At 49.3% G+C, this 69,502-nt stretch overlaps 1 protein-coding gene across 1 annotated transcript; it reads left to right on the top strand.

The window, feature by feature from the left end:
* The first annotated feature begins 11,044 nt into the window (after positions 1–11,044).
* On the top strand, positions 11,045–54,224 carry BARX2 (BARX homeobox 2). The gene is made up of 4 exons (XM_071576389.1): positions 11,045–11,774; positions 50,551–50,848; positions 51,663–51,747; positions 52,458–54,224. The coding sequence occupies exons 1-4, from the start codon at positions 11,546–11,548 to the stop codon at positions 52,704–52,706; spliced, it is 861 nt and encodes a 286-aa protein (XP_071432490.1). The 5' UTR covers positions 11,045–11,545; the 3' UTR covers positions 52,707–54,224.
* Positions 54,225–69,502: the final 15,278 nt, after the last annotated feature.

The following is a 69,502-nucleotide window of genomic DNA, read 5'->3' as shown; positions in this document are numbered from 1 at the left end:
GTCAATCCAACCCCCAGGTCCCTTTCCCCCTGTCCCTCTCCAGCCACTCTGTGCCCACCCTGAGCTGCTGCAGGGGGTTGTTGTGGCCAAAGTGCAGGGCCCAGCAGAGTTTCCCTTCTGCTTATTTAGCAGAAAGATGAGTTTTCCTCTGCTTATTTAGCAGAGATCTCTTTTTCCTCTCCTTGTAGCAGAGAGACTTTCACAGCAGAGCATGAAGTGCTGACTAATTAAGGAAGATGTTGCCTCCACTCTGGTAAAATATTAAGGAGAAAATAATAGGAAATGAGAACATAAAATGCAGCAAAGTGTTGAAAATGTAAATATAAATATTAGTGTAGGAAGTAGGAGCATCTCTGGAGTACAGAGAAATGTCAGGGGCAGATTGGTGGCACTCAGGGAGCAGGGATCAACTCTCAGGTTGGGTCTGAAGAGCTTCCTCTCTTTAGAGATGCCCTGAAAATGCTGCTGGTCTGTCCAGCACAACGGAGAGTGGGACTTTATCTGCCCCAAGGAATCTTTGAAGTAGGGGAAAGGAAAAAGGGAACAATTGTTCCTTGCAAACAGGCATGATCTGGGCAGTGGGTTAAGCCCCGAGTGAAGGGCACTGCCCCTCTGCCCAGGGAGCAGCTGAGAGCAGCCTGGCACCCCTGGCAGCAGGGACTGATGCCCTGCAGAATGCCATGGGCAAAGGGCTGGAGAGAGCAGGCAAGGAAAGAGGAAATGGTGAGAAGCCAAAGAGCTCAGGGTCAGGCACAAAGCTGAGACTGTGGGCAGAAAAATGGGGCAGCTGAGCTGAGGAATGTGGAGGTGCTCCTTGAATGCAAAGGGCTTGGACACAGTGGGCACATGGCCCAGTTGTTTGATGTGCTGCTGCCCCCCTGGCACTGACAGCACAGTGAAAGCTCTGAGGCTTAACTGTTGGCACCAGGGTCTTAACAGCTCTGTGTGTTTGAATGTCCTAATTACCCTGCATGGCACTGGAATTAGAGCTGATTCCTCCCAGGGACCAGCTGGTTTGTCTGGCCCTGGGCTGGCCCTCCCAAAAACCTCTGCCTGGGAAGGCGTTGGAGCCCAGAGAGGGCAGAGAGCAGAGCCCCTGCTGTGGTGTGAGCAGTGGCACAGCCTGGAGGGCACCTCTGGGTGCCTTGGCTGAGCATTCCAGAGTGGGACACATTTGCTTGCAGAGCTGCACTGGTGCAGTCAGGTCACTCTGCAGGGCCCCATCTGCCAGTGCAGGGCTGCTCTGAGGGTTCCAGGGTCACTGATGGACCTGGGAGCAGTGCAGGCAACCCAGAGTGCCCAAGCTGAGCTCCTGAGTCCCTGGAGCTGTTCTGGCTCCCAGGTGATGGTGAAACCCCCAGGCTGAGCTCCTGAACCACCCCTGGAGCTGTTCTGGCTCCCAAGTGATGGTGAGACCCCCAGGCTGAGCTCCTGAGCCCCTGGAGCTGTTCTGGCTCCCAGTTAATGGTCAGACCCTCAGGCTGAGCTCCTGAACCACCCCTGGAGCTGTGCTGGCTCCCAGTTAATGGTGAGACCCCCAAGCTGAGCTCCTGAACCACCTCTGGAGCTATGCTGGCTCCCAGCTGATGGTGAGACCCCCAGGCTGAGCTCCTGAGCCCCTGGAGCTGTTCTGGCTCCCAGTTAATGGTCAGACCCTCAGGCTGAGCTCCTGAACCCCTGGAGCTGTTCTGGCTCCCAGTTAATGGTCAGACCCTCAGGCTGAGCTCCTGAACCACCCCTGGAGCTGTGCTGGCTCCCAGTTAATGGTCAGACCCCCAGGCTGAGCTCCTGAGTCCCTGAAGCTGTGCTGGCTCCCAGCTGATGGTGAGACCCCCAGGCTGAGCTCCTGAGTCCCTGAAGCTGTGCTGGCTCCCAGCTGATGGTGAGACCCCCAGGCTGAGCTTCTGAGCCCCTGGAGCTCTATGTTGGCTCCCAGGTGATGGTGTGACCTCCAAGTTGAGCTCCTGAGTCCCTGGAGCTGTGCTGGCTCCCAGCTGATGGATAAAGCCCCAGCTGTTGCAATCCAGGCAACAAATCCTGCTGGGAATGGCCTTGCTCTTCAGCTCTGGCCATGTACTGGATTCCAGAGCTGTTCCACAGGTGGGAATTTCGTGGGCCTTGGTGGCAGGTGGAGGAAGGACACTGAGCACCACAGGCAGCCAAATTAGGCCCTGTTGATAGGAGGGAGCCTTTCCTCTGTGTTTCAAGCCCCAGACCTGCTTGGTTGCCTTCCAGGCACACAGCCAGCCCTTTGCTGGCTCCTCAGGAGACCAAATCTGGCCAGGACCTCTGAAAAGGACTTTTCACTGTAGCTCAGGTTTGGCTCTTCCCTTGTTTAGAAGGAATTAATCTATTTATAGGCATGATCAGGCTCTGCCTCTCTGTCCCTCCCTTAGCATTAGGCAGGGACAGTCCTGGCCTTACCTGTGGACCCCAGGAATTCTCCAGTTCAGTTTTGTCTTCACTGTTACTTGCTGACTCCCAAACCCCTGGCTCTCCTTGTTTGTCCTTGCATTAATTAAGTCCAAGTCTACCCACAGCAGGGAACTACAAGTCCTGTTCCAGCCTACTGGGCTAACTGGGCTAACTGGGCTGCTCCTGGCAGCTCCTGGCTCTCTGCAGCCTGTTGGGAGAGGATCCTGGAGGGCTCACAGCCCCTTGGTTTCTCTTGGCTGACCATGCAAATGTCCCTCTGCAGCTTTGAGTTGGGTCCTGCAGAGCTCAGAGTGACAAAGGCTGTCCAGAAACCATTAACAGGGCTCGGTCCTTGATGGCATCAATAACTCCCTCTGGGTTTCTTGCAGGCAGAGATAGTGGCAGATTGTCAAAATTACTTAAGATCCTGGAACAACAGCCCTTGCAGGATGAAAAGGCTTCTTGTGTCCAGCTCACATGATCCTGGTGTTTTCCTGGTGTCTCCATGGAGACTGCAGACCTTCTTCTGCTCTGCTGCTTTGGGATCTTCCCTCTGCTGCTTGCAGGTAAATTGTCTTGTAGGAAAAAAAAAAAAAAAGCAAAGATAATCCTCTGGAGAATGAATAAAGCATCACCAAAACATCCTGGCTGCTCTATGGAAGGAGTGGGAAATATTTGGATTTTTCCTTTTTAATGTGCTGCCATCCAGCTTGGAGGAGACAGAAAGACTTGTGCAGAAAATAACTGACCTTAGGCAAAGCTGGATGGAGCAGTGAGCACTCACATGTGGGTCCTCCTCCAGATGAGGCTGGAGCAGGGAATAAAGAGGGAAGCAGTGTGAGCTTTGGGAAGCCTTCCCTGCCAAAAACTGGGGGTGCTCTTTGAAAGATGTTCCAATTCCAAACACTTTTTGTCATGAGATCAGATATTTCCCCTCACTGTTGGCTCCAGTCCCTGCAGGAAAATGGGGTAAATGAGATTTTTGTTGCCTTGGCCATGTTAAAAGAGTTGTTCCTGTTTTCATTGGTATCCTGGGGAGGGGAGCACTGTGGGAGGAGGAGGAGGAGGAGGAGGTTGGTTTGGTGCTTCCTTACCCTTAGAGGTGAGTTGTCCCAGCAGTGTGGAATTCACTGGAGAAATGGATCCATAGGGAAAACACCATTTATTGTCCTATGGATATTTGGGAGAAATAGTAGGGGACCAGATGCTTCTCTCTGGCCCAAAGTGGGCCATCAGATGTGTTCAGGACAGTGGCAGGAACAGTTTCCTGCTGTGATATTCTCCAGGATTTTTCCTTCCTCCTCATCCATTGACTGGCACAATCTGCCCCACAGCAAGTCCCACCATTGTGTTTGGCTGCTCAAAATGCTCCTTTGCATTCCTGGTTGCCACTCCCAAGCTCCTCAGCCCCAGCTGATGAGACAAGGTCCTACCAGCTCTAGCTTGGAAAAGCAAATCCCACCCTCTGGAAGATGGAACCTGTTCCTTGGCACAACCTCAGGTGCATCTGCAACACCCACAGAATCAGAGCCACCCCATAAACATCCCTCTAAACCCCTCCCTTCCACCAGTGGGACTGTCTCAGGATTTATTAGGATTTATTCAATCTGGTTTGGTTGTTCTTTGGTGTCCCAACATCCTCCTGGAGCTCGTGGAAACCATTCCAGCTCCAGTGATGGGACTGAGTGGAGCAGCAGATTGAGGGGCTGGAGCGGGGCCAGAGAAGAGCAACGAGGCTGGAGAAGGGACTGGATGTGGCACTGAGTGTCCTCTGAAACACCTCTAGGGATGGAGAATCCACCAGGTCTTGATCCAACCCCACTGTGATTACCAGCCCAGGGCACTGAGTGCCAGAGTGATCCCAGTGGGGTTGGATCAAGGGTTGGGTTTGATAATCTGAGGTCTCTTCCAACCCAAGTGAGAAGAGCAACGAGGCTGGAGAAGGGACTGGAGCACAAGTGCTGTGGGGAGAGGCTGAGGGAGCTGGGGGTGTTCAGCCTGGAGAAGAGGAGGCTCAGAGGTGACCTCAGCACTGTCTGGAACTGCCTGAAGGGAAGTTGTGGCCAAGTGGGGGTTGGTCTCTTCTCCCAGGCACTCAGCAATAGGACAAGGGGGCACGATGGGCTCAAGCTCTGCCAGGGGAAATTGAAGTTGGAGAGCAGAAAGAAATTCTTTGCAGAGAGAGTGCTCAGGGATTGGAATGGGCTGCCCAGAGAGGGGATGGATTCCCCATCCCTGGAGGTTTTTCAGCTGAGCTTGGCCGTGGCACTGAGTGCCATGATCTGGTAAAGGGACTGGAGTTGGACCAAGGGTTGGACTTGATGATCTTGGAGGTCTCTTCCAACCCAATCCATTCTATGATTCTGTGGTTCTATGAAGGATTTCTTGAGCCTGAGCTTTACCTTGGCCCCTCTGCTGATGGCAGGATGATCCCTCTGAGCACTCCAGTGTGTGAGGAACCAGAGCCCAGAGGGCAGTACCTGCCCATCCTCACACCCTCCAGCACCTCAGGGGGGCTGTTCCTCCCAGCTTATCTACACCAGCAAGTTTCACTGTGACTCTGGAAAACAACTGTTCCATTGGATACTTTTTCCACCCCCCAAAGCCACGGAGCCCATTTCAAATCCTCAAAGCCATTGCTCCCCCTGTCACCTTTAAACCTTTCTGCAGCCTCTTGGAGTGTCACCAGAGCCTGATTTCCCCTCTGTTCCCTCTCACCCCATGGAGATGCTTCAATATTGGTGTGGCCCAGCCCAGTCCTGGCCCCACTGGCAGGTTTTGCCCCCCAAAGGACAGCCCTGGGTTAGGGCAGCACCACCACAAAGTAGCCCTTGAGGTGGGCAGAACAAACCAAGGTGCCAAATTCTACTGAGGGCTGGACTGTCAATTGGGACACCTTTGTTTTATTTCCTGCTCTGCCCCAAGCCTTAAATCTAATCTGCCTTGCTTAGAGCCAACTGTGAATCATCTAGAAATAGAGTATAATGGGATTTATCATGTGAATGATCCATTGGCCTGTCCCCAAATTAATTAAGATGCTCTGCTTTAAAGTAGTAGTACAGCTAATAACCATTTTTATCAGTGATGACAGTGGGCTCAGAACACACAAGCCATCACAGAAATTGTAAAGTCCCTTAGAAAAGAGATCTAGATGTGGTTTCAGATCCACATGGAGAGAAACTGAGGCCAAGCCCTCCCTCACCACCATGACCCAAATCCCAGCACTTCCCCCTGTGCCCTCCTTTCCCCCCACAGCAACACTGGGGTCTGGATGTTTTTCCAGTAAATTCTTTGCAGGGCACACACTCCTGGGCAGCTCCTCCTTTCCCAGGCTCTGCCTCTCCCCACAGCACTTGTGCTCCAGTCCCTTCTCCAGCCTCGTTGCTCTTCTCTGTTGGGTTGGAAGAGACCTCAGATTATCAAACCCAACCCTTGATCCAACCCCACTGTGATCACTCTGGCACTCAGTGCCCTGGGCTGGTGATCACAGTGGGGTTGGATCAAGACATGGTGGATTCTCCATCCCTGGAGGTGTTTCAGAGGACACTCAGTGCCACATCCAGTCCCTTCTCCAGCCTCGTTGCTCTTCTCTGGCCCCGCTCCAGCCCCTCAATCTCTTTCCTCAACTGAGGGGCCCAGAACTGAACTCAACACTCAAGGTGTGGCCTCCCCAGTGCTGAGTCCAGGGGAAGGGTCACTGCCCTGGGCCTGCTGGCCACACTAGTTTGGATCCAGGCCAGGATCTCATTGGCCTTCTTGGCCACCTGGGCACACCTGGGCACACCTGGGCACACCTGGGCACACCTGGGCACTGTTGGCTCATGTTCAGCCTCCTGTCCCCCAGGTCCCTTTCCCCCTGTCCCTCTCCAGCCACTCTGTGCCCACCCTGAGCTGCTGCAGGGGGTTGTTGTGGCCAAAGGGCAGGACCTGGCACTCTGTTCTCCTCATGTTCTCCTCCATCCCATGGTGGGATCCTGCTTTTCCAGCAGCTTCCCAGGAGATGGGAAGGAGACCCTGCTCAGGGGTATCTTTGTCAGGAAAAGTGTTTTTGCCAGGAGAACTTGGAGCTCTGAGGGGCTCATTAGCCACTAATAAGGTGGGTTTGCCTTCTGTGTGGGGTGTTTAACACTCTTACAGACTTCAAAACCATCTTCTTGGGCAATGCAAGCCTTTTCTCCCAATTTTCCTTTTCTCTGGCATGGGGCAGATGCTCCAAACTCACTTTATTTATGTGAGGCAGATGCTGAGGTCTTTTGCTCCAAGGGATTTTCATGCTCTGAAACCTTTCCCGCAGAGAGGACAAAGCCTCTGGATTCCCTGGAGCAGAACACTGGCCCAAATGGTGCCTCCCTCTTTCTAATACTGGATTTTTCTCCTCTGGGTCAAGTATCAAGCCCAGTATCATGCTGGGAAAGGCACACAGTGGAGATCAGAGTGATCAGCAGGATTGGTCAGGTCTGTCAGTATCTGTTTTCAAAGGATTTCACTGGAAAGGGGACTTTTCTAGTGATTAAACATGATAAAGTCTGGGGCTTGGGAAAGGTATCTTTGCCCTTTTGATATGGAAAATGGAATTCAGAACAAGAGCCAATGCCCTTTAAGGCTTTGGCACTGCCCATTCTGTCCAAATGGGGTTGCACTTTGAATTCTTGTTTGAATGTGGAAAGCTGAAAACCCACCAGGCAGAATCCCAATCCTCAGGGAAAGGACCCCAGTGTGGTCAGTGATGTTCAAATACAGGAGCAAGAAATCCCAACCACCTCACTCTGCCCTGAGGAACTTGTAAAAAAAAGTCCCTTTTCTGGTGAAAAAGGCAGTTCTCCAGATTTCTGTCCTTCCCATAAGGCCACACTTCCAATGGGGACACTCAGTGGGTTCAGGGAAATGAAATGGTGATCAACATGATCAGGGAAATGAGATAATGAAACTGTAATTTAAAAATACATTTTTAAAAAAAAGTCTTATCTAATAAAAAATGTCTGTAAAGGACTAATTGTCAGGGAAAAAAATAAAATATACCTATTTCCCTGAGGAACTTGGGCACTACCTCCACAACAACCTTAGTAATACAGAACAACCTTAGTAATACAGAAGCAGCTTAATTCCTGTTGCCTTAATCACTGTCTTATGATAATGTTTGTGCTGGGACTGAACCAGCCGAGTCTACGGTGCTTAATCATTTTCCCGTGGGGTTCCAGCACTGCTCACAACGGGCCTGGCAGCCCAAATTGCCATAAAATTCAACCCAAACCCGAGTTCAGGATCTCCTGCTGTGTCTTTTCTGCTTGAGCAGAACTGCCCTCCTGGAGGATCTATTTGCAGGGCTGCCCTCCCTGCTCTTCCCCAGCCCAGGGCTGACTGACAAGCTCAGAGTTTCGATTTTCCTCCTCAATTTTGACTGCAAAAATTCTTCAGGGAGCAGCAGGGTGGTGTTCCTTGGGTGAATTCCCTGGTGGCAAAGGCAGAAATCCCGGGCTCTGCTTGTCCTCTGGGCTGTGCAGGTGTCGGGCTGAGCACACAAACTGCGTCAGGGCTCCTGTTCCCAAAGCTCCCCAAACATTCCTGCCCTTCCCGGCCTCCCCATTCCCAACCTCGAGGGAAACCTCAGGAAAAAAGCACTTCCCAGCAGGGCTGTCCTGCCTGGGAAGAGTCCTGGGGGCTCCAACAGCTGCTCGGGGTTTGAGTCCCCTCGGCAGATGTTCGCTCTTGCAGCCACTTCATTAATTTTGGAAACAAAACCCCTGATTATTCCTGACCAAAGCGCCCCTTTTTGATTGACAGCCCGTGTGTGTTTCGTACGGCAGAGCCCACGGAGAGCTCTGGCTTTTTTTTTAAAAAAAATCATTCATGGAAAGAAATCAGGTTTCTAGAGATGTGCCAGGGCTGGTCCCACCTCTGCCAGGTCACCCCCTGGGCTCAGGTGAGGGCACTGAGTCCCCAGAGGTGCCAGTCCCGCAGCTCTGCATGTTCAGCCCTTCAGAGGTGAGAAATGAGCGTTCAAAGACAAGCAGAGACTCCTGTGCTGGGCTCAGTTCGGGTGCGAGTTCAGCGAGCCCGAGATTTGCTTCTTGGCTGGATCTCACCAGTCTCCTGGAACATTCTGGGATTCCCAAGGCTGTGCTTTCAATTTAGGAAATATTCCTCTGCCGTCGGGTTTTGGAAGGGCAGTAAATGCAGGGTGGGTTTGGGAGGGGGCAGAGGGGCTGCAGCTCCTGCCCGGGCACGGAGGGCACACGGAAAATGCCCTTTGCTGCCTCTTCGGGGGTTAAATCAGCACCTTAGTGTTGCTTCCAAAATAGTCTTTGAAATAATTACCAACAAGCACTAATTGCTGGAGTTATTGTGGCTGGTAATTATTTTGTTCCCTAAAAAATAATTAAAAAAAATAAATAAAAAAGTTGTCTGGAAAAGGCAAAAAAAATTTTGCTCCTAAAACGGTTTGTGTGTGAATGAAAAGCGGAGGACTCACAACGCCACATTCATAACAAAGGCACTTCAGCTCCTTAAATATCCGCGGTTTGTTTAGGAATTAAAGCAACTGTTCAAGTAAATTAAAAAGAGTTATAGCGCCGGGAAGGGGAGAAGTCCTTGGAGTTGTTATCTCGTTCTCGTGAAATTCCTGGTTCCAAAATCGCTTTAGTTTCTCAAAATAAAAAGAAAGAAAACCATTTCCAAGCGATTTGTTTTAAATTGGAATGTCCTCCCAGTGGTTTAATGAGCAAAATGCTTTATCTTTTTTTTTTTAATTATAATTTGCTGTGGCGTGTTTTTTTAAAAAAAATAATAATAAGATTTTAAGCAAAGAAGTTGAACAGATGAATCAAAAGCCTGATATTTCCTTGCATCTGCCCTCCAGTTTTGACAGCGTGTGGACAACACAAGTATCTTATTTTGATTTTGGGGCTCTCCAACTCAGCAAATGTAACTCTGAAATTAAAGCCAAATCGGAGTTGCGATTGAAAAACAAACAGCGCTTTCAGCAAAGAGGTCAAAGACGGTTTTGGAGTTCCTCGAGGTCTTTTCAAAACGCAGTTGACAAAACGAAAGTTGCTCAAATCGTTGGGGAGAGTTTGAGGTGGTTGTTGCCTTGGGCCAAAACAGATGGAGTTTTTTATCAGTAAAATAAGAGTTCGCTGCCCTTTGGGTCACCAAAACACGAGGGCCGAAGGGTGGCTGATGACTTTTTGCTGATTGTATTTAAATCCTTGTATGAAGCCTGGAAATAGTCATTTTTCTGCCGTGGTAAATCCCATAATGAGCCTTTTTTTTCAGCAGTGTAAAAGCTGCGAACCGGCCGTGGGTTCTGGAAACTCTGAAATAACCATCGGGAGGATTCCCCCCCTTGAATAGGGGTGTCCTGGGGGTTCCTGGGCTAAACCCTCTGTCCGAACCCACAGAGCGGAGAAATAAAACTCAGAGCTCAGCCTGAGAGGGAAGTTCCAGTGGGGAAACCTCGGCACTCAAAGCTCAGCTTTGCGAAAAATCCAACTGAACTGAGCAGGGATTTGCCAGAAAACAACCTCGGACTCGGGACCGAGTTACGCCGCTCTGGAATAAAATATCTCTGTATCTTAGTGCTTTTGCAAGGCACCTATAAATAGGATTTTTCTTTCTCTCCAGCACTTCGCGGCCGCGGGATGGGTTTGGTGCTGTCGGGCCCGAGGATGCGGCGCTTTCCCGCATTTTAATGTTTTTAAAGTAATTACAGTTTAGAGAACGGGGAGGAGAGGGGGAAAGAAAGGAGGAAAAAAAAAAAAAGAAAATTCTGCCCTAATTTGGAACCTTTCCAAGAAAAGGAAAAAAAAAAAAAGCCAAGCCAAGCCACACACCCCAGGATCTTAAAATAGCGAACAGGGAGGGGAGAGGAGCGGCGGATCCTCCCAGCGCGGCGCGGGGATCGCGGGGCTCGGCGGAGGCAGCGGCGGCGCTGATTGACAGCCCGAGCCTCCCAAAAAGGCCGCGCGGAGATGGCAGAGATGCTTATCGGAGCCTTTATATAGAGAGGAACCCGCGCTGAGCGGCCGCGGCTGGGCAGGGACCGCGGGGACACCGCGGGGAGACAGCGGGGAGACAGCGGGGACACCGCGGGGAGACAGCGGGAGACAGAGGGGACAGAGCGGGGAGACAGCGGGGACACAGCGGGGAGACAGCGGGGAGACAGCGGGAGACAGAGGGGACAGAGCGGGGAGACAGCGGGGACACAGCGGGGAGACAGCGGGGAGACAGCGGGGAGACAGCGGGGACACAGCGGGGACACCGCGGGGAGACAGCGGGGACACAGCGGGGAGACAGCGGGGACACAGCGGGGACACAGCGGGGAGACAGCGGGGACACAGCGGGGAGACAGCGGGGACACAGCGGGGAGACAGCGGGGACACCGCGGGGAGACAGCGGGAGACAGAGGGGACAGAGCGGGGAGACAGCGGGGAGACAGCGGGGAGACAGAGGGGGCGCAGAGGGGGCAGAGAGGGGAGACAGAGGGGACAGAGCGGGAGCACAGCGGGGACAGAGAGGGGACAGAGCGAAGGCAGAGCGGGGACACCGCAAGGAGACAGGGGACAGAGCAGGGACAGAGCGGGAGCACAGCGGGGTCAGAGAGGGGAGATAGAGGGGGCAGAGCGGGGGCACAGCGGGGACAGAGAGGGGAGATAGAGGGGACAGAGCGGGGGCACAGCGGGGACAGAGAGGGGAGACAGAGGGGACAGAGTGGGAGCACAGCGGGGACAGAGAGGGGACAGAGCGAAGGCAGAGCGGGGACACAGCGAAGACACAGCTGGAAGACAGAGGGGGCATAGCAGGGACACCGAGGGGACACCGCGTGGACACAGCAGCGACACAGCTGGGAGACAGAGGGGACATCGAGGGGACACCGAGGGAACAGAGAGGGACACAGCGAGGCACAGCAGGGAGATAGCAGGGACGCCGCGGGACACAGCAGGGACACAGCAGAGATACCGAGGTGACACTGCGGGGACACAGCAGCGACACAGCTGGGAGAAAGAGGGGACATCGAGGGGACACCGAGGGGACAGAGCAGAGACCCAGCAGCGCCAGCGCGGGGGTCGCTCGGGGCGCCGGGCGCCCATGCGAGCCGGGCGCGGCTCCGGCAGCCCCGCGCAGGGGTCCCGCCATGCACGGCCACCCCCAGCCCCATTCCCAGCCCCATTCCCAGCCCCAGCCGCATTCCCAGCCGCGGCTCCCCGCGCCCGGCCGGCCCAAGGCAGGCAGGAGGCGCTACAAGACCTTCATGATCGACGAGATCCTCTCCAAGGAGACCTGCGATTACTTCGAGAAACTTTCGCTGTACTCCGTGTGCCCATCGCTGCTGGTCCGGCCCAAGCCGCTGCACTCCTGCGCAGGTAAGCAAGGCCGGGGGGCTGGGGGTCCCGCAGAGCTGCCCGGAGAGCTCGGGGGCACTCGAGGGGCTCAGAGAGCTCGGGGGGGCTCGGGCGAGAGGTTCCCGCATCGCCCGCATCTCCGGAATCTCCCGCTGCATCTCCCATATCTCCCGCACCTTCCGCATCATCTCCCGCATCTCATCTCCCTCATCTCCCGCATCTCTCGCCGCATCTCCCGCCGCATCTCTCGCCGCATCTCCCGCATCTCTCGCATCTCCCGCACCTCATCTCGCTCATCTCCCGCATCTCTGCATCTCCCACCACATCTCCTGCGTCTCATCTCTGCGTCTCCCGCGTCATCTCCCGCATCTCTCGCCGCATCTCCCGCATTCCCCGCATCATCTCCCACATCTCATCTCCCGCATCTCTCGCCGCATCTCCCGCATCTCATCTCCCGCATGTCCCGCACGTCCCGCATCTCCCGCGGCTCATCCCTCGCATCTCCCGCCTCGTCCCAGCGCTGCCCCGGACGGAGCGCGGCTTCCACATCCATCCCATCGCCGCGGGAGGGTTTGTGCTCCCACTCCGTTTTCCAGCGCTGGGATAGTTGTTAGTTACCATCTCCTGCCAACAGTTGGTTACTGTCTGTTATTGGTTACTATCTGTTGTTGGTTACTATCGGTTGTTGGTTACTGTCTGTTGTTGATTACTATTGGTTGTTGGTTACCAGCAGTTGTATACTAGCAGTCACTGGTTACCAGCAGTTGGTTACCAGCAGTTGGTTACTGGCAGTTTGTTACTAGCAGTTGGTTACCAGCAGTTGATTATTAGCAGGTGATGGTTACCAGCAGTTGGTTACCAGCAGTTGGTTACCAGCAGTCAGTTACCAGCAGTTGGTTACTAGCAGTTGGTTACCAGCAGTTGGTTACCAGCAGTTTGTTACTAGCAGTTGGTTACCAGCAGTTGGTTACCAGCAGTTGGTTACCAACAGTCAGTTACCAGCAGTTGATTACCAGCAGTTGGTTACCAGCTGTTGGTTACCAGCAGTCGGTTACCAGCAGTTGGTTACCAACAGTCAGTTACCAGCAGTTGATTACTAGCAGTCAGTTACCAGCAGTTTGTTACTAGCAGTTGGTTACCAGCAGTTGGTTACCAGCAGTTGGTTACCAGCAGTCAGTTACCAGCAGTTTGTTACTAGCAGTTGGTTACTAGCAGTTGGTTACCAGCAGTTGGTTACCAACAGTTGGTTACCAGCAGTCGTTGGTTACCAGCAGTTGGTTACCAGCAGTTGGTTACCAGCAGTTGGTTACTAGCAGTTTGTTACTAGCAGTTGGTTACTAGCAGTTGGTTACCAGCAGTTGATTACTAGCAGGCAATGGTTACCAGCAGTTGGTTACCAGCAGTTGGTTACCAGCAGTTTACTAGCAGTTGGTTACCAGCAGTTGGTTACCAGCAGTTGGTTACCAGCAGTTGGTTACCAGCAGTGCACAGTGGTGGGTTCAGCCGATCGGCGTCGGGGGGGATCACAGATCCTTAATTAGTGCTAATGATAATGAGTTCAGGAGCTCCACGGGAGCAGAAATCGCCCTTCGTGTTGTGCTCGTTGAAACCTTCGGTGGTTCGTTCACTGCGTCGGGGAGGGGGGAGAAGCAAATTAATAGAAATATTGGGGAAAGGAGAGGGAAAAACGCCAGAGAGACACAGATTTTCTACCCTAAAGTCTCTCTGTCTTTGAAAGAGCTTGGGCTGTTTCTGGCAGCAAAGGTAGGAAAATAATTCTGATGATTTTGCAAACAGAGACCCCACAAATAAATACACTGGAGTGGCCCTGCCCTGTGCAGGTCATTTTTCTCAGCCATGGGCATTATAAAATTTCACAACCAGACTGGTCTCGTGCAAGCCTTTAAAAATCCATGTTAAAAGTGAAAAGAACAATCTTAGAGTGCATTCCAGAGTAAAAAAAAAAAAAAGAAATAAAAATTAAAAGAAGTCCCTTTTTCTGGTAAAACAGGCGGTTTTCCAGATTTCTGTCGTCCTCATAAGGCCACACTTCCAATGGGGACACTCAACGTGAAATGGGATGATGAAACTGCAACTTAAAAATTCATTCTTCAAAAAAAATCTTGTCTATTGAAAAATATCTGTAAAGGACTAACTGCCAGTAAAAAAAAAAAAAATAGACCTATTTCAAGGTTATGGCATTCTGGTTTTATTCTTTCTCTTTCCTGGGGAAAGTTAATTATGAATTTGTATTTAAAAACTCACGGCCTGCACTTTGGTTTGGGTTTGTTGCTTTGGTTTGTGGGTTTTTGTTGCTTGGCTGGATATAAATCAGAAGGATCTTTTCAGCTGCGCTCGTAGAAAACTCGCCGTACCGAGAGCTTGGCAAGTAGAGCAAACCCTTAGTCCAAGCAGAAATCTTCCTCCAACCTCAATATTTATTTTGTGGATATGAGTTATTAAAGATCCAGAAGGGATTAGGAAGTTGGATCAGGATTAAACCCCACGATGGGAAGAAGTTGCCACAAAGTGTGACCCTCGCTCAGCGTTCGCTTCTTCCGCTGGATTCGTGTGTGACGTCCCTTCCCTTCCTTAACTTATTTCTGACATGTTTTTATACAAGAACTGGGTGTTAATCAAGGTATTGCCGACGAGGGGAATTATTCAGAGCTGATCCTTTGCTCCTGCACACGCAGAGGGAAATTCAGAGCTTGGCCAAAATAGGCACGGACGTCCCAAAGGGGTTCCGAAATTCCGCCCGCAGACCTCGATCCGCCGGGAAAACGAGCCAAGTCTTTCTCTCTTTCTGTACAGACAGAGGAAGAATTAGAGAGAAAAGTCCCTTTAGAACCCCAAAGGATTATTAACTTGAATATTATCATGTCCAGAAGTGTGTAGGATTAACTCAAAAAAATACAGCCTGAGCGCCGCTTAAGGGATCCCCCGGATTTCGGGTGGGTGAGGAACTTCCCAGCAGCTGCTTTGACTCTCACCAACTCCCTGGGGGAAAAAAAAAAAAAAAAGAAAGAAAAATTTTAAATGCATAATTCTGTGTCGAGCACAGCAAACGTTGTGTTTGCAAGGATAATATATATTCATTAAATGATCATTAATAATCCTGGGGTGATTCAGCAGCGATTCAGCAGCGGTTGCTCTTCAATTAAAGTCTTAGTTCCCTTTGGGCTTGAAAGTTTTAATAAATTTGCCTCAAGGTTTTGTTTCTGGCCCAACTCTGGCCTGTTGCTGGTTGGGAATGTCTTGCTTTTAATGGAATCAACTTTATGGATTTGCATTTGGGAAGGGAAATCCGGAGAGAGAGAGATTTGCTTTCAGGATTCAAACCCACAGAATAAACTGCTACAAAAGTCCACGTTCCAAATTGTCCCATTCGGAGCTTTATGGGCACAATTAAAGGCTTACCTGGATTAATTAATGGGGATTTTAGTTTTATTGTAAAAGAGGGGAAATTAGTGACTAAAAAATGGACTTTACCCACAGAAATGCGGGAGAATTGAAAAATACTCGCTATAAATCTGTTAATAAAATTAAAAAAAAAAAAAAACAAAACCTCTCAAAAATACCAAAACCCAAAAGAATAAAAAAAAAAGTAACCCAAAGAGACACACAGAGAGAAAATAAACACAAAAGCCCCAAAGCACTGAGGGGGTTGAGGTGCAGAAACAGCCCTGTGGCACTGAACTCACTGGAGTTCATCAGGAGGGAGCCAACACTTCGTCTCTTCAAGATCTAAACCAAGTTAGTCTTAACCTAAACCTAAACCATAGAAAATTGTCTTATTGTAAGGAAAGCTGGGACTAAAGCACAGCAGTTTGCTTAGCTGTAAAATAAGCTGGGACTAAAGCACAGGGACTTGTCTTGCTGTGGGGAAAGCTGAGACTAAAGCACAGCAGTTTGCCTTGCTATAGGATAAACTGGGACTAAAGCACAGGAGTTTGCCTTGCTATAAGATAGACTGGGACTAAAGCACAGGAGTTTGCCTTGCTATAAGATAAACTGGGACTAAAACACAGGGACTTGCCTTGCTGTAGGTAAGCTGGGACTAAAGCACAGAGACTTGCCTTGCTGAAAGTTAAGCAGGGACTAAAACACAGGAGTTTACCTTGCTGAAAGTTAAGCTGGGACTAAAGCACAGAAACTTGCCTTGCTGTGAGGAAAGCTGAGACTAAAGCATAGCAGTTTGCCTTGCTATAAGATAAACTGGGACTAAAGCACAGCAACTTGCCTTGCTGTAGGTAAGCTGGGACTAAAGCACTGGAGTTTACCTTGCTCTAAAATAAACTGGGACTAAAGCACAGAGTCTTGCCTTGCTGTAAGATAGGCTGGAACTAAAGCACAGGAGTTTGCCTTGCTGTACATTAAGCTGGGACTAAAGCACAGGAGTTTGCCTTGCTGTAAGATAAACTGGGACTAAAGCACAGCAACTTGCCTTGCTGAAAGTTAAGCACAGCAGTTTTCCTTGCTGTAAACTAAGCTGGGACTAAAGAACAGAGACTTGCCTTGCTGTAAAATAAGCTGGGACTAAAGCACAGGGACTTGCCTTGCTGTAGGTAAGCTGGAACTAAAGCACAGGAGCTTACCTTGCTGAAAGTTAAGCTGGGACAAAAGCACAGAGACTTTCCTTGCTGTAACTTAAGCTGGGGCTAAAGCACAGGAGTTTGCCTTGCTCTAAAATAAGCTGGGACTAAAGCACAGGAGTTTGCCTTGCTGTAAATTAAGCTGGGACTAAAGCACTGGAGTTTGCCTTGCTGTAAAATTAGCTGGGACTAAAGCACAGGGACTTGCTTTGCTCTAAGATAAACTGGGACTAAAGCCCAGGAGTTTGCCTTTCTGAAAGTTAAGCTGGGACAAAAGCACAGAGACTTTCCTTGCTGTAACTTAAGCTGGGGCTAAAGCACAGCAGTTTGCCTTGCTCTAAGATAAAATGGGACTAAAGCACAGGGACTTGCCTTGCTGTAAGCTAAGCTGGGCCTAAAGCACAGGGACTTGCCTTGCTGTAAGCTAAGCTGGGACTAAAGCACAGCAACTTGCCTTGCTGTAGCTAAGCTGGGCCTAAAGCACAGGGACTTGCCTTGCTGTAAGCTAAGCTGGGCCTAAAGCACAGGGACTTGCCTTGCTGTAAGTTAAGCTGGGCCTAAAGCACAGGGACTTGCCTTGCTGTAAGTTAAGCTGGGCCTAAAGCACAGGGACTTGCCTTGCTCAAAGTTAAACTGGGCCTAAAGCACAGGGACTTGCCTTGCTCTAAGGTAAGCCTGGACCTGAGAGGGTTTGAGGCCATGCCAGGCCACTGCAGCTAAACTGTTTCCAGCAGCTCTTTCTCCAGTCAGGCCTCAGGTTTTGGAGGTGTTCTCATGGGCTGAAGAGTTTGTGTTTCTTTCTTTCATCCTGGGTGAGGTCAGGGAAGGCTGAGCTGCCTCCCTGGTTTATCTGGGGCTGAAAGATGTGGGATGTTGGGGGGGTTTGTTCCACCACAGCCCTCCCAGGAAAATCAGTGACCCCCTGGAAAATAGGAGGGGTTTTTATTTTATTTTGGCTGTGGTGAAATGCTGAATATTTGAGGGAGTGAAGATGAATTGGGACAAACCAGGTTTGTCAAAGGGTTGGAAGGAGAGTCTGGGGCTTTTCCTGGGCCTGGGGAGATGCTGGAGATTGGCAGCTCAGTGTGAGGAGTTTGGGAGGTCTAAAGCAAAGCCATCAGTGGGAGATTCCCACTGGAATAACCTTCACCCTGAGCATTTGTCTGGAGTAGCTTAAACTGAGCCCAAACTGTGGAATTCACCGAGCAAATGAACCGGGCTGTGCTCACACCAAACTGTGACAAGATGCTCAGAGCCATCCAGGTGAAAGGAACATGGAAATAAATATCCAAGGTAGTGTGAGGAGTTTGGGAGGTCTAAAGCAAAGGCACCAGTGGGAGATTCCCACTGGAATAACCTTCACCTGGAGGGTTTGTTGGGAAAACAAACCTGTTCTCTGCTAAAAGGATCCATCAGTAGCTTAAATTGAGCCCAAATTGGGGAATTCACCGAGCAAATGAACCAGGCTGTGCTCACACCAAACTGACAAGATGCTCAGAGCCATCCAGGTGAAAGGAACATGGAAATAAATATTTGAGGTAGTGTGAGGAGTTTGGGAGGTCTAAAGCAAAGCCACCAGTGGGAGAGTCCCACTGGAATAACCTTCACCTGGAGGATTTTTCAGCTAAACAAACCTGTTCTCGGCTAAAAGGATCCATCAGTAGCTTAAACTGAGCCCAAATTGGGGAGTTCACGAAAGGAAAATGGAAATAAATATCCAAGGTAGTGTGAGGAGTTTGGGAGGTCTAAAGCAAAGCCACCAGTGGGAGAGTCCCACTGGAATAACCTTCACCCCGAGCTTTTGTCTGGAAAGCAAACCTGTTCTCTGCTAAAAGGATCCATCAGTAGCTTAAACTGAGCCCAAACTGTGGAATTCACCGAGCAAATGAACCGGGCTGTGCTCACACCAAACTGTGACAAGATGCTCAGAGCCATCCAGGTGAAAGGAACATGGAAATAAATATCCAAGGTAGTGTGAGGAGTTTGGGAGGTCTAAAGCAAAGCCACCAGTGGGAGAGTCCCACTGGAATAACCTTCACCTGGAGGATTTTTCAGGTAAACAAACCTGTTCTCTGCTGAAAGGATCCATCAGTAGCTTAAACTGAGCCCAAATTGGGGAGTTCACGAAAGGAACATGGAAATAAATATCCAAGGTAGTGTGAGGAGTTTGGGAGGTCTAAAGCAAAGGCACCAGTGGGAGATTCCCACTGGAATAACCTTCAACCCAAGGATTTGTCTGGAGTAGCTTAAACTGAGCCCAAGTTGGGGAATTCACCGAGGAAATGAACCGGGCTCTGCTCACACCAAACTGTGACAAGATGCTCAGAGCCATCCAGGTGAAAGGAACATGGAAATAAATATTTGAGGCAGTGTGAGGAGTTTGGGAGGTCTAAAGCAAAGCCACCAGTGGGAGATTCCCACTGGAATAACCTTCACCTGGAGGATTTTTCAGCTAAACAAACCTGTTCTCTGCTAAAAGGATCCATCAGTAGCTTAAACTGAGCCCAAATTGGGGAATTCACGAAAGGAAAATGGAAATAAATATCCAAGGCAGTGTGAGGAGTTTGGGAGGTCTAAAGCAAAGCCACCAGTAGGAGAGTCCCACTGGAATAATCTTCACCCCGAGCTTTTGTCTGGAAAGCAAACCTGTTCTCTGCTAAAAGGATCCATCAGTAGCTTAAACTGAGCCCAAACTGTGGAATTCACCGAGCAAATGAACCAGGCTGTGCTCACACCAAACTGTGACAAGATGCTCAGAGCCATCCAGGTGAAAGGAACATGGAAATAAATATCCAAGGTAGTGTGAGGAGTTTGGGAGGTCTAAAGCAAAGCCACCAGTGGGAGATTCCCACTGGAATAACCTTCACCCTGAGCATTTGTCTGGAGTAGCTTGAACTGAGCCCAAATTGGGGAGTTCACCGAGCAAATGAACCGGGCTGTGCTCACACCAAACTGTGACAAGATGCTCAGAGCCATCCAGGTGAAAGGAAAATGGAAATAAATATCCAAGGTAGTGTGAGGAGTTTGGGAGGTCTAAAGCAAAGCCACCAGTGGGAGAGTCCCACTGGAATAACCTTTACCTGGAGGATTTTTCAGGTAAACAAACCTGTTCTCTGCTAAAAGGATCCATCAGTAGCTTAAACTGAGCCCAAATTGGGGAGTTCACGAAAGGAAAATGGAAATAAATATCCAAGGTAGTGTGAGGAGTTTGGGAGGTCTAAAGAAAAGGCACCAGTGGGAGAGTCCCACTGGAATAACCTTCACCCTAAGCATTTGTCTGGAGTAGCTTAAACTGAGCCCAAACTGTGGAATTCACCGAGGAAATGAACCGGGCTGTGCTCACACCAAACTGTGACAAGATGCTCAGAGCCATCCAGGTGAAAGGAACATGGAAATAAATATTTGAGGCAGTGTGAGGAGTTTGGGAGGTCCAAAATAAAGCCACCAGTGGGAGATTCCTACTGGAATAACCTTCACCTGGAGGATTTTTCAGGTAAACAAACCTGTTCTCTGCTAAAAGGATCCATCAGTAGCTTAAACTGAGCCCAGATTGGGGAGTTCACGAAAGGAAAATGGAAATAAATACCTGAGGTATTTTCAGATGCTGAATATTTTCAGCTGGTTAATGCAGCTTTGACTCGTGGCTTTTTGGGTCGTGATGAGTGAGTGGAAATACCATTTATTTTGTTTCATGAGATGGATGTTTTGGTTGGCTTTTCCTGTCACGCCACAGCTAATTAATTTGGATAAGTAATGACAGAGCGTTAACGGGCTTGGTTTGTTCCACTGATTGCTGAAGGCTGAGCAGGTTCCCCTGAGAGTCACTTCTCAAATTGTCCTTATAGAATTTTTCACTTTTGAACTTAAAAACCCCTGGAGGTGGGTCTGTCCCAATTCTGTTTGTCCCCTGTATTTTTTATTCTAATATATTTTTATCATGCAATTAAAATCCACTTGCCACATTTGGCATAATAAAGAATTAAAGGGTGTTTTCCGAAGGCAGAATTGGAAACGTTTCTTATTTATCAAGGGAATGAAAGGAGTTTAAAAGTGAAACCTGGAGTGGTCGTGGATGGGGAGTGGAGAAGAGATCCCTGCTCAGAGTGGGATTTGTGGAATTTTATTAATATTGCCCTTGGATGGTGGTTTATTAACCCTCCAGATGGACTAAAAGAGTTGCTTTGCCTTCAGCGAAGTTGGTACAAAGGAGGAGTTGCCTGTGCCATGAATTCCTTTGTACCAAACCTTATTCCAGAGCTCATAAACCCCTCAAATTAAATGCAATTTAATGGGTTTTTCATTTAAATCCTAACGAGCATCAGTGTCATTTCTGCCAAGGTTTGTTCCCCAGTGCCAGTCTCGGTTTCTCTTCTGTTGCTGCACCAGAAACGCCTCTCAGGCCTCAAACACCTCCCAGAGTTTGTTTGTTGAGAGAATTGACTCTGGAATATAAAAATATTCACCCAGGGGAGTTGTGTCCCAGGGGATTCTGCTGCTCCATAGGAATTTAGAAGCTTCCCAAACTTTGGGAACTGTATAAAAATATTCACCCAGGGGAGTTGTGTCCAAGGGGATTCTGCTGCTCCATAGAAATTTAAGAGCTCCCAAACTTTGGGAACTGTATAAAAATATTTATCCAGGGGAGTTGTGTCCAAGGGGATTCTGCTGCTCCATAGAAATCCAAAAACTCCCAAAGTTTGGGAACTGTATAAAAATATTTAACCAAGGGAGTTGTGTCCAAGGGGATTCTGCTGCTCCATAGAAATTTAAAAGCTTCCCAACTTTGGGAACTGTATAAAAATATTCACCCAGGGGAGTTGTGTCCAAGGGGATTCTGCTGCTCTAAAAGCTCCCAAACTTTGGGAACTGTATAAAAATATTTATCCAGGGGAGTTGTGTCCAAGGGGATCCTGCTGCTCTATAGAAATTTAAGAGCTCCCAAACTTTGGGAATTCTATAAAAATATTCACCCAGGGGAGTTGTGTCCAAGGGGACTCTGCTGCTCCATAGAAATCTAAAAACTCCCAAACTTTGGGAACTGTCTAAAAATATTTATCCAGGGGAGTTTTTCCAAGGGGATTCTGCTGCTCCATAGAAATTTAAGAGCTCCAAAACTTTGGGAACTGTCTAAAAATATTCACCCAGAGGAGTTGTGCCCAAGGGGATTCTGCTGCTCTAAAAGCTCCCAAACTTTGGGAACTGTCTAAAAATATTTATCCAGGGGAGTTTTTCCAAGGGGATTCTGCTGCTCCATAGGAATTTAGAAGCTCCCAAACTTTGGGAACTGTATAAAAATATTCACCCAGGGGAGTTGTGCCCAAGGGGATTCTGCTGCTCTAAAAGCTCCCAAACTTTGGGAACTGTATAAAAATATTTATCCAGGGGAGTTGTGTCCGAGGGGATTCTGCTGCTCCATAGAAATCCAAAAACTCCCAAATTTTGGGAACTGTATAAAAATATTTACCCAGGGGAGTTGTGTCCAAGGGGATTCTGCTGCTCCATAGAAATCTAAAAACTCCCAAACTATGAGAACTGTCTAAAAATATTTATCCAAGGGAGTTGTGTCCGAGGGGATTCTGCTGCTCCATAGAAATCTAAAAGCTTCCCAACTTTGGGAATTCTATAAAAATATTCACCCAGGGGAGTTGTGTCCAAGGGGATTCTGCTGCTCCATAGGAATTTAGAAGCTTCCCAACTTTGGGAACTGTATAAAAATATTTATCCAAGGGAGTTGTGCCCAAGGGGATTCTGCTGCTCTAAAAGCTCCCAAAATTTGGGAACTGTATAAAAATATTTATTCAGGGGAGTTGTGTCCAAGGGGATTCTGCTGCTCCATAGAAATTTAAGAGCTTCCCAAAGTTTGGGAACTGCCTAAAAATATTCACCCAGGGGAGTTGTGTCCAAGGGGATTCTGCTGCTCCATAGAAATCCAAAAACTCCCAAAATTTGAGAACTGCCTAAAAATATTTACCCAGGGGAGTTGTGTCCAAGGGGATTCTGCTGCTCCATAGGAATTTAGAAGCTCCCAAACTTTGGGAACTGTATAAAAATATTTATCCAGGGGAGTTGTGTCCAAGGAGATTCTGCTGCTCTAAAAGCTCCCAAACTTTGGGAACTGTATAAAAATATTTACCCAGGGGAGTTGTGTCCAAGGGGATTCTGCTGCTCCATAGGAATTTAGAAGCTTCCCAACTTTGGGAACTCTATAAGAATATTCACCCAGGGGAGTTGTGTCCAAGGGGATTCTGCTGCTCCATAGAAATCCAAAAACTCCCAAAATTTGAGAAGTGTATAAAAATATTCACCCAGGGGAGTTGTGTCCAAGGGGATTCTGCTGCTCTAAAAGCTCCCAAACTTTGGGAACTGTATAAAAATATTTATCCAAGGGAGTTGTGTCCAAGGGCATTCTGCTGCTCCATAGAAATCCAAAAACTCCCAAAATTTGAGAACTGTATAAAAATATTTATCCAGGGGAGTTGTGTCCAAGGGGATTCTGCTGCTCCATAGAAATCTAAAAGCTTCCCAACTTTGGCAACTCCACCTGACCTTCATTTCCTCTTCTTGTCGCGTCTCTCTGAATTTTTTCTGCTCTTTTTGCTGCTCTGAGCAACAAGTTGCCCCTTTAATAATTCTAATAATGGTTATTATTTGCTGCCTTGACATTGTTATTGGGATTTGGGGCTTGGGGCTTGGATTATTTTGTTCTATTTGGAGTTGGGTTTTTTGGTGCTTTGGGGATTTTTTGGTTGGTTTTTTTTTTTGTTTTGGGGATTTTTGTGGGTTTTTTTTGTTTTTTTGTCTGTTTGGGGAGTTTTTGTGTGGGGTTTTTTTTGGTTTTTTTTGTTTGTTTTGGGGGTTTTGTGTGGGGGTTTTTTTGGGTTTTTTTGTCTGTTTTGGGAGTTTTTGTGTGGGGTTTTTTTGGTTTTTTTTGTTTGTTTTGGGGGTTTTGTGTGGGGGTTTTTTTGGGTTTTTTTTGTCTGTTTTGGGAGTTTTTGTGTGGGATTTTTGGGGTTTTTTTGTTTGTCTGTTTTGGGGGGGGTTGTGTGGGGTTTTTTTGGGTTTTTTTTGTCTGTTTTAGGGGATTTTGTGTGTGGGTTTTTTGGGGGTTTTTTTGTCTGTTTTGGGAGGGTTTTGTGTGGGTTTTTTTCATTTTTTTGTCTGTTTTGGGGGGTTTTTGGGTGTTTCTTTTTTGTTTTTTTGTCTGTTTTGGCGCTTTTTGTGTCAGGGTTTTTTTGGGGTTTTTTTTGTCTGTTTTGGGAGTTTTTGTGTGGGTTTTTTTGTTTTTTTTTGTTTGTTTTGGGAGGGTTTGTGTGGGGGTTTTTTTGGTTTTTTTTGTCTGTTTTGGGGGTTTTTGTGTGGGTTATTTTTTGGGTTTTTTTGTCTGTTTGGGGGGGTTTTGTAGGTGGTTTTTTTGTTTTTTTTGTTTGTTTGTTTTGGGGCTTTTTGTGTGTTTTCTTGTGGTTTTTTGTCTGTTTTGGGGGGTTTTGTGTGGGTTTTTTTGGTTTTTTTTGTCTGTTTTGGGGGTTTTTGTGTCCGGTTTTTTTTTGGTTTTTTGGTCTGTTTTGGGGGGTTTTGGGTGTTTCTTTTTTGTTTTTTTTTTGTCTGTTTTGGGGCTTTTTGTGTCAGGGGTTTTTTTGGGTTTTTTTTGTCTGTTTTGTGGGGTTTTGTGGGGGTTTTTTTTGGTTTTTTTTGTTTGTTTTGGGGATTTTTTGGTCGTATTTTTTTGTTTGTTTTGGAGGTTTTTATGTGGGGTTTTTTTGGGTTTTTTGTCTGTTTTGGGGGGTTTTATGGGTTTTTTTTTTTTTTTTTTATTTTGGGGGATTTTTTGGTTGTATTTTTTTGTTTGTTTTGGGGGGGTTTGTGGGGTTTTTTTGGTTTTTTTTGTTTGTTTTGGGGATTTTTTGGTTGTATTTTTTTGTTTGTTTTGGGGGTTTTATGTGTTTTTTTTTGGGTTTTTTTGTCTGTTTTGGGAGTTTTTGTGTGGGTTTTTTGTTTTATTTTTGTGGTTTTTTTAGGACAATACACTGCTCAGCATTGGGGTTTGAATGTCTGGTTTAAACTCTTCACCACTTGAATTCTTCACTCCCATTTCTGTCTCTGTCTGTGTGTTTTATACTGGAATGAAATCAGAAATTGCTCTTTTTTTGGGGGGCAGTTTTTTAAATTTTCCTCTGTGCTGGTTTGAAGGTGAACCAGCAGGGAAATGAACCCACCACGAGAGAGATTATAAGTCAGACCTAAAATTTAATAATAATATTACAATGAATACACTGACACACAAGGAAAATTGCTTTCAACTCACAATACCCCAGCAGTATAACCCAGTGTCCTGGGGCACAAACCCAAGGGGGTTTGTTTGCCCTTGTGCTGAGACCCCTGTGGCTCCCCCAAGTCCAGAGCAAAAGGAAATGAAAAACCTGTTGGTGCAGGCGAGGGCTGTGGTCTGGGTGAGAGCGGGGATCTCCTCCTGTCGAGGTCCTGCTGCTGCTCTGGATCCACCCAGAAGTTACCAAAGTCTTCTTACCCACCCCTTCTGTACCCTCAGGGAGCCCCCAGTCCCTCCCCCTGGGCGGGGACTCACCCAATGGGTGATTAACTCTGGGAGCCAGGGGGTGTTGAACTGTTGATGGCCCATTGGCAGCTCCGCCCCCTCAGGCTGAGTGTGAAGGTGCCAATGGCTCCCTGGGCAGCTGCTGCTAATGGCCCATTGTCCTTGGGAATGAATAGAGGGGGTAGAATACACAGCTTTGATCACCACCACACAGGGTCAGCTGGTCCCTCCTGCTGAACTAGGACAGCCTCTTTTCCGTGGTATTTTCTGCATTAAACCAACCTGGGGCCTGTGGGGAGTCGTTGCTTGGGAGATAAAGTTGAATTTTTGGTGTCTCTGGATCCTCCTTCAGCCTTCTGAGTGAGAAAAGGGATTTATTGTGGCTCCAACTGCTCAATTTTTGTGTGTGACCTCCTGAAATTCTCTTTAAAACCCCCTTGATTTGGGCAAGGCTGGAGTTTGCTGGGAGAAATTATTTAAAATTGGGATGGAAATCTTTTTTTTTTTTTTTACCCAAATACCCTTTACCCTTTTCCAAATACTGAGCCCTTTCCCTTAAAATTGAAGGTGGAATTTCATGGAGTTCCATGAAGGGAAAAAAAGGATTTTTTTTTTGAAAAATGCCTGAATTTATTTGGTTTCACTGCCAAAAGTCTCTGTAATTCCGTAGGGGAATTGCAAAAAGGGAAAGGAAATCTGTTAATCCTGAGGAATACAAAGTGCTGCTTCTCTTTGGGATTTGGTGTCAGTGAAGGATTTGAGGATTTTAATAAATGTGAGAGAATTCAGGGCTGATGTTACTGCAGAAGGTGCTCTCACGTTTGTGGTGATGTCTTGAAAACCCAGAAAAATCAGAATTTGCTGTCAGGAAAAGCCCATCTGAGGAGCAGTTTATTGTCCAAAAGAAAAAGAAAAGCAGAAGAAATAGGAAAAGAAAAAAAGGAAAAAAAAAAGAAAAAAAAACAAATAGAAAAAGGGAAAGAATTAAAAATGAGAAAAAGAGAAAGAAAAAAGAAAAAGAAAAAGAAAAGGGGGAAGGAAAAGAAGAAGAAGAAGAAAAAAGAAAAAGAAAGAAACAGAAATAAGAAAAATAAAAAATAAAAAGGAAAAGAAGAAAAGAAAAAAGAAAAAGAAAAGGGAAGGAAAAGAAGAAGAAAAAGAAGGAGAAAAAGAAGAAGAAAAAGAAAAAAGAAAAAGAAAAAGGGGAAGGAAAAGAAGAAGAAAAAGAAAAAAGAAAAAGAAAAAGAAGAAAAAGAAAAAAGAAAAAGGGGGAAGGAAGAGAAAAAGAAAAAGAAAAAGAAAAAGGGGAAGGAAAAGAAAAAGAAAACGAAAAAGAAGAAAAAAGAAAAAGAAAAAGCAAAAAAGGAAAAAAATAAAAGGAAAAGGAAAAGAAGAACAAAAAGAAAAAAGAAAAAGGGGATGAAAAAGAAGAAGAAAAAAGAAAAAGAAAAAGAAAAAAAGAAAAAAGAAAAAGAAAAAGAAAAAGGGAAAAAATAAAAGGAAAAGGAAAAGAAGAAGAAAAGGAAAAAAAGAAAAAGAAAAAGGGGATGAAAAAGAAGAAGAAAAAAGAAAAAGAAAAAGAAAGAAAAAGAAAAAAGAAAAAGAAAAGAAAAAGAAAAAGGGAAAAAATAAAAGGAAAAGGAAAAGAAGAAGAAAAGGAAAAAAAGAAAAAGAAAAAGGGGAAGAAAAAGAAGAAGAAAAAAGAAAAAGAAAAAGAAAGAAAAAGGAAAAAGAAAAAGGGGAAGAAAAAGAAGAAGAAAAAAGAAAAAGAAAAAGAAAGAAAAAGAAAAAAGAAAAAGAAAAGAAAAAGAAAAAGGGAAAAAATAAAAGGAAAAGGAAAAGAAGAAGAAAAGGAAAAAAAGAAAAAGAAAAAGGGGAAGAAAAAGAAGAAGAAAAAAGAAAAAGAAAAAGAAAGAAAAAGGAAAAAGAAAAAGGGGAAGAAAAAGAAGAAGAAAAAAGAAAAAAGTAAAAGAAAGAAAAAGAAAAAAATAAATAGAAAAAGAAAAAGGAAGAGAAAAAGAAAAAGAAAGACAAAGGACATGGAAAAAGAAAATGAAGGAGGAAACGAAAAAGAAATAGGAAGAGAAAAATAAAGAAAATTTAGCAATACCCAAAATAACCACATTGCTTTGCCAAATGTGCCAAAAAAAGGAAAGTGCCCCAAAGTTTTGAGACAATAAAATGATGACAAATCTGAAGCAAATGGTCTGGAGGGGGAGGGGTTTTGGGGGTTATTTTTGACAACAAATTGCGTGTTTTTGAGCACATTTCTGCCTGGTCTGCTCCAACCCTCCCTCCTCTTGGCAGCTTTGCCAACAGCTCTTTTTGTTCCTGGGGTTTTGTTCTTTTTTTCTTTGGAGCAGGAGCTGAAATTGGGAGGTTCTATCAGAGAATGTCCCACCTTGGGGCTCTTTGGCCCCTCAGGCAGAGCTGCTGGAGGGCAAACTCTGCTCAGAGGGACACGAGGCTGGGCCAGAAGGTCCAAGGGTTGGTGTCACCTTCTTGCAATAAATTCCAGAGCACTCAGGACGGGTAGGAAGGACTTGATGAAGTGGGTGAGGAACAATTGATGGATTATTTTCGTTGAAGTGACTTGGAGTCCAACTCCCACTGCAAGTCAATTAAATCCCAGCTGGAGAGGGGCCAGAATGAGTCAAAGTCAATTAATGCCTGAGCTGGAAACGTTTGCAAGCATGGAATGAATTGCTGTGGTTACTGTGAGGTGGTTCAGCACCTCCACTGCAGCAAAACAAAAGCGTTTCTGAAATCCTCACAGGGGCTTTTTATTTGTTAAACCCTTTTTTTTCTGGGCTCTGAGACCCAAAAACCCCCCTGGGAGTGGTGCCTGATCCACCCCAAGACCTGCAGGGAGGGCTCAGAAATGGGTCTGGGAGATGAATTTTGTCCTCCCACATTCCCTGGGGCAGTGGTTGCATCAGAGGAGGCTGCAAAGATGAGTGAGAGGAGGTTGGAGAAATCCTGGTGCTGTTTCATCTAATTGTCAGGATTTAGGGAGCTTACTTGTGTAAGGATCAGCTCATTAATTAATGGGGCTCTCAAGGGAGTTAATCTCAGAAATTAAATGCTTGTGGGGATTCAGCTGAACAAGGCAGAGCATTCCAGAATATCAGTTAAAAAGGAAGAACCTACAGGATAAAAGTGGGATTATAAATAACTCAATCCATCAGGTTGGGGTTCTCACAAAATTGGACAGATCAGCTTTTAAATTCTGATGCACAACCCTCATTTAAGACAATTCATGTATTTTTTAATAAATTCAGGATTGATGACACCAAGTTGGGAGGGAGTGTCGACCTATTGGAGGGCAGGAGGGACCTGCAGAGGGACCTGGACAGGCTGGAGGGCAGGAGGGCTCTGCAGAGGGACCTGGACAGGCTGGAGGGCAGGAGGGACCTGCAGAGGGACCTGGACAGGCTGGAGGGCAGGAGGGACCTGCAGAGGGATCTGGACAGGCTGGAGGGCAGGAGGGCTCTGCAGAGGGACCTGGACAGGCTGGAGGGCAGGAGGGACCTGCAGAGGGACCTGGACAGGCTGGAGGGATGGGCTGATTCCAATGGGATGAAGTTCAACAAGGCCAAGTGCAGGTCCTGCCCTTTGGTCACAACAACCCCCTGCAGCAGCTCAGGGTGGGCACAGAGTGGCTGGAGAGGGACAGGGGGAAAGGGACCTGGGGGTTGGATTGACAGGAGGCTGAACATGAGCAGAGTGTGCCCAGGTGTGCCCAGGTGTGCCCAGGTGTGCCCAGGTGGCCAAGAAGGCCAATAGGATCCTGGCCTGGATCAGGAATAGCGTGGCCAGCAGGCCCAGGGCAGTGACCCTTCCCCTGGACTCAGCACTGGGGAGGCCACACCTTGAGTGTTGTGTTCAGTTCTGGGCCCCTCAGTTGAGGCAAGAGATTGAGGGGCTGGAGCGGGGCCAGAGAAGAGCAACGAGGCTGGAGAAGGGACTGGAGCACAAGTGCTGTGGGGAGAGGCTGAGGGAGCTGGGGGTGTTCAGCCTGGAGAAGAGGAGGCTCAGAGGTGACCTCAGCACTGTCTGGAACTGCCTGAAGGGAAGTTCTGGCCAGCTGGGGGTTGGTCTCTTCTCCCAGGCACTCAGCAATAGGACAAGGGGGCACGATGGGCTCAAGCTCTGCCAGGGGAAATGGAAGTTGGAGAGCAGGAAGAAATTCTTTGCAGAGAGAGTGCTCAGGGATTGGAATGGGCTGCCCAGAGAGGGGGTGGATTCCCCATCCCTGGAGGTTTTTCAGCTGAGCTTGGCCGTGGCACTGAGTGCCATGATCTGGTAAAGGGACTGGAGTTGGACCAGGGGTTGGACTTGATGATCTCGGAGGTCTTTTCCTTCCCAATCCATTCTGTGATTCTGTGATCCTTTTTGTTCTGTCCTCGAGGTTTCCCTCCCTGTCCCTTTTCCAGCAGGGCCAAGCTCTGAGCTGCAGGTTTGGGGTTTCTGGTGTCAGTGCCTGTTTGGGAGGTTTTATCTCCTCACCCCAAGTGCCATCCCACCAAAACCTTGGCATGGGGTGCCCAGCTGTGCCCTGGAGTCACAATGAGCCAAATTCACCTTCACAGGCTCTTCTGGAGATTTGGGGTCAGCCTGGTTTGGTTTCTGCCTTTGTGGAGTTGGGATAAAATTATCTTTTTTCTTTTTTCCCCCTAAATTTGAAGTGAAGTTTGCTGAATTTTGGATGGGATCCTCAGAGGGAAACACACCCAAAGTGAGTAGATACAAAGAGTGTGAGGGAAGGCAGAGGATGTAAATGAAGGTGCCACAAACCCTTTAGTGCCTTGCCCTGGAAATGGTTCTCCAACAGCACTGAAGCTGCTCCTTCTCTGGAGAGTTTTATTTGTGTCCTTCAGAGGAAATTCTGCTTAAAGTCTCCAAAAATCCCAATTTAAGTCCCTACCCCATGACAGGCAAAGAGTGGCAATTCAGACAGGAACATGCACAGAGCACTTTGGTCCTGGTTTTAAAGGCAGGACTTGGCTCTGTGAAGGTCTTTGGGCAGGATGGAGGTGCTGGAGGTTGGCAGAGCACTGAGAGGGCAGGAATTGGGCACAGCAAAAAGCTCAGTTGGGAGCTGCCCAGCCTGGCCTGGCTCAGGACTGGGTTTTAACCTGGAAAACCCAGTTTGGCCATTTATTTTCTTTCTTTTTGTGCTGGTTTTGTAGCCCCTTGTCCCTTTTTTTGTGTCCTTTTCTCCCTTCTGTGCCTCTCTATTAATAGCAGGATCAATTAATTGCTTCCTCTGCCACACTCCAAAGAACCTGCAACTATGAAACAGCAACTTGTCCTTTGGAGAGGGGAAAAATGATACCAGGAAAAAGGGACAGAGCTGGAACAAGACTTCATGGCACATTAGGAATAAAAACTGCCCATTTTCTTCCAGAAAAACCCACCCCCAGTGAGGCACTTTGACAGCAACAGGTGACTGTGGCTTTAAGAGGTTTGGAAAAACTGATTTTTGAGATCCAGGCCTTATTTGTCCCTTCTTAATATTAAGTTACAACCTGTAGAAATGCATTAAAATGGGTTGAGAGCTGTTTAAAAGTTGAGTTTTGCTGATGTCTGTTCCCAGGTGGGAGGGGTTGGGCTCAGGAACTGCCCAGGGAGCCCAAATTTGGGGTTGCCTTCCCAAAACCAAACCCACAATGCTCTCACCTGTTCTATTTATCTCTGGGAATTCACCTGCAAAATAAACCTTTCCTAGAGGAAATCCTGGGATGGAAAATCCTCTTGCTCAGGACACTTTCAGTCATCACTTTGCTCCAAGGAAAACACTTCCTTTAAAGGGAAATCCCTCGGGAAAATTCCTGGTATTTCTCAGCAATTCTGCTGAATTTCTGGGTGTCTCTGGGGTGGTTTTTGGGGGGTGTCTGTGCAGGGCTGAGAGTTGGACTCGATGATCCTTGTGGGATCCTTTGGATTCAGGATATTCCATGATTTTTAACTCCTTGCTGATGATTTTTTGGACAAATCCCACTTGGCTAAATGATGATGGAATTGTTAATTAACTGAACTATTCCCCCCAGGATTTAAGTGTTAATTTCCAATACCTGGTGTGGAGCTTTAGTGTAATTTAAAATGTGGTGGATTCTTCACCTGCCTTCTCAAAATGTTTGTTCTCCCCAAAGCCAATCACGGCTCATTTGCTTCCAGTAATTGATACCAACACTGGAAATATTTGCCCAGTTTACCACAAACTTAATTTAAGTGTTTGCCAAAGCACTGGTTAAACTGGGGCCAGTTTGCACACGGGGAGAAAATTCAAACACAAACCTTTTCTAGTTTCTCTCCACAGGAATTTTCCCCATTCAGGTGTCTCAGTTGGGGCAACTACCAGAAAACAGCAAAGCTTTGGGATTTCTCTGCTGGCCACGATGGCCAAATATTCTCCATTCCCTTCCTGTCCTCACTTATTTATCCCTTGAGGTCAACACAAGTTTGGGGTGTGCAGAAAAAGGAATTGCATCAGAGTGGAAATAGGTGACAATTCTGTGCTGAGCCCTCCTTTGGGTGGCAGGTGGGCCATGCCAGGGTTGGGAGCAGGGAATCCTCACTGGAGATGGGACTTTGGAGACAATTGCTGAGGGCTCTGCAGGTGCTTTGGCCATCCCTTGGCTTGGTCCTTGTGTTGTGTGTTCACTGAATTCCTGGTTTTTAAGGGAAATCAGTGGTTTGTGACCCACTTGAGTGAAAATCCTCTGCTAGGAAATGCAGGAGAGACCCAAAGTAAAGTGGGCAGGGCTTGTTTCAGATGAGGTTCATTAAGAATAAATTAAATCCTGCAGTTTATTCCCAGCACAGCAAAGTCTGTGGAAGGGAAGAGACTTCCCCACAACTCCCCTTAAAACCAAGTTGTGTTTGAGACTTTGTAGGAGTTTCAATTTACCCACCTCTAATTTCCATCCACCCTTTACCTCTTTAGTGGATTTTTGGTGGTTTTTTTGCTCTTTCCCTCCTGAGCTTTTCCTCCCTCATCACCAACCCTGGAATTGCTGAGGACTCTGCAGTGGATTTTTGGTGGTTTTTTTGCTCTTTCCCTCCTGAGCTTTTCCTCCCTCATCACCAACCCTGGAATTGCTGAGGGCTCTGCAGGTTCTTTGGCCATCCCTTGGCTTGGTCCTTGTGTTGTGAGTTCACTGAATTCCTGGTTTTTAAGGGAAATCAGTGGTTTGTGACACACTTGTGTGAAAATCCTCTGCTAAGAAATGCAGGAGAGACCCAAAGTAAAGTGGGCAGGGCTTGTTTCACAGGAGGTTAATTAAGAACAAATTAAATCCTGCAGTTTATTCCCAGCACAGCAAAGTCTGTGGAAGGGAAGAGACTTCCCCATAACTCCCCTTAAAACCAAGTTGTGTTTATGACTTTGTAGGAGTTTCAATTTACCCACCACTGGTTTCCATCCATCCTTTGCCTCTTTATTGTTTTTTTTTTTTGTTTGTTTTGTTTTGTTTTCTTTTCTTTTCTCTTTCAGTGCCTTCCTCCCCCTGAGCTCTCCCTCCCTCGGCACCAACCCTGGAATTGCTGAGGGCTCTGCAGTGGATTTTTGGTGGTTTTTTTGCTCTTTCACTCCTGAGCTCTCCCTCCCTCATCACCAACCCTGGAATTGCTGAGGGCTCTGCAGGTGCTTTGGCCATCCCTTGGCTTGGGCCTTGTGTTGTGTGTTCACTGAATTCCTGGTTTTTAAGGGAAATCAGTGGTTTGTGCCACACTTGAGTGAAAATCCTCTGCTAAGAAATGCAGGAGAGACCCAAAGTAAAGTGGGCAGGGCTTGTTTCACATGAGGTTAATTAAGAACAAATTAAATCCTGCAGTTTATTCCCAGCACAGTGAAGTCTGTGGAAGGGAAGAGACTTCCCCACAACTCCCCTTAAAACCAAGTTGTGTTTGAGACTTTGTAGGAGTTTCAATTCACCCACCACTGATTTCCATCCATCCTTTGCCTCTTTAGTGGATTTTTGGTGGTTTTTTGCTCTTTCCCTCCTGAGCTTTTCCTCCCTCAGCACCAACCCTGGAATTGCTGAGGGCTCTGCAGTGGATTTTTGGGGGTTTGTTTGCTCTTTCCCTCCTGAGCTCTCCCTCCCTCATCACCAACCCTGGAATTGCTGAGGGCTCTGCAGTGGATTTTTGGGGGTTTGTTTGCTCTTTCCCTCCTGAGCTCTCCCTCCCTCATCACCAACACTGGAATTGCTGAGGGCTCTGCAGTGGATTTTTGGGGGGTTTTTTTGCCCTTTCCCTCCTGAGCTTTTCCTCCCTCAGCACCAACCAGAAGGTTTGAGTTCAAGGTGAACTTTCGAACCCGTGAGGTGGCTGCAGGAATTGGGCAGAACAGGTTTGCCCATCCCTGCTGGAAAGGGGTTAATCCCCTGAACTATGGAGGGAGGATGAGGAGGGTGATGCAAACAGGCCCTGCTTTATGAGCATTTGTGCTGCCAGCGCTGAGTGCACTAATTGTGGGGTTGTGCAGGGATTAATTAATGACTGTGTCCTACACACTGAGGATGGAGGAGGTGTCTCCTTGGAGGACACATCGATGTTTGTTGAGGTTCCTCATCCAAACCCTGCTGGGGATGAGGTGCTGGGATGAGCTGTTGGGATGAGGTGTCTCCTTGGAGATGTTCATCAATGTTCACTCAGGTTCCTCTCCCAAACCCTGCCGGGGATGAGGTTTTGGGATGAGGTGTCTCCTTGGAAATGTTCATCGATGTTCATGGAGGTTCCTCACCCAAACCCTGCTGGGAATGAGGTGTTGGGATGAGGTGCTGGGATGAGGTGTCTCCATGGAGATGTTCATCCATGTTCATGGAGGCTCCTCACTCAAATCCTGCTGGGAATGAGGTGTTGGGATGAGGTGTATCCTTGGAGGACACACCGATGTTCATGGAGGTTCCTCACCCAAACCCTGCTGGGAATGAGCTGTTGGGATGAGATGTCTCCTTGGAGGAGACATCCATCTTCATGGAGGATCCTCACCCAAACCCTGCTGGGAATGAAGTGTTGGGATGAGGTGCATCCTTGGAGATGTTCATCCATGTTCATTGAGGTTCCTCACCCAAATCCTGCTGGGAATGAGCTGTTGGGATGAGGTGTCTCCTTGGAGGACACACCGATGTTCATGGAGGTTCCTCACCCAAACCCTGCTGGGAATGAGCTGTTGGGATGAGGTATCTCCTTGGAGAACACACCGATGTTCATGGAGATTCCTCACCCAAACCCTACTGGGAATGAGCTGTTGGGATGAGATGTCTCCTTGGAGATGTTCATCAATGTTCATGGAGGTTCCTCATCCAAACCCTGCTGGGAATGAGCTGTTGGGATGAGGTGTCTCCTTGGAGGACACACCGATGTTCATGGAGGTTCCTCATCCAAAGCCTGCTGGGAATGAGGTGTTGGGATGAGATGTCTCCTTGGAGATGTTCATCAATGTTCATGGAGGTTCCTCATCCAAACCCTGCTGGCAATGAGCTGTTGGGATGAGGTGTATCCTTGGAGGACACATCCATGTTCATGGAGGTTCCTCACCCAAACCCTGCTGGGAATGAGGTGTTGGGATGAGGTGTCTCCTTGGAGATGTTCATCGATGTTCACTCAGGTTCCTCTCCCAAACCCTGCTGGGAATGAGGTGCTGGGATGAGGTGCTGGGATGAGGTGTTGGGATGAGGTGTTGGGATGAAGTGTCTCCTTGGTGATGTTCATCAATGTTCTCTCAGGTTCCTCTCCCAAACCCTGCTGGCAACGAGGTGTTAATGTCCTGGTGGGAGTGTGTTTTATTCTCAGCAACCCAATGAAAGGTGACCCCTTTCATTGGAGAAAATACTTAATTTGATGCATTTTTTTTTCCAAAGTGTGCAAAGACAACTCACAGAATTGTTTTTTAATATGGAATTTTTCTTTTGAGATTCTTCTTGTGTTCCCTCCAAACTGGGAATGAGTAGGAATGTGTTGACATTCTGAAACTTTATGAATTTGGAAAGGGCAAACTCTTCAAATGTCTCAAACTCCATCGGTCTTTGGGGATTTTTTCTTGTATTTTTAAATTAATTTGAACTCTTCAGGTATTTCGAGGCAATTCTTGTAGCAGATTATAAATTTCTGACCTTGCTGTAGTTGCATTTTCTGCCCCCACTGTGGCATTTTGTGCACACAAAGGAGGTGCTGGTGGAGTGTTGGAGGTGGTTGGAACACGCAGAGCACACACAGAATTCATCTGTTTACCAACCAACTATTATATATTTAGAATCACAGAATCACAGAATGGATTGGGTTGGGAAAGACCTTTGAGATCATCAAGTCCAACCCTTGATCCAACCCTTGATCCAACCCTTGATCCAACCCCACTGTGATCACCAGTGTGTCCAAGCCTTGATCCAACCCCACTGTGATCACTCCGTGCCCTGGGCTGGTGGTCACAGTGGGGTTGGATCAAGACATGGTGGATTCTCACTCAGTGCCACATCCACAGAATCATAGAATGGATTGGGTTGGAAAAGACCTCCAAGATCATCAAGTCCAACACAATAAAATAAAATAAAATAAAATAAAATAAAATAAAATATAAATTAAAATATAAAATAAAAAATAAAATTAAATTAAATTAAAAAAATAAATGTGATAAAATAAAATAAAATAAAGAAAAAATAAAGAAAAAATAAAATAAAAAATAAATAAAATAAAATAAAATAAATAAAATAAAATAAAATAAAATAAAATAAAATAAGAAAAATAAAGAAAAAATAAAATAAAAATAAATAAAATAAAATAAAATAAATACAATAAAATAAAATAAAATAAAAAATAAAATATAAATTAAAATATAAAATAAAAAATTAAAATAAAATTAAAAAATAAATGCAATAAAATAAAATAAAATAAAGAAAAAATAAAGAAAAAATAAAGAAAAAATAAAATAAAATAAAATAAAATAAAAAATAAATACAATACAATACAATAAAATAAAGAAAAAATAAAGAAAAAATAAAAGAAAAAATATATAAAATAAAATAAAATAAATACAATAAAATAAAATAAATACAATAAAATAAAATAAAATATAAAATAAAATAAAAATTAAAATATAAAATAAAATAAAAATAAATACAATAAAATAAAATAAAATAAAATAAAATAAAATAAAATTCCCTGCAGAGTTATTTAGAGCAGCATCAGGTTCAAATTGGAGGCACAGCTGCTCTTGGGCAGAGGATTTTTCAAAAACTGAGTTGAAAAAGAGCTATTTTGGGTTGGAAAAAACACCCCAGACCGTGTGGCTGGTATTGGAGGGGTTCCCGTGGAAACATCGAGGCTTGCACAGGAATAGCAGTGCCTCCTAATTAGCAGAGATATTAATGGCACATTAAGGAGTTTGGCAATCCTGGGGCACAAAGGAGAGTTCTCAGCTCGGGGCTCATGGAATCTGCTCATGGGCAGCACCTTCTGGAGCCCCTCCCGGGGTCGTCTCCCTCATTTTGCACGTGGGGAGAGCAGAAATCCGGTGGGATTCAGGGGTTTGGCTGAGGGGGAACATCAGGGCAGGGGCAGGTTGGGAATGCAGTGCCCAAAATGTGCCCTGAGTGAGCAGAACTTTGTACTTTGGGTGCTTTGGGGGACAGGGCAAAGCTGGTGGGATGTGCCAGTGTTCCCATGGAGCTGTTTGTGGTGCCAGTGGGAGCTGCTCAGCCACCCACGTGCCCAGGGAAGGAAGGGCTGCCTTGGGTTTTGCTTCTTGGCTTTGGGATTGGGATTTAAAGGAGCTTCTGGAGGTCCAGCACTGCTGTGGAACAGGGTGGTGGCACATCCCACAGTGACAGGGCATGGAAACTGGGAGGGAAATGGGTGTGCTGGGCAGGGAGAGCCAAAGTTGGGGCTCCAAACCCACCAAACCAGGGCTTGGATTCCAAACCCTCCAAATTAAAGTTTGGGCTCCAAACCCTCCAAACCAAAGCCTGGACTCCAAACCAAAGCTTGGGTTCCAAACCAAAACTTGGACTCCAAACCCTCCAAACCAAAGCCTGGACTCCAAACCAAAGCTTGGACCCCAAACCAAAGCTTGAACCCTAAACCCTCCAAACCAAAGCTTGGGCTCCAAACCAAAGCTTGAACCCTAAACCCTCCAAACCAAAGCTTGGGCTCCAAACCAAGGCTTGGACTCCAAACCAAAACTTGGACCCCAAACCCTCCAAATCAAAGCTTGGGCTCCAACCCAAAACTTGGACTCCAAACCCCCTAAACCAGAGCCTGGACTCCAAACCCTCCAAACCAAAGCTTGAACTTCAAACCCCCCAAACCAAAGCTTGGACTCCAAACCCCCCAGACCTTACCATGAGGGAGGCATTGCCATCTGGGTTCCTAAACCAGCACATTTCTGTGCCATGGTTGGAGTTCTGGATTGGAGCTGCTGTGCTTCTCTAACATTTCTGCCCATAATGGCATTAATTCACAGGCAAAGCTGGTGGAATTTGGGCACTGTTGAAACCTAATTCCATCCCTTCTGATTAATTAGGGCCTGTCTCCACTCCAGGAGACTAATCTTGATTTGTCTGGAGGTGTGAAAACAGCACCTCCTTGGCTGCCTTTCTGTCAGAACAGAGAATCCCGCAGACTGTTTTGGACAAGAGTGAGGGCTTGGATGAGGGCTTGGATTTGGAGATCAGGGAATCATGGAATTCCAGAATGGTTTGTGTTGGAAAGGACCTTAAAGCTCATCCAGTGCCACCCCCTGCCATGAGCAGGGACACCTCCCACTGTCCCAGGTTGCTCCAAGCCCTGTCCAACCTGGCCTTGGACACTCCCAGGGCTGGGCCAGCCACAGCTTCTGTGGGCAAGAGAAGTCCAGGACATGTTGAGGTCACCAAGTGGAATTTGTGGCTCATCCTTCCCTCAGAGCTGTGGTAACTGGGGAAACCTTGTCATTGCTTTTCTGGCACAGACATGGTTTGATCCTTCAAAGCTCTTCTGCAACCCTGAGGGTGACTTTTTTCTCCTGGACCAGCTGGTTCTGGGCAGGTCCATTCAGAGAATGCCCATCCTGGAGATATTTTTCCAGCTTCTTTTTGAGATTGGATGAATTTCAGTAAGAGTGAAAGTGGCTTTGTGTGTCATGATGTTGGAGCATCAGTTTGTCTGGAGATGGAGGTGTAACCCCTGAGAGAATCCACCTCCCATATGGAACAGGTAGAGGTGGAGGTGAAGCCACCACTGAGGGTTCTTGCAGCATCTCCAACTCATGACTGGCTTCATATGAGATAAATAGACCTGAAGTCAAGGAAATTCTTTGGGAAATGAAGTTTTTATGTTGCTGAATTGTTGGTAGTGAAAAGTTTCTATAAACTGGAAATCCAGCTGGTTCTTTTGCCTCCATCCAAAAAGTGAAAGCTCTGCTGTCCTTTTTGGGATAAGGTTGAGTCCATGGGGGGGTGACATGGGTGTGCTCTTACTTGATGTGGAGGGAATAAAAATAGCCCTGCCCTGTGCTGGTGGGGGCTGTGGAACAGCCTTTGTCAGCTTATTCAAGCAAAGAGATCAGGCTGGGAGGAAATGGTGCTCCAGATTCTGCTAATGGGCCTTCAGCTTCCTGGAATAACTCTGGGATGGATGAGTCAACAGTGTGCCCAGGTGGCCAAGAAGGCCAATGGGATCCTGGCCTGGATCAAGAATAGCGTGGCCAGCAGGCCCAGGGCAGTGACCCTTCCCCTGGACTCAGCACTGGGGAGGCCACACTTTGAGTGTTGTGTTCAGTTCTGGGCCCCTCAGTTGAGGAAAGAGATTGAGGGGCTGGAGCGGGGCCAGAGAAGAGCAACGAGGCTGGAGAAGGGACTGGATGTGGCACTGAGTGTCCTCTGAAACACCTCCAGGGATGGAGAATCCACCATGTCTTGATCCAACCCCACTGTGATTACCAGCCCAGGGCACTGAGTGCCAGAGTGATCCCAGTGGGGTTGGATCAAGGGTTGGGTTTGATAATCTGAGGTCTCTTCCAATCCAAGTGAGAAGAGCAACGAGGCTGGAGAAGGGACTGGAGCACAAGTGCTGTGGGGAGAGGCTGAGGGAGCTGGGGGTGTTCAGCCTGGAGAAGAGGAGGCTCAGAGGTGACCTCAGCACTGTCTGGAACTGCCTGAAGGGAAGTTGTGGCCAGGTGGGGGTTGGTCTCTTCTCCCAGGCACTCAGCAATAGGACAAGGGGGCACGATGGGCTCAAGCTCTGCCAGGGGAAATTGAAGTTGGAGAGCAGGTGGAAATTCTTTGCAGAGAGAGTGCTCAGGGATTGGAATGGGCTGCCCAGAGAGGGGGTGGATTCCCCATCCCTGGAGGTTTTTCAACTGAACTTGGTCGTGGCACTGAGTGCCATGATCTGGTAAAGGGACTGGAGTTGGACCAAGGGTTGGACTCGATGATCTTGGAGGTCTTTTCCAACCCAATCCATTCTATGATTCTGTGATTCAATGATTCTGCCCAGCTTTGTGCCTCTCCTCCTCACCCAGCCCCAGGAGAAGCTTAAGATCCCTGATCTAATTGGCAGCCACGAGGCACAGGCAGGCTGTGAACAAAACCTGCTCATGGATCATTTGCATCCTTCTAAATTGCATTGTTTGTGCAGCTGCTCAGCCAAATCCTCCACAGGGTTTATTTCTGGCCACAGAGGAAACACAGAGGAGTTTTCTCTCTGGTGGGGCAGATGCAAGATCAAAGAATTGTATCTGCAGCTCAGGGAGGCCAATCTCTCTGCTAAATGTGGCCTGATGGGGGCAAGATTATTAATAAAGCAACTCTGGAGATGATAAGGCAGAGTTGGAAGAGGCAGAGGCTTTGCCAAGATGTGACAGGTCCCTTTCAGGTTGACACTGTACTTGTTGAAGTCTCCCTTTCATTCCAGCCAGGAGGAAAAGAGGGGCATGTCTGTGTGTTTGAAACACTGATCCACTATTCTCCTGAGGAGAAAAAAGTGTTTTCCAAAAGATCCATCAGGCCAAATTTACACAGTGTGGTGCTGAGAACCAACTGCACTCTCTTCCTCCTCAGAGTGTTTCAGAGGGGGGGATATTTATGGGCAGCTTTTCTGCTGGAGCTCACACAAGGCTGGGCTTGAGCAACCTCAAGAGTGTCTTTGTGAGCACAGCCAGTCAGCTGGGCCAGGCTGCTGTTTGCTCAGGGGTGTTGTGATAATAATTAACAGAGCAGGAAGTGAGGGCCTGATTGATTTGTGCCTTTGAACTTGGAGAGAAACTGTGAACTCCTGAGAGAAGGCAGATTTATTTATTGGATGTGTGAGGATGTGAGAGTGGCCACAATGAGTGAGCCCAAAGTCCATCCGGACTCAGAGCTTGGGCAGTGGCCAGGGAGGGATGCTCAGGGAGCCTTGGAAAGCACAAAACTTGACTTCCCCATCCACCAAACTCCACCCTCTCGGATCTGATGAGCTGTTTCTCCATCCAAGTCCAACTCTTGCTCCTTGACCGGTGACACCATCTGGACAGAGGGCTGGATTTGGCCTCCTGTGCTTTTCCCCAGTGTTCCCTGATGTCTGGCCATGTCTGTCATCAGGAAAGGCAGGAACTTGTTGCAACTTAAGCTGAGAGTTGTGTCATCTGAGCACCGTGTCCTCCTCCAGCCCAGCAGTCAGAGCAGGCTCCCCATAAATCCGTTTCTCAGAGTCGTCCCATTCCGTCACCCTTTGGCTCCTCCACTTCTCAAATCTGGGGCCAGCTGGGGGTGAGCTCTGGAGCTGAGCCTTGGCCTTGGAAACAGAGGAGACTCTTGGCTGGAGTGTTTCACAAGCCTCAGTTCAAAGGGAGGAGCTCCAAGCTGAGGGTTGATGGGGCCGAGTGTCCCCTGGGACAGAGGTGTCCATGAGCCTGTGGCCATCCCAGGAGCTCCCTGCCCTGCCTCAGTGCTGGCACTCATGGACAGTGCTGGGCTTTATCTCCCTGGGGCTGGTGTGACCTGCTCTGAGAACTCCCTTGGAGTGCAACAGGGAGGGTCTGGAATGGAGATTCCCTTCCACACCCACCATCCCCTGGGAGTTGTTTCCATCTCTGGTGGCCTCGGGCCCGTTTATCCTGACAGGAGATATTGAAGCTCATGCTCAGTGCCCCTCCTCTCCCACCAAGGGAATTCAAAGGGATCACCAGCTAAAGATGAGGAATCCCAGACTGATTCCCATTTGTGGAACTCAGACAAAGAGCAGGAGGTCTCTGAGCCACCTCAGTCTAGGCTGGAGTCAAGGGGGGCTCCCACCCCAAAGGCAGGTTTGTCATTTGAGTTCATGAAGCAGAATAATTCAGACTAGAGGAGTGCTCTGTGCTCTGATTCATTCTCCACACTTGCAGCAAAGGGTTTCTTGACTCCTGGCCAAATAGATTCTTTAAATGCTTCTTTAAAACAAAATAAATCTTCTTTATATATAAATTTTCCTCCTCACTGAGGACCTGACAAGGTCCTGGCACACTCCCCTGCTTGACAGACAGCCTGGAAGAAAGGCAAGGAGAGCAACCTGTGGCATCCAGGTGGTGCTGGCATGTGTCCTTCTGGGAACTGGGCAGAAACTGGGCACTGCTGGGATACCAGGAAACCACAGGGACAGCCCCAGGACTTCCCATTCCAAGGTGCATTCCCATCTCCTGCCCCTCCCATGGCCCTGAACAAAGGCAGCTTGGCAGAATGGCCACCCCCAGCCTTGCCAGGAGAACCCTGATGCCCACCCTGCCAGGGGAGCCTTGGTGCCACCCCTCAGGGCTTGGCATCCCTGGAGGCACAGCTGCTGTAGGGGAGCTTTGGGTTGTGGTTTTAAGACAAATAATTGGCCCCCAGCCAGGCAGGGGGTTCCACACCTGCCCCTGGCTCTTGTTCAGGGAGGCTCTTGGGCTTCTCAGCTGTTCAAGGCCAATTAATTACTGTGTGCACAGAGAAAAACCCCACTATGAATATCAAATTATTAAGTTAAGATAATTGTCTTGCTGGAGTGCCATGGGCTGGTGATCACAGTAGGGTTGGATCAAGGGTTGGATTGATGATCTCAGAGGTCTCTTCCAACCCAGCTGATTCTGTGATCTGTGATCCCTTCAGCACAGCTTTCTGTCCTGTTTTCCCTGGCTGTTGGACACACAGGCCACTGAAGCACCTTCAGAGGGCACTACCTGGGCTCCTCTGCAGTGCTGAGGTGCAAAGGAGGGTGTGGATGTCTCCAGAACTCTGCATGTGACAGGCCTTGCTTGGCCACCCCCTGAGTGAAGGGAAGTTGTGGCCAGGTGGGGGTTGGTCTCTTCTCCCAGGCACTCAGCAATAGGACAAGGGGGCACGATGGGCTCAAGCTCTGCCAGGGGAAATTGAAGTTGGAGAGCAGAAAGAAATTCTTTGCAGAGAGAGTGCTCAGGGATTGGAATGGGCTGCCCAGAGAGGGGGTGGATTCCCCATCCCTGGAGGTTTTTCAGCTGAGCTTGGCCGTGGCACTGAGTGCCATGATCTGGTAAAGGGACTGGAGTTGGACCAAGGGTTGGACTTGATGATCTCGGAGATCTCTTCCAACCCAACTGATTCTATGATTTCATTCTATGGTGAGCATTTTGCCATGGCCACCAGTAGGGTCTGGGTTCTCCCCCAATGACAAGAAGCCAATTGTCACCAACCAGACTTCTTGCTGGGTTTAATTTCTGCAAGTCTCATGGCCCTTGTCAGACTCACAGGGTTCATGGCAGTGAAAATGCAGTGTAGGGTGAACTGGACCTGCAGACTTTGGTTGAGGAGCAATTAAACTTTCCTCCAAGGAACCTCCCTGATGCTATTTTGGAGCCCCAGCAATGTCTGTTCATCTTCCAGCTCTGCACTTAAGATTTCAGGGTTGAGTGCTCTGCTTTCCTGGAGCCTCCGTGACACGATTCCCATGGAAATTCTGTCTCTGTACATTTGACCTGAGTCTTGACACTATTTCTGGAAGCTTTCAAAGTGCCCCAGAAGTGGCCTTCACCTCTGCTCTTGAGCAGAGACTGTGGCTCCAGCTTTAGCTCCACTGGTTTCCACCTGTAATCAAAGAGAACAAGTAGAAAAACAAACCCAAAGACAATTCTCCTCTCCCAAAACATGGTTAACTCTCAGAGACAGAGCTCTGAGTGTTGGAGAAGAGGAATGGCAATAATGAGCATTTTCAAGCACTCTCAGTTCCAGGATTCCCATTTAATATGTAATAATGACAGAAAAATCTGATTACAGAGCTGAGAAATGGCACCTGTTAAAGCTCTGAGAATCTCCTGCAGGTTTTCCACTGATTCCAATATTCAAAAGAGGTGTCAGAGGTTTAAAACTATTTGAGGGTTGTCTTCCAGTAGGACTGGAAAGAATGAGGAGAGAACCAATGTCTGAACTGGTGGACACAAAGGGTTCCTGCAGAATTACCTGTCAGCACCTCCCTGGCCTTTGTTTGACAGGGATGCCAAAAACATCAAAGTCCATGTTTAGGTCTCACCTCAGTTGCCTTGTGAGGACAACTCTGGGAAGACTTTGTGGCTGTGCCTGGACTTCCAGCCCATTCCAGGAGGACATGAGGAGCTCTGGAAGCCCATCTGTGCCAGTGTGCCCCCAGGGCAAGCACAGGGCTGGGAACTGTGGAGCTGCCAGCACAGTGCCCACAGTGCCCACTCAGTGCATCCACTCCCTGGCACAGCTCTGCTGCTTCCCACTCTGGGGGTGGCCAAGGGATCTGCATTCCCACCACACAAACATCACCCAGGCCACCTGGAAACTTGGGATGGAGGTGTTAGTGGCATCCTGGAAAGGGCTGAACCTTGGGCTGTTCACAGGGAGTCGGCAGAGCTGGTTATTCCCCTCCCAAGCATTTGTTCCCAGTGTAGGCACAGCCCTTTGCTGTTCTTCTCATTCCTTGTGCCCCCCTGCCCTTAGCAGGGTCTTGGTGAGGCCCACATTGGTCTTGGGGAGAACCTGATGCAACCTGATTCTAACAGTCAATAGGGAGGGGACCCCCTTTTGTGGGGTCTGCCCAGAGCCTGAGCCTGGTCTAGAGGGAGCAGAGAAGGTTTCAATCCAGAAAGGTCACCAGAGGCAGACAGGTCCAACCTGAGCACAGGAGTGGCTTTGCTGCCCTCAGTGGGGTGGGCAGGGGCTGCTGCAGGTCCTGCAGGCTGAGGGAGCTCAGCAAGGGGCACAGCCCTTGCACCAGAGCCCTGCTGTGCCTCTGCTCAGCCTTTGGCAGCTCTGGCACCCACCAGCCCATGCCAAGGAGCCCACGGTGACCCAGAGGACATGCCATGTCCTGGGGCACACTGTGCCTGCTGTCCTTCACCCCCTAGCTCCTGGGCCAGGTCTCTGCTCAGCTCTGGCTCTGACCCAGCCAAGCTCCATGGGAATGGCGTGGCTGGCAAAGCCAAGCTCGTGGGGATCCGTGGTGGGAAAAGGAGCTGGAACACACTCCCCACTGAACAAACAGTGGGTGGTTCAGCTTATTCTCCTTTCTTTTGCTTCCTTTGCTTCACTCAGGACTTGCTCCTCCCTGTCAGCAAAATGCAGCTCTTTGCTAAAGGAACTCGACTCCTTCTTGCTCCCCTTTTGTTTTGACACTCAGGAGATGATGGATTTATAGACCTTCCTGAGTCGTAAGTTCATTTTCTCTTGTTATTTACCTTTCAGTGCAGCCCATTCTGACTGAGATGTCATTCTGCCTCCGAGCAGGGCTGACCTGCCAAGAGGAGCTGATCCATAAATCTTCCCTTCCTTTTGCTTCCTTTCCTTCCAAAACAGCATTAGCTGAGTTTGCCTGGGAGGGAAACTGCTCTGCCATGGCCGCCAGTCAAACTGTGCAACTAATTAGTGCTTTCCCTTTCCCCTTCCCTTTAGTCTGTGTCTGCTGGGGTTGAAATTAAGCCAGGGAGGAGGAGGAGGGAGGGGAAAAGGAGGGGGAAAGAATAGTTTGAGGTAGTTATTTTTAATTAAAACCTTTGCAAGGTGATTTGGTGTAGTGGTGGTGATCTGTCTGGTGGTCAGAAGAAATCTGAAGAGAGCAGGTGAGCAGAGGTGGCTTCAGGTTGGTCACCTTGCTCTGACACCTTCTTGGTGTTGCTGCTGGAAAGTGAAACCAGTGAGGGGAAAAAATCTTTGGATACATTAAATCACAATAGATTTCTAGGACAAATCTTTTATATATAATTAGGAAAGAGGAGTCCAGGGTTGTCCTAGACCTGTGTGGTTCGAGTGAGGGAATTCATTTGGTGGGCAGTGCTTAGTGCAGATCTATTATCAACTGTGCCAACACTGATACATTTAAATAGCAAAGCCAAACGTTTTCAGATCGTAGAGAACACCCCACAGATCCAATGTCCTTTTTATTTTTAGCTCTTGGTTGCTTTTAGCAGCACAGTGGCCAGATGTTTAACTTCATGGAGTGGGCAAGAACCTCCTTGCTGCTTGAAACTGAGATTATTCAGCTCCTTAAGAAAGAACTGAGGGAAAATTCTGCTGGGGAGGCAACACTCCCTCAGCTGTGAGTGAAGGGTGGATTCCACCATTTCCCAAGTATTTAGCAGCAAAGTGAGGCCAAGGCTCCCCCAGGCTTTGGGGTGACTTAGATCATTCCAACAGATAAAACTGGGACTTTTCTGTATGAGGTCACTGTCCCTGTGAAGAGCACTGAGATTTCCTGGGTCCTAAACCACTGGTGGTTTCACTCCTGCACTTGGGGCCTCTTGATTGTTGTTGAAGGAAAAAATAAACCACATGGAGTGTGTTTCTAGGGCAGCAAATTCCTCATTTTCTGCCTTTTGTGGGAAGCTTCTCATGTGGTTTTCACGAGCCAAAGACCAGTGGGTGAGGATTGGGAAAGGTGCTCAGACACACTGAAACAACAACAGCTGGAACTGCTGGGAAAGGCAGGAAAGGAGAGGAAAGAGCCCTTCAATCCCATCCATCCCATCCTGGGAGGCAGAGCATGTCCCAGCAGTGCTGAGCAGACAAGAGCTGCTTGCCAGAGTTTAATTTGTTGAAGATTAGGAAATTCCTCTGTTCTTCCAGTGCCGTGTCAGTCTGGAAATGCCTTTGAACTCTGGGGGATGGGGAGTTTCGATGAAGCCTCAGATTTCGTGGGGTTTGGAAGCCAAGGCATTATCAGGGTGAGAACCCCATGGATGATGGTTTAAGGGCAGTCATGGTAATGGAGACAATGGGCTGGCTCAACTTCAGCTCCCTCTGAACCTTGGGATAACAAGATCCAGAGCAGGACACTGAGCTTGGGCTGTTTAACTCGGGATCTAAAAGCTGCTTAGTGCAAGGCAGAGGTCAGCTAGTCCTGGTTTGTTCTGTCTGCTAAAGCACTGCCCCCTTCCTGACCTGCAGCTTTCCCCCAAGGAGACATCTGCAGCCTTGAGCCCTCCATCCTTACCTAGATGCCTGCCCAGAGAGGGGGTGGATTCTCCATCCCAGGAGGTTTTTAAATGACATTGGACATGGCACTGAGTGCCATGATCTGGTGATCACAGTGGGGTTGGATCAAGGGTTGGGCTTGATGATCTCGGAGGTCTCTTCCAACCCAGCTGATTCAATGATTCAATGATTCAGTGATTCTATGAGTCAATGATTCAATGATTCAGTGATTCAATGATTCTGTGATTCAATGATTCAATGATTCAATGATTCAATGATTCAATGATTCAATGATTCTATGATTCAATGATTCTATGATTCTGTGATTCTATGAGTCAATGATTCAATGATTCAATGATTCTGTGATTCAATGATTCTATGATTCTGTGATTCTATGATTCAATGATTCAATGATTCAATGATTCTATGATTCTGTGATTCTATGATTCTGTGATTCTATGATTCTGTGATTCAATAATTCAATGATTCTATGATTTAATGATTCTATGATTCAATGGTTCTATGATTCAATGATTCAATGATTCTATGATTCTGTGTTTCTATGATTCTGTCATTCTGTGATTCTGTCATTCTGTCATTCTATGATTCTGTGATTCTATGACTCTGTGATTCTATGACTCTGTGATTCTGTGATTCTGTGATTCAATGATTCAATGATTCAATGATTCAATGATTCTATGATTCAATGATTCTATTATTCTGTGATTCAATGATTCTGTGATTCTGTGATTCTGTGATTCAATGATTCAATGATTCAATGATTCAATGATTCTATGGTTCTATGATTCTATGATTCTGTGATTCTATGATTCTGTCATTCTATGACTCTGTGATTCTACGACTCTGTGATTCTATGATTCTATGATTCTGTGATTCAATGACTCTGTGATTCTGTGATTCTGTGATTCTATGATTCTTACTCCATGCCCCAACCACTCTGTGCCCTCCTTGGGCTGAGGGCACAAAGCTGAGCCCTGTTAAGCCGGGCTGAACTCCAGCAGTGATGTCATTATTTACGATGGTTTCCAAGAGCGCTGTCACAACTGGTGACATCAAACCACAAGCAAAGGCTTCTCTTACGAGCACAGAGGATAAACAAGCACACACACTTGGTGCCAACAGCCTCCCAGATCTGTTCCCCACCTGCAGCTCGAAGCAGCTCAGCAGTTGCCAACCCTGAGTCGCTCAGTGCTTTCAGAGGGGTCGTAAATAAATTCGTGTCCTGACGTGAGCACCAAAAATAAGCGTGTGCTGAGCCTTCCTGAGCCTTGGGGAGGGCACAGCTGCTGGTTGCTGAGCCTTTTGGGAAATGGATCCCCTCATTCAGGTGCTCAACACTCAAAACCACGGGTTTGAACAAGCCCAGGGGCATCTGCTTCTCTGAGAACAGCCCAGTGCTGTGCCCTGCAAAGCCAGCCCAGTCCTTGCTGCTGATCTGGGAAGGAGGAGAGCAGCTCTTTTCATCCTGATCCTGCTGATTCTTAGAAAAACAGCCTGAAGAGGCTTTTTCCTTTGATAAAGGCAGATCCTCAGCTCTGGGGCCTTTGGAAGTGCCTTCCTCTCCCTTCAAGCAGTCCCACGTGCTGCCATGCCATGCAGGAAAGCAAATAGCCCTGATTGCTCTGATATCATCAAACAGCTTTGGTTGACCTCCCCTGGAGAGAGTTCCTTGTAAAAATCCCTTTCTGCAGAGGTTTCAGTCACTTGGAGCCTTGCAGGGGTTGCTGAGCTCTGGTGATTTATTGCTCCTTGGTAATGCTGTGCTTTGTGGAGACCCTGCTGGAAATACATGGGAGTACAAGGGTAAAAATATCAATGAACCAGCACCAAAAGCCACCCAGGAGCAAGGACAGGAGTGGGGCTTCAGGCTGTGGGGGAAGGCTTGGAGGATGGACCTGCAGAGGAGCAGGAGGTCTGTGAAGGGCAGGTTCAAACCAGGAGCCCAGGACAGAGGGCTGAGGGGCTGCAGCAAGGCTGGACCCTCTCCTTGATGGAGCAGGGTCATGGAATCACAGAATCACAGACTATTCTGAGTTTTCAGTCTCCTCAGTCAGAGCAGGGTGGAAGTGAGGTCCATGAGGGTTCTTCTCAGTGAACAAGAGCAGTGGCTGAGCCCCAGGTGAAGACACCAGTGCACCTCATGGTTCCTCCAGAACACCCCTCGTGGTGGAGGTGGCTCCTGCAGAGGACTCTGGCAATGAGGGGCCCTTTGAGAAGGGAAGAGAGGCTGGTTCTTCTTGGAATGTTTGGCAGAAAGACAGGGAATAGTCTGTTCCATTGGGGGTTGTTGTGTTTGTTATCTCTTGGTGTCAGAGGGTGCAGGTGAGGAGGACACAGGCTAAGGGAGCAGCACCTGGTTTGCCTTCTGTGCAGCTGGCAAAGGGTGCAGAACCATCAGAGAGTACAGGATTGGGGGTGTAAAGTGAAGGGCAGTGAGCTCTGCCCAATTTATGGTCTTTGAACAGCCACAGGGGCTGCAAATCCAGGCAGTGTCCCTGCCAGGTTACTCAGGGAGGTTGTAGATCAGCACAAAGTCACAGAAAGAAAAGGCAGATGAAGCTCTACACAAGCCAGAGGTTGGTTGGGCAATTTGTTCTCACCTCTCAAGTACTTCCTTGGGGGTTTAAGTGGAAGACTTTGGATTTCAGGGAAATATTTGCATTTTCAGCACTGGGGAGATGTGAAGGAGAAAGCAAGACTCAAGTCCCAGTCTGCCTAAGCCCCAGTCTGCAGTCAGTTGTGCTTCCATCCAGGCTGTTGGGATTGAAAGTGTTTGGGCAAGAGTTTCCCAGCTCTTTGTGAGTGGCACAACTTGCCATGGCTTGGGAGGTTCTTTGGTGTGCCCTGAGCCCCACAGCTCTCCTGGCCGTGGTGCCTGGGCTCCCAACCTTCACTCAGGGAGGAGGATGAGGAATGCAGGTCACCAGCAGGCCAGGCTGGCAACTGCTCTCCTCCATAACAGCCTCATGGAGCTCTGCAGCTCCTCATTCTCCTCGGTGGTGATTCATGGGGAGGGTTTCCCAACCAGCCCTGCTGGTGTAACATGTCCCTTTCCACAGCACCTTTATCTAAAGATCTCCAAATGCTTTATGTACATTCAACTTTAATCCATGTTTTACCACCAGTGAAGGAGGTGAGGAGGATCATTTCCATCTGGCAAATGAGTGCAAGGGTGACTTGCCCAAGACTCTGCAAGGCTGTGGATGTGACAATGAGTGTAGGTTTCCCATACGTGGCTCTGTCTCCCTGCCCAGATTTTGAAGGAACATTTGATTTCCTGGGGCTAAGGCTGAGCAGGAATCTGTTGCAGCTGTAAATCAGAAGGTCTGGTGTGAATCAGAACTTCCTCTAGTGCTTGGGAATGTTTGGATTTGTCATCCCACAATGGCCCTGACCTGAAAGGATTGGAGCAGAACTGGTTTGTTTGTAGGGCTGGGACCAACCGGTTGGTGTAAGACGTGGAGTTGAGAGTTAGTGAAGAACTCTTGGTTTATCTTCACATGGTTAATGGGGTCAGTGTGGACAGTGGAGGATGAAGGTGTGACTCATGTGATGCAGGGGATGAGCTGTGACTTGAGCTCCACTGCCTCTTGGCTGGAAGGGGAGATGAGGTGACTGTCTCAAGTGAACCTCATCCAAATGTCCAGAGGGAAGCAAAGCTGGGACCAGAATGGGGACTGATTTCAATGTTTCCTTGGAGTTTGATCTCTTGTGCTAATTAGACATGACTTCAGTGGTGTGTGTTATAACAGCTCCTGGAAAGAGAAACACCAGGCATGGCAAAGGAGTCCTTCTTGTCCCTGGATCAGGGAATGTAACAGCTCCTGGAAAGAGAAGCACCAGCCAGTGCAAAGGAGTCCTTCCTGTCCCTGGACCTGGGGAATCCACAGTAGGACTCCCAGCCCAAGGACAGCTGTGCAGTTTGGGAGAAGGGACCTCTGGAGATCATCCGGTCCAACCCCCCTGCCCAGGCAGGGCACCCAGAGCAGGTGACACAGGAACTCATCCATGTGGGAAGGAACAGGACAGGAGAGGGGAACAGACCACCCTTTGGGGATGGTCCTGTGCAGGGCTAAGGGTTGGACTCGATGATCCTGGTGGGTCCCTTCCAACCTCTCATACCCTGTAATTTAACCAGGACATGGCAGTGCCAGGACAACTCTTCCCATCTCCCTCCTGCCCCCAAGTGTCCCATCACCTGAAGGTGTTGGCACTTCACTGACCTTCCTTCCCCTCTGCTTCCTCCCCTCCAGGGTCCCCCTCGCTGCGGGCGTACCCGCTCATCTCCGTCATCACCAGGCAGCCCTCCGTGGTGCCCCCACTGCTGCCCGCCGCCCCCAGCCCGCGGGGGCTGCCAGCCCAGCCATGCCCAGGTGCCACGGGCACGGAGCAGGTGCCCGGCGAGGCCGTGGGCAGCAGCGAGTCGGAGGCAGAGCAGCCCCCGCCCCGCGGGAAGAAGCCGCGCCGCAGTAGGACCATCTTCACCGAGATCCAGCTCATGGGCCTGGAGAAGAAGTTCCAGAAGCAGAAGTATCTCTCCACCCCCGACAGGTGGGTCAGGGGCTCCCACTGGGAATGGGGAGGAGCAGAAGGGGCTGCTCTGCCCCTCCCTGGGGATGAGCTGCCTTCTGGCTCCATGGAGGTGTCTCCATGTTGGCCAAGGCCACGGGCAGATCACAAAATGACACAAGATCCTGAGCTGGAAGGGACCCTTGCCTCAAATCCAGGGTTTCAATATAGAAATAATGAATGGCTTCCCATGGGCTTGGAGCTCTGGGGGGGATGAATCAGGACCATGGGCTCTCTGCCACACAGACCCTTCAGTTGAACATGCAAATAATGAATTCCCTTCTAAGCCTAAATTGCCTACAAGGGCAGAATGCAAAGAAATGAGCAGATTTAGAGACCCTCCCACTCCCTTAGAATTGGGAGAGTATCCTGATGCCCAGGATGGAGGTAGTGAAGGAGAATTGTGATGCACAGAGTAGCATGTCCAAGGCAGGCTGATGTTTGTGTCTGTCCCTGCCTGTTTGTCCAGACACCAGAGACCTGTTTTTCAGGGATGTGATGCCCCTAATTCAGGGACAAACATGGAGTCCCAGCAGCTGGAATGCAGCAGGTTTGTGTTTCCAAGAAGGCAGGCACACCCTGGGACTTCCAGGAGGACAAAGAGAACAGGGAGCCTGTAAACAACCAAATATTCCTGTTTCTTCCAAAGGAACCTCTGTCTTTACATCCTAAATTCCCACTTTTGTGGGACTGTTCTCCAAACAACAGATCAGAAGGACAATGCTGAAGGCTCTTACAGTGCTGGACTGGCATCTGAGCTCTGTAAACTCATTGCAGTGTCTGTTCTGTGTCCCAGGCTCGACTTAGCCCAGTCCTTGGGGCTGACTCAGCTCCAGGTCAAGACGTGGTACCAGAACCGTCGGATGAAGTGGAAGAAGATGGTGAGTGGTTCTTCTTGTCATTCCTCCACGGTCCTTAAAGGGCAGATTTGAAAGCTGAGCATCCTGTCAGCAACTTGAGGCTGTTTATCCCAAATTTTGGGTTATTCTGGGTCATTTTCTTGGAGATGTTCCCTTTTTTAGGGTGTTGCTACTGCAGCACCTGCGGTGGGCTCGAGGGGAGCACAGGGAGGGGACAAGGCAAAGGGGTGAGAGAAATGGGAATAGAACAGAACCAAAATACCTCCCTCTGCATTTTTGGCCCTCCTGTGACCCCAGTGCTTGTGGGATTGGGTTTGTGCACAGCCCAGAAGGATCGTGTTGCTCTGTGGTGTTTGGGGAGCTGATATCAGTAATTCTTGCCTTTCATCTCTTCCTTCCACCTCTTCCACTCCATGGCCCTTTCCCAGTTAAAATGCCTTTTATAAAGGACAACCTGGATGTAAATCCTGGTCGGAACTGTGATGCTGTGGCACTCCCCAGTGGAAGTGTTCATGGATTCTGACCTGGGACAGGACAGGCAGTTCCAGGCTGTTCCTTGGAGCGTGTGGGACAGTTCCTGCCACTCCAAACAAATTTGGGAATCCCTTGGATACAGATCTTTGCCTGGAAGTGCCTTGTTGCTGCAGTGATGGTGTTGAAGGGAGAGGGAATGAGACTCAGGACCAGAATGGAGCTCAGGTAGATCCTGATGGTTCCTCTCTTTGCTCCAGGTGCTGAAGGGTGGACAGGAAGCTCCAACGAAGCCCAAAGGGCGCCCAAAGAAAAACTCCATCCCCACCTCGGAGGAGATCGAGGCAGAGGAGAAAATGAACAGCCAGAGCCAGGAGCTGGAGGGATCCCAAGCCCCTGAGGAGCCCAAACTGGCAGAGGAGAAGCCAGAAGAAGCCTCTCTGGAGAGAGAGAAGTCTCCAGAACATACAGCAGAGCCCTCCTCAGAGGAGACCACACCACTAAGTTAAAAGGGAGAGAGAGGAGAGGAAAAAGAAAAGCAAAAAAAGAGATAAAAGAGAAAAACCAAAAGTAAATATATATATGTATATATATATTTAAATATGTATGTAATGGTGTGTCTGTACATATATATATAAATATATATATATGTAGACCTTGTGTATAAGTCTAAAGATTGGTCACTCTGTGCCTTTGGGAATCAGCCATGGTGGGCCAGGTGGAGCAGAGACATCCCATGGGATTGGTGCCATCCCATGGGATTGGTGCCACCCTGTCCCTCTGGGAATTAGCCATGTGGGCCAGGTGGAGCAGAGATATCTCATGGGCTTGGTGCCATCCCATGGGCTTGGTGCCATCCCATGGGATTGGTGCCACCCTGTCCCTCTGGGAATCAGCCATGGTGGGCCAGGTGGAGCAGAGACATCCCATGGGATTGGCGCCATCCCATGGGATTGGTGCCATCCCATGGGATTGGTGTCATCCTATGGGATTGGTGCCACCCTGTCCCTCTGGGAATCAGCCATGGTGGGCCAGGTGGAGCAGAGACATCCCATGGGATTGGTGCCATCCCATGGGGTTGGTGTCATCCTATGGGATTGGTGCCACCCTGTCCCTCTGGGAGTCAGCCATGGTGGGCCAGGTGGAGCAGAGACATCCCATGGGATTGGTGCCATCCCATGGGATTGGTTCCTCCACCCTGTCCCTTTGGGAATCAGCCATGGTGGGCCAGGTGGAGCACAGACATCCCATGGGATTGGTGCCACCCTGTCCCTCTGCTGAGAGAGCCTGGGACAGGGGCTGGAATGTGATTCCAGGGAAAAGCACCTTTGGAACCCTGATCCAGCTCCTGGAGAAGGCCAGGAGAAGGTGGGGGCAGATCTGGGTGCTCTGGCTGTGCTGGAGGGTGTTCTCTTGGCTTCATCCTTGCCCTGGAGTGGCGCAGGTGGACAAAGAGCTTGGCCCGGGCTCGGCTCAGGGACACACAGGGAGTGGGAGCTCCAACAGCACCATTTCCTTGTGTAACCAGCACTTATTTCTGTTCAGGGTTAGACCTGACTCAAAACAGCTTCAGGAAGGGGCTCAGCCCCCCAGGTTTGCTCCAACTTCCAAAGGGACACCCATTCCCAGGTCAGGAGTCCAACCACATCTCCCTGGGCTGTTTGGGTGCCGTGTCTGGGAATTTGCAGCCATCCAGGATGGAACTTGGAAGGAGATGAGGGTTTGCCTTTGACTCTGCTCCAAAAGCTTTGGGATGCTTGGATCTGGGAGTTCTTGCTTTGAGTCCACTACTAATTTTTGTAGGGGTTTTTTTTGTTTTTTTTTTTTTAAATGAACTTTGCAATGTTTTCAGGGGTTGGGGAGGATGATGGATTTCTGAAAGGTGCAGTTTGTTTAAGATGTGTGCCAAGAATAGACTTGCATCATGTTTCATAAAGTCTTGTTCAGGGTGCATTTTGCCCAAAGGCTGCAAGAGATGTATTAAGATAACCTTTATTTTTTAATTAAAAATGAAATATATAAATCAAGCTGTTGTTGTTGCTGTTTCTCTCTCAGAGGTTCTCACTTCAGGGACTTTTTTGGGCTCGGTTTTTCTGAATATCCCTTTTTTGGGGGGGGAGGATGGCAAAGGTGACACACACAGATCTCAAGGAGTGAGGAGACTTTCTCCCTGTTTAACATCTGTCTTGTTTAACATCTTTAGTGATGATTTAGATGAGGGGATTGAGTCCATCAGCAGCAAATTTGCTGATGACACCAAGTTGGGAGGGAGTGTCGACCTGCTGGAGGGCAGGAGGGCTCTGCAGAGGGATCTGGACAGGCTGGAGGGCAGGAGGGCTCTGCAGAGGGATCTGGACAGGCTGGAGGGCAGGAGGGCTCTGCAGAGGGACCTGGACAGGCTGGAGGGCAGGAGGGACCTGCAGAGGGGTCTGGATAGACTTGAGAAATGGGCTGATTCCAATGGGATGAAGTTCAACAAGGCCAAGTGCAGGTCCTGCCCTTTGGCCACAACAACCCCCTGCAGCAGCTCAGGGTGGGCACAGAGTGGCTGGAGAGGGATAGGGGGAAAGGGACCTTGGAGTACTAATTGACAGGAAGCTCAACATGAGCCAACAGTGTGCCCAGGTGTGCCCAGGTGTGCCCAGGTGTGCCCAGGTGGCCAAGAAGGCCAATGGGATCCTGGCCTGGATCAAGAATAGTGTGGCCAGCAGGCCCAGGGCAGTGACCCTTCCCCTGGACCCAGCACGGGGGAGGCCACACCTTGAGTGTTGTGTTCAGTTCTGGGCCCCTCAGTTGAGGAAAGAGATTGAGGGGCTGGAGCGGGGCCAGAGAAGAGCAACGAGGCTGGAGAAGGGACTGGATGTGGCACTGAGTGTCCTCTGAAACACCTCCAGGGATGGAGAATCCACCATGTCTTGATCCAACCCCACTGTGATCACCAGCCCAGGGCACAGAGTGCCCTGGGCTGGTAATCACAGTGGGGTTGGATCAAGGGTTGATAATCTCCAAGGTCTCTTCCAACCCAAGTGAGAAGAGAAGAGCAACGAGACTGGAGAAGGGACTGGAGCACAAGTGCTGTGGGGAGAGGCTGAGGGAGCTGGGGGTGTTCAGCCTGGAGAAGAGGAGGCTCAGAGGTGACCTCAGCACTGTCTGGAACTGCCTGAAGGGAAGTTCTGGCCAGCTGGGGGTTGGTCTCTTCTCCCAGGCACTCAGCAATAGGACAAGGGGGCACGATGGGCTCAAGCTCTGCCAGGGGAAATTGAAGTTGGAGAGCAGAAAGAAATTCTTTGCAGAGAGAGTGCTCAGGGATTGGAATGGGCTGCCCAGAGAGGGGGTGGATTCCCCATCCCTGGAGGTTTTTCAGCTGAGCTTGGCCGTGGCACTGAGTGCCATGATCTGGTAAAGGGACTGGAGTTGGCCCAAGGGTTGGACTCGATGATCTCAGAAGTCTTTTCCAAACAATTCCATTCTACGACACCCAGTGGTGTTTGGAAGTGTCTAATTCCAGCCCTGGGATGGGATTACCTGAGTCAGGAAATACTTCTGTGGTGAAACTCCAGCTGCCTCCAACCAAGCCAGGCTGGGACAAGCTCCACTCACTGTATTTTACTCCCACCAACCACCTTGAGAAAAGGCAGATACTCCTTCAACGTGGTTTCCATCTCATCCACATTTACCTCAGCCACACTCATTTACCAGGAACTTGGAAAATCCCAGCTATTTTTTGCCTTTTATCTCCTTTTCCTGCACCACAGTGAGCTGCAGAGATGGGATAGAACATTTCCCTCTTGCCTGTTGTGTTGGAAGCAGCCAAGTCTTTCCTCTGCTGTTGAAATGCACCAAAATCTGGTTGTCTTTGGGCATTTTCCTTCCCACAGAGCCCTGCCATGCTGGGGACAGGCACAGAGAGAGGCAGAGCTGGTGGGGCAGGATTTTGGCCCCTGCCTGGAGTGTGTTGTTTGCACATTTTTATCTGTGCATGTCTTTTTTTCCTCTTTTCTTTCCAGAACTGTGCTTTGGTTCAACCCCATCTGTTGGCCTGGAAATGGCATTTCATTTAAAGAAGGCCCATGGCCTGTTTATACAGGAATTGGCTGAGATGCTCCCCAAGATCCAGAATCACCCTCTGTTGTTCTTGGAGAGTGGCACCAACACCCTTATCTCAAAATCAAGTGTTTCCACAAGTCTGAAACGCCACAGTGGAGGGTGAAGACACAATTTACTGGAAATAATTTATTTAATAATGAGTTTCACCATCAGATTACAAGGAAAAAAAAACCACCTCTGCAAGAATCTCTGCTTGGATGATTTATAGGCCTGAAGAGCTGATTAAATCCACAGATCATTCCAGGAACAAAAAGGTGATTGTCAAGGAAGGCATCAAAGGTAGTTTGACTTGTCTGAGTTCAAAGTGAAGTATCTCAGAGTGAATCCACTCCCAGGGCAGGAAAAACTTGGCCTAGGGAAGGTGTCCCTGCCATGGGATGGGATGGGATGGGATGGGATGGGATGGGTGGGGTGGGATGGGATGGGATGGGATGGGATGGGATGGGATGGGATGGGGTGGGATGGGGTGGGTGGGGTGGGTGGGGTGGGGGGAGTGGGATGGGATGGGATGGGATGGGATGGGATGGGGTGGGATGGGATGGGATGGGATGGGGTGGGGTGAGGTGGTATGGGGTGGGGTGGGATGGGATGGGGTGGGATGGGATGGGATGGGATGGGATGGGATGGGATGGGATGGGATGGGATGGGGTGGGATGGGGTGGGTGGGGTGGGTGGGGTGGGGGGAGTGGGATGGGATGGGATGGGATGGGATGGGATGGGGTGGGATGGGGTGGGTGGGGTGGGGGGAGTGGGATGGGATGGGATGGGATGGGATGGGATGGGATGGGATGGGATGGGATGGGATGGGATGGGATGGGATGGGATGAAATGGGATGGGATGGGATGGGATGGGATGGGATGGGATGGGATGGGATGGGATGGGATGGGATGGGATGGAATGGGATGGGATGGGATGGGATGGGATGGGATGGGATGGGGGGAGTGGGATGGGATGGGATGGGATGGGATGGGATGGGATGGGATGGGATGGGATGGGATGGGATGGGATGAAATGGGATGGGATGGGATGGGATGGGATGGGATGGGATGGGATGGGATGGGTGGGGTGGGGGGAGTGGGATGGGATGGGATGGGATGGGATGGGATGGGGTCGGATGGGGTGGGATGGGGTGGGTGGGGTGGGGGGAGTGGGATGGGATGGGATGGGATGGGATGGGATGGGATGGGATGGGGGGAGTGGGATGGGATGGGATGGGATGGGATGGGATGGGATGGGATGGGATGGGATGAAATGGGATGGGATGGGATGGGATGGGATGGGATGGGATGGGATGGGATGGGATGGGATGGGTGGGGTGGGGGGAGTGGGATGGGATGGGATGGGATGGGATGGGATGGGGTCGGATGGGGTGGGATGGGGTGGGTGGGGTGGGGGGAGTGGGATGGGATGGGATGGGATGGGATGGGATGGGATGGGATGGGATGGGATGGGATGGGATGGGATGGGATGGGATGGGATGGGATGAAATGGGATGGGATGGGATGGGATGGGATGGGATGGGATGGGATGGGATGGGCTTTAAGGTCCCTCCCAGCCCATACCAGTCTGGGATTTTATTCATTTTCCAAAATAAATATCAGAGGTGTGTTTTCAACCAGTCCTTGGTAATTTTAGTATCTGCCCTTTCTTTCAACCAGAATGTGTTCCATAAATTGGATAAAGGGTGTGGGTTTTGTGCCTTTTTGGCTTTTTGTCTGAACTCCTTAAGAATTTTGATGGATTTACATAACAGAAATAAAGGGGGTCAATCCCTTTCTTTGCCTGAACTGGGAAGTTTTGTGGGGGGTTTCTGTGCTGTCCAATGAAATGGATAAGTATGAAAATAAAAAACTTCCAGCACTTTCAAGGAGATGTTTCCAAACCCCAAGCAAAGCAAAACTGGCCATTTTCCAGCAGGTTTTACGAAATGACATTTCCCACTTCCCAGAGGAAAATAATTGTTTCTGACTCAGCCTCACTTCACAGTGGGAACACTTCCAGTGATTTTTTAATTATTTTTTTTTGTTCCTTGTTAATCCCATTCTAATCACTTATGAGTCAATCTGGGGGAAAATGCAACCCTCCAACTGTCTGGGCTAGTTTTTAATGAGTCCATGAGACACAGAAGGTGGTTTTGTTCCTCCTTTGGCTGAGCAACAATCTCAGCATCTTCTTTTTCAACAGGATTGTTTAAGTGGAAAATTAGCTCTTGCAAACACCCCCTGCCACTGCTCCCACTGAAGGACTTCCCCTGACTCTCCTGATATTCTCCTCAGGGTTTGGAAAGCCCTTTCAGTGGGTTTGGATGGAGGGGAAACAGGAGGGGAGAAATGGGGGAACCACTTTAGATCTTTCCATCCTTGTCTGTTCCCTGTTGGAGAAAAACATCCACAAATTCCAGTCCAACAGAACGTGCTGATCCCACCCATTGTTGGGAGTCAAGGGCTGCTTTTCCTCTTGGTTTTTTTCCTCCTTTGGACTTATTTGTGGTGTTGTCAGTGAAATCCCAGGAATTTTGCAGCTCTTCCTTTGCCTTGGGCTGAGCTGGAGCAAGTTTGGCTTTGGAGTTTGGAGTTTTGGAGCTGAGTTTGTTCCCTTAGACCCAGAAAGAACAGCACGAGCCTCATTTTATGCTCCTTAATCCAAACCTGCAGCACCAAGAGGCTTCATCTCCATCCATGGAGTGACAACAAAGGGCTGTCCAAGGGCCTTTCAAGGCTCCTGGGGGTGGTTTGATGCCTTTAAATCCTCGTGTTTCCCAGATCTGCTGTTCCAGGAGTGCTGGTCAGGACCAGGAGCTCTTGGGGTTGAGTCTCCTGATGTTCAGGGGTGTTTGGCTTCCAGCCCTGAGCAATCCTGGGGGTTGGAATCCAACCTCCCTTCCAGGGATGGGATCTGCTCATATCCGGAGTTCTGGCTGGACCCCACCTGTGATTGCACCCAGGGCTGAGATAATCCTGCAGAGCTCTGAGCTCATCCTGCAGGATGGTTCCTCCTCCAGGTCCCAGCAAGGATGAACAGGGGAAAAAAACAACAAAAAAAAAGGGTTGTATTCATTGAACTTGAGGCCAGGACAAAGAAATTCGGTGTTTGGGTGGGTTTGCAGTTTCCTCATCTCCAGCATCTTTCTGGAAAAGGACAGGAAGAAAGAAATGAGGGGGGGGAAAGAGGGAGCAAAGAAGAGATGAAAGGGAAAAGCTCAATGGCATCAAACTGCATGAAAAAATGGCATTAAATATAAAAATTAGGGAGGAAAATAATTGTGGGGAAAATTCTTTTTCTTTTTGGACAGATAAAGCTCTAGGTCTGTAAGGAGAGATCTTTAACTACATGTGCAAGAGTGATGAATGTCAGGTTTTCCATAAGTTTGTTTTTATATCATTTAAATTAAAGCATAGCTGGGTGAAGAACAGTTAGGATGTGATAGAGAATTTGGATCCAAATTTGTGTCTTGACAGATGTTTGGGGAAGCCCAAATCCTATGGACACCTCAGGTGGAGTTCTTGGACACCTCAGGTGGAGTTCTTGGACACCTCAGGTTGAGTTCTTGGACACCTCAGGTGGAGTTCTGGGACACTTCAGGTTGAGTTCTTGGACACCTCAGGTGGAATTCTTGGACACCTCAGGTTGAGTTCTTGGACACTTCAGGTGGAGTTCTTGGACACCTCAGGTGGAGTTCTTGGACACCTCAGGTGGAATTCTTGGACACCTCAGGTTGAGTTCTTGGACACCTCAGGTGGAGTTCTTGGACACCTCAGGTGGAGTTCTGGGACATTTCAGGTTGAGTTCTTGGACACCTCAGGTTGAGTTCTTGGACACCTCAGGTGGAGTTCTTGGACACTTCAAGTGGAATTCTTGGACACTTCAGGTTGAGTTCTTGGACACCTCAGGTTGAGTTCTTGGACACCTCAGGCTGAGTTCTTGGACACCTCAGGTGGAGTTCTTGGACACCTCAGGCTGAGTTCTTGGACACCTCAGGTGGAATTCTTGGACACCTCAGGTTGAGTTCTTGAACACCTCAGGCTGAGTTCTTGAACACCTCAGGCTGAGTTCTGGGACACCTCAGGTGGAGTTCTTGGACACCTCAGGTTGAGTTCTTGGACACCTCAGGCTGAGTTCTTGGACACCTCAGGTGGAATTCTTGGACACCTCAGGTTGAGTTCTTGAACACCTCAGGCTGAGTTCTTGAACACCTCAGGCTGAGTTCTGGGACACCTCAGGTGGAATTCTTGGACACCTCAGGTGGAATTCTTGGACACCTCAGGTTGAGTTCTTGGACACCTCAGGTTGAGTTCCTGGACACTTCATGTTGAGTTCCTGGAAACTTCAGTTGTAGTTCCTGGACCCCTCAGGCTTTGCTGTTGTCTCCACACTCAGATTTCAGCTCTTCCTTAAGCCAAACCCAAACCCTTCTCATTTATATCAGAGCTGCAAACCCCAATCCTGATGCTGATTCTTACAGACCCCAAGTTGCTCCTGCAGGTTTCACAAGGACACTCTGATGTACAGGAGACCCTGCACTCCTGTGAGATGTCAGAGAGGCTGTGCAGAATGGGAATGAAGTCAGAGCAGGTCTGAGAGCAGGTCTGAGAGCTGCCTGAGGAGCTTTCAGCAGCCTCCTCTCCTGCCACAGCTGCTCCAGGAGTGGCACCTTGTCATTATGATATTGCAGTGCTGCTCTTGCTTGTTTGTCTCACTAAAGAAATGGGGATAAAAGAGGTGTAAGTTGTCATGAAAACAGCAGAATTTCATCCTTGAGGCTGCTGGATACAGACCCTGCAGGGTTTGGTGGCTTGCAAGAACTTCTTACTGAGTCAGAATTGAGAGGGGAGGGTTGTTAGTAAAGCCAGAGCACACATGGAGCTTTCCTGGTGCCTCTGGAGAAGATTCTCCTGTGCATCTGGTGGTTAATGAGGAGCAAACCAGCTGGAGGTGGTGGATGGTGAGAGATAAATACCCAGGCAGGGCACAGGCTGGGAGTTCTTGCCCACAGGGAGATGGTTGCACCAGTTCAGTGAGGAGAAACTTCTCCTCCGTCATCCATCCCTGGCCTTAAGTGCAGGCACAAGCCTTGGAGCTCTGGGTCCTGCCAGGAGGGATGGGAGTGTCCCTTTCCTCACTGGGAGTCTGGATTGCCCATAATTCCAGCTCTCTTCCAAACCTTCCTGTCTCTGCCCCTTCCTGGTCAGTGCTGCTCCCATGGAGGTCCTTTGGGCTTTGGCAGGTGGGGAATTGCCCCTCCTGGGATTCCCAGAGCTGTGACCCACCCTGAGTCTGCTCCCATACCAGGGCTGCCTTCTGCATCCAAACCACCCTTTCCCTGTTTTCCTGTGGCTGTGCCCACCCCTGGGTGGGTGTGGGAGGGCTGGAGGAGCAGGGCTGGGTCAGAGAGGGCTGGAGGAGCAGGAGTTTGGTCTGAGAGGGCTGGAGGAGCAGGGCTGGGTCAGAGAGGGCTGGAGGAGCAGGGCTGGGTCTGGGAGGGCTGGAGGAGCAGGGCTGGGTCAGAGAGAGCTGGAGGAGCAGGGCTGGGTCTGGGAGGGCTGGAGGAGCAGGGCTGGGTCAGAGAGGGCTGGAGGAGCAGGGCTGGGTCTGGGTGGGCTGGGGAAGCAGGACTTGGTCAGAGAGGGCTGGAGGAGCAGGGCTGGGTCAGAGAGGGCTGGAGGAGCAGGGCTTGGTGTGGGAGGGCTGGAGGAGCAGGACTTGGTCTGAAAGGGCTGGAGGAGGAGGAGTTTGGTCTGAGAGGGCTGGAGGAGCAGGGCTGGGTCTGAGAGGGCTGGAGGAGCAGGGCTTGGTGTGGGAGGGCTGGAGGAGCAGGGCTGGGTCTGAGAGGGCTGGAGGAGCAGGGCTTTGTCAGAGAGGGCTGGAGGTGCAGGGCTTGGTCAGAGAGGGCTGCAGAGCTCTCTGCAAACCTCAAAGAGCAATGATCTGGGCCATCTGAGGATGAAGAGCTTCCTTTCCATGCTGGGATCTGCACCCAGGAGCTGTTCATGGAGAAAATTCCCAGCAGCTCATCCCTCACGTCATCTGCTCCTCCACACGGAGATATTTCTATTATTTGGGTGGGGAACATGACTCAGAGGAATTATTTCCTCTCCTCTCCACGCTTCTCATTACTGGAAAGACAGTGGTGGTTTTTTCCCCCGCGTTTCATTTTGTGGCATTTGGGATAATGATGCTGAGGAGGTGTCTGATAATGGGATTAGAAGCCCAGACTGGGAGTTTCCTGCTCCTTCCCCGTGTGCCTCGGTGAATATTTACCCCCGAGGTGATAATTAGAGCCATTCCTGCAGTGAGATGAAGATGTCAGAGAGCAGAGCAGGGCTTGGGGTGTGTTCCAGCTCCAGGGAGAGAGGGAAGTCATTCCTGAAGCCTCAGCCAGTCTGAGGTTCGTTGTTGCCCTCCCCAGGACCTGCCCCTGTCCTCGTGCCGTGTCACTACCCAGCGATGAGCAGCAGATCTGGAGCTGATGGTCCCTTTTATGGGGGCTGGTGGAGATCTGTGTCCCTGTGTCCCCTGCCATGAGTGTCCCTGTGTCCCTGTGACCCCTGCCATGAGTGTCCCTGTGTCCCTGTGTCCCTGTGTCCCTATGACCCCTGCCATGAGTGTCCCTGTGTCCCCGTGTCCCTGTGACCCCTGCCATGAGTGTCCCTGTGTCCCCGTGTCCCTGTGACCTCTGCCATGGGTGTGTCCTCATGTCCCCGTGTCCCTGTGACCCCTGCCATGAGTGACCCCATGTCCCTGTGTCCCTGTGTCCCTGTGTCCCCTGCCATGAGTGTCCCTGTGTCCCTGTGTCCCTGTGTCCCCTGCCATGAGTGTCCCTGTGACCCCTGTGTCCCCGTGTCCCTGTGACCCCTGCCATGGGTGTGTCCCCATGTCCCTGTGTCCCAGCAAACCCTGCCATGAGTGTCCCTGTGTCCCCTGCCATGAGTGTTCCAGTGACCTCTGCCATGAGTGTCCCCGTGTCCCTGTGTCCCAGCAACCCTTGCCATGAGTGTCCCCGTGTCCCTGTGTCCCTGTGACCCCTGCCATGAGTGTCCCCGTGTCCCTGTGTCCCTGTGACCCCTGCCATGAGTGTCCCTGTGTCCCTGTGACCCCTGCCATGAGTGTCCCTGTGTCCCTGTGTCCCTGTGTCCCTATGACCCCTGCCATGAGTGTCCCTGTGTCCCCTGCCATGAGTGTCCCTGTGACCCCTGCCATGAGTGTCCCTGTGTCCCTGTGACCCCTGCCATGAGTGTCCCTGTGACCCCTGCCATGAGTGTCCCTGTGTCCCTGTGTCCCCTGCCATGAGTGTCCCTGTGTCCCCGTGTCCCTGTGTCCCCTGCCATGAGCGTCCCATCCCATTTCATTTTCCCCCTGGCACTGCCCACTGGCACAGGCAGTTCTCCCTCTCTGCTGCTCCTCTCCCTGGGTATTTAAGGCTAGGGATCAGATCTCAGCACAGCTTTTATCCTGCCAGGCTCCTGGAGGTTTGTCCCATGAGATAAACTCCTTCCCAGGATTGCTCCCACATCCTTTGGCTGCTTCTCTTCCAGGCTGGATTTATCCTTCTCGAGCCAGGTGATGAAAACTGCCCACATTGCTGCAGCAAAGGGCTCCCAGCAGGGTAATCCCCATCCCAAATATCTCAGCTGGCTCCTTTGGGACTTCAACAGCTTTTGTTTTCAAGGTGATTTTGGTAACCAGACACCTCATTTGATGGTTTCCACGCTCATGGTTTGCTCCTCCCCTTCTCCTTCCTCTCCTGTTTTCCTGCAGGTTGTACAATTCCTTTGGGGAATGGCAAAGAGACTCAGCTGTTTGTCACCAGCAAACTCTGATGGCTCAAAGCTGCTTTTACTGCCCGGGGTTTTAATTAAAGCCTTATGTAAAATCAGTCTCAGTCAGAATCCCACCCTGGGAATGAACTTCCTTGAGCCCATTTGTGTCCCTCTGGACACGTTTTCCTTTGACCCCTGGACCCTCTCACACCCTCCTGCTTTTGGCAGTAAAGTTATTAATTATTTTTACAGAATTAGAGAGCCCACAAGAATTGTTGATGGACAGTCTTTCCTTTGTCTAGAAAATCCATTATCCTATGGAGGGGGGAGATTATCCACAGCAAACAACTTCCCACATTATCCCATTTCCCTGCATCTCCCCTGTGCTGAGAGTTGCTTCCTTTTCCACTCTTATACCAAGTTTTCTTCCCAGTTCTTAAATGCAGGTGGCATTTTGTCAGTGCTGGGTTGGTTCATTCATAGAATCACAGAATCACAGAATGGATTGGGTTGGAAAAGCCCTCTGAGATCATCGAGTCCAACCCTTGGTCCAACTCCAGTCCCTTTACCAGATCATGGCACTCAGTGCCATGGCCAAGCTCAGCTGAAAAACCTCCAGGGATGGGGAATCCACCCCCTCTCTGGGCAGCCCATTCCAATCCCTGAGCACTCTCTCTGCAAAGAATTTCTTTCTGCTCTCCAACTTCAATTTGCCCTGGCAGAGCTTGAGCCCATCGTGCCCCCTTGTCCTATTGCTGAGTGCCTGGGAGAAGAGACCAACCCCCAGCTGGCCACAACTTCCCTTCAGGCAGTTCCAGACAGTGCTGAGGTCACCTCTGAGCCTCCTCTTCTCCAGGCTGAACACCCCCAGCTCCCTCAGCCTCTCCCCACAGCACTTGTGCTCCAGTCCCTTCTCCAGCCTCGTTGCTCTTCTCTGGCCCCGCTCCAGCCCCTCAATCTCTTTCCTGACCTGAGGGGCCCAGAACTGAACACAACACTCAAGGTGTGGCCTCCCCAGTGCTGAGTCCAGGGGAAGGGTCACTGCCCTGGGCCTGCTGGCCACGCTGGTTTTCATACAGGCCAGGATACCATTGGCCTTCTTGGCCACCTGGGCACACCTGGGCACACCTGGGCACACCTGGGCAACCCCCAGGTCCCTTTCCCCCTGTCCCTCTCCAGCCACTCTGTGCCCACCCTGAGCTGCTGCAGGGGGTTGTTGTGGCCAAAGGGCAGGACCTGCACTTGGCCTTGTTGAACTTCATCCCATTGGAATCAGCCCATCCCTCCAGCCTGTCCAGGTCCCTCTGCAGAGCCCTCCTGCCCTCCAGCCTGTCCAGGTCCCTCTGCAGGTCCCTCCTGCCCTCCAGCCTGTCCAGGTCCCTCTGCAGAGCCCTCCTGCCCTCCAGCCTGTCCAGGTCCCTCTGCAGGTCCCTCCTGCCCTCCAGCCTGTCCAGGTCCCTCTGCAGGTCCCTCCTGCCCTCCAGCCTGTCCAGGTCCCTCTGCAGGTCCCTCCTGCCCTCCAGCCTGTCCAGGTCCCTCTGCAGGTCCCTCCTGCCCTCCAGCCTGTCCAGATCCCTCTGCAGAGCCCTCCTGCCCTCCAGCAGGTTGACACTCCCTCCCAACTTGGTGTCATCAGCAAATTTGCTGCTGATGGACTCAATCCCCTCATCTAAATCATCACTAAAGATGTTAAACAGGACTGGACCCAACACAGACCCCTGGGGACACCACTGGTGACTGGCCACCTTTGCTCTTGGGGTTTGTGGTTCTGTGATAAAGATCTTGTTTGTGACTCCCGGTGTGTTTCCCTCTGCCTTGTTGTAGTTCCAGCTCTTCTGTCCTGATTTCCCTCCTCAGTCTGACTCCTGTTTTCACCAGCTTGAGGATTTATTTTCATTTTCCCTGTATGGAATCAACGTTGTCACTTCATAAATGCAAATTTTGCTTCCCACCAGTCCTTTGGCCACTTCAGGACGTGCCAGTGGAGGAGGAGCCGTGCCCAGAGACAAAGTGGCACTGCCCAGTGCCCAAACCCAGAGCTCCCAGACACCAGCCCAGCCCTTTTCCTTCTGAGAATCCAAAGGTCAGGCAAACAGGGGTGGGAAACGGGAGCTCTGCTTTAACCACAATGTCCTTTCATACCTGCCAGCAATTCTTTTTTTTTCATTTTTTCCTTTCTAGCTCCCTGCCATTGTTAATCTTTTTTTTTTTCCCCCCCTCACCCTCTGTGTTTATTTTTGCTGCAGGTTTATTGGGTGCACAGTTAAGTGCCATTCAGCTCTGCAGAACTGTCATCACCAGCACTTCATGAATGGGATCATTCACTGACAAACTATTTAAACACTAAAAGGGGGGCAAATTTACTGCTCCAGGTCAATGGAGAAGCCAAGATCAACTGAAACTCAGCTGTGTTTCTCCTTGAATGCAGGAATGTGATGAAGGAGTTTTCTTTAATGTATTCCCATCCTTCATTTATCCTCACACGTCAAACTGAATGTCACTGGTTTGTTGTTTTTCCTAAAATAATGTCCTTTTTTTTTCCCTGACAGCTTTTAAGAGCCCAGAGATCTAAAAATGTGGCTAAACAGGCAGTCCCACACCTGCTAATTAAAGCTGTGACCAGTCCTGGAGCCAGGACCAGGCAGGGAAAGTTTGCAGGAAGAAAGTGAGGGAAGTTTTAGGCATCAATCCTGGATGTGGGAGCAGCTCTGACCTTTTCCCTTGACAACCTTAGGAAAAAATCTGCCTGTCTTTCAGTATTTCTGCCCCATAACTGCCCTCCTGTCTCCTGCCAATGGATTTGAGGGAATTCCTTCCCTGTGAGGGTGGGGAGGCACTGGCTGGGCAGAGGAGCTGTGGATTCCCATCCCTGGAAGTGCCCAAGGCCAGGTTGGACCAGCCTGGGATGGTGGAAGGTGTCCCTGCCCATGGCAAGGGGTGGGATGGGATGGGGTGGGATGGGATGGGATGGGATGGGATGGGATGGGATGGGATAAGATGGGATGGGGTGGGGTGGGATGGGGTGGGGTGGGGTGGGATGGGATGGGATGGGATGGGGTGGGGTGGGGTGGGGTGGGGTGGGATGGGATGGGATGGGATGGGATGGGATGGGATGGGATGGGGTGGGGTGGGGTGGGGTGGGGTGGGGTGGGGTGGGATGGGATGGGATGGGATGGGATGGGATGGGATGGGATGGGATGGGATGGGATGGGGTGGGGTGGGGTGGGGTGGAGTGGGGTGGGGTGGGGTGGAGTGGGGTGGGGTGGGGTGGAGTGGGGTGGGGTGGGGTGGGATGGGATGGGATGGGATGGGACGGGACGGGACGGGACGGGACGGGGTGGGGTGGGATGGGGTGGGGTGGGGTGGGGTGGGGTGGGGTGGGGTGGGGTGGGATGGGATGGGATGGGATGGGATGGGGTGGGGTGGGGTGGGGTGGGGTGGGGTGGGGTGGGATGGGATGGGATGGGATGGGATGGGATGGGATGGGACGGGACGGGACGGGACGGGACGGGACGGGATGGGATGGGATGGGATGGGATGGGGTGGGGTGGGGTGGGGTGGGGTGGGGTGGGATGGGAAGAGGTGGGATGGGATGGGATGGGATGGGATGGGATGGGATGGGATGGGATGGGATGGGATGGGGTGGGGTGTCATGGCATAGCATGGCATGGCATGGCATGGCATGGGCGGGGTGGGATGGGATAGGATGGGATAGGGTGGGGTGGGATGGGATAGGATGGGAAGGGATGGGATGGGTGGCATGGCATGGCATGGCATGGCATGGGATGATGTTTTGGGTCTCTACCATCCCAAACCATTCTGGGATTTTGTGATTCTATATCAGAGTTGATTTTCCCCTTGGAAACTTCTCCCATCCATGGAGCCTGGTAGCAACTTCTGCAGGTCAGTGCCCAGACCAGCACAGTTATTACTCCTCCACCTGGACATCCCATAGGCAGGGAATCCCTGCAGGAAGCTGCACTTCCTTTATTCCCAAAGTTCTTCCCAAAAGGGAATTTTCTCCCCGTTTTCAGCACCCTCATGTGCATAACCTTCAAACGACGGAGCAAGGTTGGCTGTTTGCTCACCTTATTCATGTGTTTAATCATGTCCTTCACATCCTAATCTCTCATGGTTGTCCTCATAGCTTGGGAGTGTGCAAATATATATTTATATGTGTGTGGAGGTTTGCAGGAGGACTGGCAGAGCTCCAGCAGCACAACTGAGGGCTGTTGAGTGAGGCCCCAAAGTGGCCTCAGCCCTCCCATCTCATGTCTCTGACCCCCTGAATTCCACTGTTGCTTTCCCAAGTGAAAGTTTTCCCTTCACCTGCTCCTGGGACACCTCCAGGCTCATGTTGGGGATCAAGTTGTGGCATAAAGTTGACCAAAATGATGATTCTGTGTGTTTTCCCCCACGTTGCTCTGGGAGCTTTTGGACTAATCCCCCCCCATTTGGAGTTAATCCTCCTGCACTTGGTGTGTTTGGGTGGAGGCATTTGAGAGATTTAAATGGACACCACTAACCCCTCCGGGGTCTCCTTTCTAAACATACCTCAGAAACTCAATCTCAGGGAGGAAGAGGAGACACAAAGGCTTCTTTTCTGCAGGAATCAGCTTTGATTTTACTCTCCCCATGGGGGGAAAGCAAGAGGACAAGAATTCCACAACATGAGTTAATGCAGAACTTCTGAGTGAAGGGAAGTGCCCATTTCACAGATGTGGGAACTAAAAGCACAAAGAGATGAGGCACAAATCCCAAATCACAAAGGCAGGAGTGGCAGGAGTGCAAACTCTCTGACAGCACTGAGAGCATGGACTTGGGTCCAGCTGCTCCCAAGAAATCTGTGGGAATTCCTTTGAAAGGCTTTCTCTTAAATTCTCCTAAATTCACATGCTTTTGGTGGGTGGGAAATGTTATAACAGATTCCTGGTGAGATTTGACCTCTTGCAACTCCAGCCCAGGTCAGCAGGTGCAGGAGGAGGTGAGAGCTGGGAAGGGCAGCAGTTCAGGTCTGGAGTTGGATGATGAACACCCAAAGTTGTGTGGCACTTGCTGTTGGGGCTGAGTTGGTGATGCCAAGGCTGGGCATCAATGAACAGGGTGTGCCAATCCCCTCAGAGCTCCTGGGGGGGTCTTCACCGTGCTCAGGGAGGTTCAGGCTGAAGCCACCAGCTCTTAATGTCTGAAATTGGACCTTCATACCCAGCAATGCTTTGCTGTCCAGTTTGGGTCTAACTACAAGTGTTCTGAGTCCCCCTCATGTGTTGCTGTAACTTTTATCCCCATGTTGCCTTATCAGTCACGTTCTTGAGCCAAATGAACCAGTAACAGTGGATTTCACCAGGATTTAATGGAAATCCTGTCATGATTTCTCGGTGGAATCACTATGGGAATGCTGATCTGCTCCACTTGGACTCAACTCACCCCTGTGCTTTGC

The sequence above is a fragment of the Pithys albifrons genome, chromosome 23 (assembly GCF_047495875.1).
Source record: "Pithys albifrons albifrons isolate INPA30051 chromosome 23, PitAlb_v1, whole genome shotgun sequence".
NCBI classification, from domain to species: Eukaryota; Metazoa; Chordata; class Aves; order Passeriformes; family Thamnophilidae; genus Pithys; species Pithys albifrons.
Note: the sequence above shows the minus strand (reverse complement) of the source record. Positions and strands in the feature narration are given on the sequence as shown.

Bases quoted from the DNA above. Each gene is read 5' to 3' on its own strand.
- BARX2 (XM_071576389.1), top strand. From the start codon at position 11,546: ATGCACGGCCACCCCCAGCCCCATTCCCAGCCCCATTCCCAGCCCCAG. The intron at 11,775-50,550 runs GTAAGCAAGGCC...CCTCCCCTCCAG, and splicing joins GCCGCTGCACTCCTGCGCAG to GGTCCCCCTCGCTGCGGGCG. The intron at 50,849-51,662 runs GTGGGTCAGGGG...TCTGTGTCCCAG, and splicing joins TATCTCTCCACCCCCGACAG to GCTCGACTTAGCCCAGTCCT.